A 72,089-nucleotide genomic window follows, 5' to 3' on the forward strand; every position below is an offset into this window, starting at 1 on the left:
TTGCCATTTTAGTTTTACTAGAAAGCTTCAACAATTGTGCTTCAAAAAAAGTCTTTACGCTGTTGTGTAAATTGCATGCCCTTAGTGCATTAGCATCCTCACTGTGGGGCTGAGAGCCTACACAGGGCACCTACAGTCAACAGTGTCTTCCCTTTCACTACCCTGATTAACTAAGTAATGTTCACTTCCCTGGAATCCCCTACGGAGTAGCAGCATTCCTACGTGCCTGGCCATAGCTCCAGTAATGACTGGATTCTGAGAGAGTTTGAAACCCCTCCTCAATACAGTTATTTCTGTTTTTCAACGCATATTCAAAGCAATACTTCAGCATTGTTATGTGATTTTTGACAGGGTTACAGTATATTCATCATGCTAAACTGAAATGTTTCTGGCAGATGTCTACTCTGCAACAATCAAACTGTGTGTACAGTAATATGTGACAACCACAGTACCGCTTTTAGTTGTAAAAATTACACACAGAATACTTTATTAATGCTAACTGGGAACACAAATATGCAGTATATTTTTTCATTATAATTTTTGTTGCAAAAAGTTGCTTCAGTATTATATATGGGATTAATTTTTAAAATTGAGTCTTGAGTCAAAAGTTCATATCAGTAAAAAGAAAATAAATATCGGCATATCCTAACTAAAAAAAAAAAAAAAAAAAAGTTTCTTTTTCAACCCTACAGAAGTTTTTTCTTAGTCACTATCAGGTTATATTCTCAGCTCTTTCTAGTTTGCTACATGAAAGCTACCCTGGAACGATGGATTTAGAAAGCAATTTGGTGGGGAAAAAAAAAAAAAGAATGATTAGAGGGGAATACCATAACTTTTCCAAAAGCAACTGTTACAAAATGGGAGACAAAGAACTAGGATTTATTTTGATAGCAATTTAAACTATTCACATTTGTGGAGATCATGTTTAAATCACACAAAACAATTCGTTCCACGAGTAGCAGAATTAAGGAAACCTTGTTCCTTTCCATTTGTATGATTTGAGTCTCTCAGCTTAATTCCATTACATTTAATACAATGTGAGATTCAGGAGTAGGTTTCTCTACAATTACACATTTTTAGTTAAGTCTCCCTTGTGCTGATTCTCTGACAGCTTATAAAAGCTGAGCAAATTCTGCAAGTTCCTCCTCAGTGGGGTAATAATAGGCCCACTCTCCATTATCTAGTTATCTTTATGTTTTTTTTTTTTTTTTAATTGCTCTCATTTTTCATTTGGTTTAAATTGGACCAACAGGCTTAAATGGTATTAGTGGGGAATAAGGAAATGGATGAACAAACATGCAAGCATATACATCACAGCAGAATATTAAGCCATTTTCACCCAGGAAATGAGGCTAAGAATAGGGAAAAAAATATTTTTTCTAATTGGAGAAATTCCATACGTCTCTAAACATAGTCTAACAAACTAATGATTTCTGTAGGGGTCAATATTCATTTTATTATTTGAGTAACTCAGGAATATCACAGAAGCAAAAAAAAAGCAGCACAAGAAAAACAAACAAACAAACAAATAAATAAGATACAGTTTGTGAGTTAAATTTCTCCTGGAGTAGGGGAATACAAAACTCCCGCTGAATCAATGCAACAGAGTATTGTATTAACCTCTAACTAAGGAGCAGGGAAGTGAAATGTGCAGTAAAGTCTCTACACACTCCTGACCTTTCCACCTGCTCTATAATTTTCTGCATTGCAACATGTGGAAGGATAATGTACAAAAAAAAGGCCAGTGCCCACTTCTTTTCACCAGCCCACAGGAATTAGACCTTCTAGTTCTGTATTTTTGCTCTTTTAACATTTCAGAGTAGATTTGTAATTGTTATGATGAGCCTACTGACAGCTCACAACATTCCAGTCCCAGTGGCCCTTTGTTTAATATACTGGACTGCATTTTGTCTTGTAAATTTTCAATAAGCTTCTATATCATAGATGAACATTCATGCTTTATTTCAGTGAGTGGACTATTTATCTTAACATTGCTGTTCATCTTCTTTTCACAGCCCATTTTATTAACTTTTTTATATTAAGTAAATTCACTTTTTATCTATGATGTTTGTTTTACAGGTAATTCATCTAATTTAAAGTATTTTCTTAGGGACTTCAATTTAGCTTTGCCCTTGAAATTAACATTTAATGTCTTACATTTTTTTTGCAATAGAAATTAATCTTTATTTGAATTATTAGTCCAGAACTATAACCTACATTCACCATATTTTAATGTTGGTATTGAAAACATCTGTGACTGCCACATTATCCTAGACAGTTAGGAGGGAGGACATACATCTTTCTGATGTGGAGGTCTCAAACTAGTGAAAAAAACACATTATCAATAGAGTAGACATGTATATCATATACTAGTACTTCTCACACCCTCACCAGTGAATGTGAGGAAGGAAAGGGAAAAAAAGAAAAAGAAGAAAAAAAAAAAAAAGGGGGAGGGGGGGCAACAACAACAACAAAACACAGAGGCATTGTGGAAACTGTTATGGGAAGACAGTCAAGGAGCAATCCAACTTTTAGATCTATTTTTAAATCCTTTTTTAAATCCATGCTTTATCTGATGAACGTATACTTGCAGAGCACGGGGCAGAAAACATCATGTCCTCAGTAGATTGTATCTCTGAACAGAGGTGTGATAAGTCATCCAGAATACTGTTACTTTTATTCATAGAATCAGAGAATTAGAGAATCATAGAACAGCTTGGCTTGGAGGGACCTTAAAGATCATCTAGTTCCACCTCCCCTGCCATGGGCAGAGACACCTCCCACTAGATCAGGTTGCCCAGGGCCTCATCCAGCCTGGTCCTGAACACCTCTGTGATGGGGCATCCACAGCTTCTCTGGGCAACCTGTTCCACTGCCTCACCACCCTCTGAGTGAAGAATTTCCTCCTTACCTCTAATCTGAATCTCCCCTCTTTTAGTTTAAAACCATTCCCCCGTGTCCTGTCATTGTCTACCCAATCAAAAAGTCGCTCTCCATCTTTCTTATAAGCCTTCTTTAAGTATTCAAAAGCTGCAATGAGGTCACCCCAGAGCCTTCTCTTCTTCAGACTGAACATCCCTTGCCTTCTTAGCCTTTATTCATCGGAGACGTGCTCCAGCCCTCTGATCAACTTCACAGACCTCCTCTTGACCCACTCTAACAGATCTACATCCTTCTTGTGCTGGGGGCTCCAGACCTGGATGCAATACTCTAAGTGGGGACTCAGAAAGGTAGAGTAGAGGGGGACGATCACCTCCCTTGGCCTGCTGGCCACTCCTCTGTTGATGCAGCCCAGGATGCAGTGTGTACTGCTGGCTCATGTCGAGCTTTTCGTCCACCAGAACTCTCAACTCCTTTTCAGCAGGGCTGCTCTCAATGAGTTCTACACCCACTCTGTGCTAATGTCTAGGATGGCCCTGGACCAGGTGCAGCACATTGCACTTTGACTTTTTGAACCTTATTAGGTTCACATGGGCCCACGTCTCAAACTTGTCCAGGTCCTGTTGGATGGCATCCCTTCCTTCTGCTGTATCAGCTGCACCACTCAGCTTGGTGTCATTTGCAGACTTGCTGAGGGTGCACTTAATTCCACTGTCCATGTAACTGAAACAGATTATTAAACAGTATTGGTCCCAAGACAAACCCTTGAAGGACACCACTCATCACCAGCCTCCACCTAGACATAGAGCCATTGATTACCATTCTCTGGGTGTGACCTTCAAGACAGTTCCTTATCCACTGAATGGTCCACCCATCAAGTCCATCTCTCTCCAATTTGGAGATCAGGATGTCATGTGGTACTGTGTCAAAGGCCTTACAGAATTCCAGGTAGATGACATCAGTTGGTTTTCCCTTGTCAACTGATGCAGTCATCACAGAAGGCCACCGGATTGTCAGGCATGCTTTGCCCTTGATGAAGCCACGCTGGCTGTCTCACCTCCTTGTCCTGCATGTGCCTTGACATCGCTTCCAGGAGGATCTGTTTCATGATCTTGCCAGGCACAGAGGTGAGGCTCACCAGTCTGTAGTTCCCCGGGTCCTCATTTCTACCCTTTTTAAAAATGGGAGCGATGTTTACTTTTTCCAGTCACCAAAGACTTCACCTGAAAGGCAGGACTTTTCAAATATGATGGAGAGAGGCTTGGCAACTCCATCAGCCAGTTCCCTCAGGACTCTGGGATGCATGTCATCAGGCCCCATAGACTTGTACCTGTTTGTTTTCATCAGGTGGTCTCAAACCTGCTCTTGCTTACAGTGACTTTGCTCCCCCAGCCCTCATCTACAGGCTCAGGGAAGTGAGAGCCACAGGAAACCTGACTGGCAGTGAAGACTGAGGCAAAGAAGTTGTTGAGTACCTCAGCCTTCTCCATGTCTGTCGTTACCAGTTCTCCCTTCTCATCCATCATAGGAGTTACGCTCTCCTTGGCCTCTTTTTTTCTGAGCAATGTACCTGTAGAATCCCTTCTTGTTATTTTTTGCATCCCTTCCCAAGCTCAATTCAATCTGTGCCTTCGCTTTTCTGATCCCATCCCATTATAGACCTAGAATATATAGACCTAGAATATGTCTATATTATGGCAATGTTAGCTTTACAGAAAAACATTGTCTTTTATTCTTTTAAATGTCTGAAGAAAGAAAGAAGTCTACCCATTCAGCTGATTAAAATAATCTATTAGTGCTGCTAGACAACAAATACATGAGGTATTACTGCATCACCTCATCACCTCCAATACGAAAGGAAATTAAATTTCATCCAATGCAACACTTATTGCTTATATATATATATTTACTCTATATATTTTATGTATATACATACATACATGTATGTAAGTATGCATACACACACACAGACTTTATAAGGTAAGCATACATTCCAGAAAAACATTCACTTGTGTACTAAGACTGTCAGGAGGTAGGTAATCAAATGCTGAGTTTAGTAGTTTGCTCTGCTCATTACTATCTTCACAGTTACATTTAGGTAAGAAATTGGACAAATTTTGTTTACCTTTGTATTTTAGTGTTTTTTGCATCTCTCTGACAGAATAAGAACAGCTTTAGAATACAGTAATCTTTGTCTGTGAAAATACCAGTACAGTGCGATAAGTCCCATCTTGGTCTCCTGTTTGATCAACTGACTAGATTAAGCTCTGCAGTTCTCTCTTTTTAAAGCAATTTTATGACTCTAAATCATCTCTGTGGCTCTATTTTGAACTATTTCTGTTTTTCAAAAGGCAAAAGCCAGGCAACAGTGTTCTGAAACCAGTTTCCTAAGCACACTCTCTTCCCGGCTCCCACACACTGCATCGCCCATTTAAAAATCTAAAGGTCACCATGAAAGGCCACAGCATTTCAACCAAAACCCATTGCTCAGTGCCTTCTTCATCATGATCCTCAGTATTTTTCAAAGTGCTTAAAAATAATCTTGTGAAGAATCTATGAAGAAAACTCTAAATATTTCTTTTCTCTTTCTTGGAAAAAAAAAAAAAAAATCTCAGAATAGGTCCCACCTACTAGATCCAGATTGCTTATAACAAGGTACACATTTAATCACTGTTCTGCCAGCTATTGATTCATCTATAAATTCTGCTAGAAATCTTTCCAGATCATTGATGAAAATGTTGAATAGTGCCAGGCACAGTGCCAATCTCTGCAGAATCTTTCTAAAATCACTGTTTTAACAATGATTTAATTTGACAACTACTTTTTGAGACCTATCAGTTACTCAGTTTCAGTCTATAGCATATGCATGTCTTACAGTATAATCTTGCAAATCAGGATGTCATATGAGTCATAAGTCAGATGTCATAAGAACTCAAGTATATTATAGTTATACAATTATTTTATCAGCCAAACTGTTAATCACATTAGTTAAAAACAATCAAGATGTATTTCCCATAAAACTACGCTGATATGAATTAGTATTTTTCCCATAATATATTTTTTTCATTATTTTGAGCTTTGCCATGGTCTTCCCAGAGAATTAAATGTGATTTCCCTAAATTCTCCTTATTACCATTTTTGACAATGAAGTGTGTTATAGTAACATCAACCTTTTGAAATATATATGTTAAAGTCCACTCTAAGCCAAGGTCTTACAAACATATTATGAGGCAACCACAATGTTGCAGGTAGGTTTAAGAAACAAAAATAACAATCTTCAGTAGCAGGGCCTTTTCACATCAGTTAATATGTATTAGCCATCAAAGAAGCAATGGGAATCAATAAAACTGGTCAGGAAGTTTTAGTGAAAACATGGAGGATGTTGGATTAGGAAAAAGACTGCTGAACAGAAATGTCAATACACTGAAAGCTGAGTTGGAGAAAAATGTAGAATTAACAAATGGGGTAAGCTTTAATGACATGGTCGATTCATTTTCTCTTTTGGTTTGTTAAGACAGCTCTCCAAGCCTCCACCCTAGAAATTTTTTAAAGGATTCTACAAATCCCATTAAAATTTTTCATGTGTTGCATGTAGAAGATCAGGTTGATTCTTTATACTGTATCCTTTAGAGAAGTTAAGATGCAAATGAAATACTGTCAACTCTCTTGCCACAAAAATGCATATGTTAGAAACGTGAATGTATTTATTACCTCAACACTGCAGGCAACAAGTATGTTTCTCATTTCCAGAGAAAGTCCCTGCACACATTGTTCCCTCAGTCTTGTGATACTTTGAAACACGAAGCATAACTCATATAGTAGATAATGCTTTAAATGAATGTTGTACTGAAATGTTGTACTGAAGACAAAAGGTTGAAGAAATTAGACTATTTCTTTGGACTAGGTAAGAGAAAATTAGGCAGGAGTACACAAACTATATGAAAGGTTAATATATGAAAGGTTATGACAAGAGAATGGTGATTGTTCTACACATCCACCGGGAATAGAACATGGATACATCAGTCTTGCAGAAATGAAAATAAGATTAAATGGGTTCTTCAGAAAAAAAGCTTTTTCTCTGAAGACTACTGTAGTGCTACTGCCAATTATTTCTACAGTGTCCAGAATTCTCTTTGGAGGTTTTCAAGATCATGTTTATAGACACTCTTTCAGCTTAGGCTGCTGAACTAGAAGTTTTCTAGAAGTTCTTCCCAGCCATATACTTCTGCATTTCCACAATATTTGTGTGAGCATTTTGGAATGAATGTTTTGTGGTATTAGCTTTCTTTATACAAATGATTCTGCAAAGTAATTTGCAGCAAAAGTTAGAAGTTAGTACTTCTCAGAAAGACAATATATTTTTGTTCTTTCCAAACAATGTGTGAGATACAAGTTCAGTATTATATAATGTTTCCATTAACATGTATGTACACTATAAAAAATATTACAGTTCTGGTTTCAGATGCTATAAAAATTAATATGAGCTTTAAAAGGCTGTGTAAAAATATCAATTTAACACCAAAAAAAATCATTTTCACCACAGGTCTTTGTAGCAATACTTGCATATGCAATACATAGAACAATTTAAAAATCATTTTGATGCATTATGAATCACCTGTAAAAAAAATAAATAAGTGAAGACATTCTCAATTTTGGTAAATATTTATAGAGCCAAACAATATGAAGTATATGTAACAATCAAATTTCTAGTGAAAATGTGTGCAAGTAGGTTTATTTTGAAAGGAAAATTCCTACTCCCAGTGTCATACCCAATTAAATTCTCCAGGTAATGACCCCATTTGCATAGAGAGCTGAACCCACAAGTGGGAATTTTAATGGGCACACCACCTGAGTACATTAATTGAGAGTGACACTACTTGAACTAGTTTTGTGCTTACCCCACTGAAAATTCTACTCATATTATTTTTAATGTCAAGCTACAAGTCAAATTTCAAGATGATGGATTTGTTCTTTTTTAAGCATTGAATTTGAATAAAAGAAAGCTTTAATTCTGTTATGAATTGCATAGCTTTAACTAATATGTAGTTCTGATTCTCAACATTGCTTCATTTTTTTCAGTGATTGGAATTTAATTTTATTCATTAATTTATGAATAAATAGATAACAAATATTGCCTTCAGCAGCTAAATTGCTTTTGGATTGCTGTTTAATATACTTTTACCAGATATGTGTTACTGTTAAGCTGGCATAACAGTTTACTAAAATGTAATTGTGTAAATATCTCTAATTATTCTTTCTGAAGAAACAAGACTGAATATAAAACTTCAGTCATGGCTACCTTAATTTTCTTAAACTTAACTCCATGAAATCTTGGTAGTTGCAAAGCAGATTACTGTTGCAGAGACAGCAGTTGACAACAGCAGTAGAATCCTTGCAAGATGTTGCCTTTTATGATTCACATACTACTCATAATGACCTTGAAGTTATTGTACATTCTAAACCATTGCTATTAGTCTACATTAAATATATAATCAAGATGTCTCCTCAACACAGAAGAAATAGACAAATGCAGTTACATTTCCTAGGGAGGAAAGCAAACCCATGTTGCTTAATACACTTCTTTATCCAAGCTTGTTCCTATTAGTCTTCAATAACTGAAAATATCACAGAGTATAAAAGCTGGCACTTGTATGACATTGTAAAATCGATTAATATTAAAATAATGTACTGGTCTTAATCCTATGAAGAGAACTATTTGAAGACTGCCAGTTTGCAGGATTCTGCAGAGTACATCTCAACTAAAAAACTTTCAGTTCTTTATTTCAATGAGCAAGACAGAATCACTGTATTTTGAAGTTCATATATTCAAATGTAAACTCTTGAGTTACAGTAACATATATATTCCAAAGTTCCAAACATACACTTTCACAAGTCTTTTTGATTAGGAGTTGCAATGACCAATGAACACAGAAAAGATGAAGTAACTTACAACATAATATACATCTTGGTATCTTCCCATAATAAAAGCGCTTTCTGTGCTCTCCCTTGAACAAATATTTAAAATAAATAAATAAATAAATAAATACACTGTGATCAAAATAATAATAATTAATAAAAAATTTAGTCACAGTGGAAAAAAATTACAATGTAACAGGCATACAAACTGGAGTACAATATATTCACAGTGTGGTCACTCTGCAACTTGGAGATGAGACAAATTGCAGAAGCCTACACCACTGATTGAAGAGGAATTGTATAGTGCTTGGGCACCAATTATATACCCTACTGAGATGATATAAAGAGCCTCAATTACAGTGGAGTATTTCGTCAGTTAAAATAGCATATGCATATCAGAATAAAAATTAGTAAGATAATACTAAAGGTATAAAAGGTTTTATACAATCTTTCATCTAACATCATATTTTTATGAGTACTGAATGGTAATGTACTAACAATTGCTATAATATACATATATAATATACATAAAGAAGGCAAACTGGATTGTATCTAGTGTTTTATTAAATTATTTTCAAGTGAGGAGAGCTGATATACTAAAACTTATATAGAGATTAATATCACCTAATCAAACTCAACATCTGCTGTTTTGCAGAATGGTAATTCAGAGAAATTCCTGTCTTTCTATCTGCAATAGAAATAGCCCATCATAACACAGGTTTGTAAAGGAGAGAAAGGCTATCCTTTTATGTCACTAGCACTGAATCACCAGTAAATAGCATAAGCATGTGCTTATGAGGAGGTTGAATTTTGTACAAGCGATCAACTCACATTCAATTATACTGAGTACAGCGAACAAGTACATCATGGAAGTGGGTGCAGGGTATTATTTTTATTGAACTTCTTTCAAGACCCTGATGCTACAATTGAGCCAAGGTCTCCCTACTCTCTTTGGAAGAGAAAAAAACTGGCAGAAGGATTACAAGATTAAAAAATAATAACGTAAGATTAATGCCTGTAGGATTCAAATCTTTTATTGTCACCAACAACCTTAAGTCTTCCAACATACGGTGTGCACAGCCACATAAGGAGGTAAAGATGGAGCTTGCTTTTAGAAAACCAGACTGTTGCAACAGATGCATTGAAATTATTCTCATTTTGATCAAATTTAATAATGACTAGAGTTCTACTTAATTAATACAATTGCACTCAGACATGAATTTGTCCCCTTAATGATGAACTTTCCATTGTTGGTCTACATGGTGGAGATTCATGTTAGCCCAGCTTCTGGCACCTGAAATGGCACAGATCAACCTGTAAGACAGCTCACCTACTCTGGCTCATGCTCTTTGTGCAAAGTACCCGAAGGTCAAAGCCTTCAGGAAGTGTTATAACAGAAAAATCACAAATAATACAAAAAATTACTATTCAGAACAGTAACAGGACAAAACTACGAGAAGATATACCAAAGTTTCAAAATAAAGATCTTTATTTCAAAATAGTGTTTGAGAATAGCACATCCAGTTAATAGAAAATACAAATAGCAAGTTACCATTTTTTCTCAAATGGGACAGTTTGCAGAGATATATACTGAAACACTGTACAAGTTCTCAAGAACTCTTATAAAATACAGTTAAGTTCTGATGTTTTATTTAAACTATATTTTCACATTTGTCTCCTTCTAATTATGATTGTTTTAATGACACAAGGTGCATATAAGATTGTCTACAGAGTGAAAATTACAAAACAGAATTTAATAGTATAAATATAAAAAGGAAGTCCTTAAACTACATACTAATATTCTCTGCTACAAAGATACATTTTACAAAAGTGCTAATATCTCTATGACAATAGTAGCAGATTACATTTAAATGTCAAACAAATCACGTTTTTTTTTTGAACTGTAATAATTTGATAGTTCCAATCACTGTGTTAATAAACACAGTATTTTCACTTTCTTGTATTTCACAATTGAAATGGGAAAATAAATATATCTCTGTGTGTGTGTGCACATGTGTAGGAGAGTGTACACATATGCATAGATGCATGAACAGAACTCTTGTATCTAGAATTTGTACTGGACAGTACAGTACTGGAAATATGTTCTTAATAGTAAATACATTCCTCAGATTTTCATAATTTCAAACAATCAAAACAATATCTGAGATCCTGTAAGTAGAAACAAGGGGCTGTGTAAATTGCATAATTCTTTTACACAGACGATACTCCCTGGATTAACATTTTCATTTCTTATACTATATCATCCTGTGGTAAAAGTAATTTTTACATCCATTATTCACTGAAAGCTTGAAATGCAAATGTGCAGTTTTCCAAACACAAAGTTGGAACTGCTCAGGCAGGGATGTCCTAACAGGACAGGAGACAGGAAGTCCTTTTCCCCACCCCCAGAAGCACAATCAGGCAGGAAACAGCCATAATTCACCTCTCTGTGGTGAGGACACAAGGAAGGACAGACAGCTAGTGGTGCTACCTGGCCCCAGAGAGCATGGCCCCACCACCGTGTCAACCATAGGCCTACAATGGGTGAAGCACTGTCTACACTTTTTCCAAGGTGCATCAAGTCCCAGTGCTCACTGTGATGCCCCCAATTTCCCCAGAGGCGTTATGCCTTACAAAGGCAAAATGCCTCCAGGCACTGCCACTCAACCAATGCACCTCTTCCCCCTTCCCAATGTGGTTCAGACTTTTAGGAGTCATAATTGAGCCCCATGGGCCTGATTCTGAGCTCAGGGGAATTTATCAATTTAGCTATATGATTGCTATTAGCCTGCCTATTACCATAATATCTTTGTGCTCTCTAACTGGAGCTACACCAATGGAAAATTCTGACATTAATGGAAATGTACTCAGTTTATGCAACACAGATCTGGCCCAATATATGGGGAAAACAAAACAAAACAAAACCACCACACATGATCACTTCTTGTAGGTAACTATCAAAAGCAGGTAAGACAACCTCTGAGTAAATCTGCATTGCATCAGAATATACCACAATATTGCAGATGTTAAGGCAAAAGGTAACACCTCCCAGCTCCCAAGTATAGTTGAGGATTTGGCTATTCTACCTTCAGTGATAACTTGCAGTAGTAGGCACTACTAGTCAGTGTTCACAGGGAGAAGCTTGGATTAATATAAGGCAATTTGTTGACTTAGCTTCACATTCCTGTGATGTTTAGTTTGTCACATTTGCATAAACTGAATTCACTCCAGTGGAAAGAGACATTTATGATCAATTCACTTAACAGAAATATGGTATTGGCTATTGATGACTCTTTAACAACGTATAAATTTACCAGATCCAACAATCTCCAAATAGGAAATCTGGAGTGTAGGTAGGAAAGTTTCAGTATGTGAGATCAAGATGTACAGGTGGTTTTGTGCAGAAAAGTTAATGAGCTACAGACATGGAGGGGAGAAACTAGCAAATGGGAAAGAAAATGGGTACCATTATTCCCTAAATCTGGGAATGTCGTAAACCTTTCTATGCGTTGGACTAAATTAATTTCACAATTGCAAAGACAAAGACAGATATTTCTCAGAAATCTTAATGGTATAATAGGGAAAAATTGCCAACCAAATCCTAACTGTGTACTTATCAAACATTTCAAATCATATTACTTTTATATGAAAAGGGTATACTTTAAAAAATATACCTTTTTTACATAGCTTTTTTAAAACTATCACTTAAACATATGCAAAAAGCAAATGTAATATTCTCATATATGATGACAGAATTCCTTGATTGAGTCAGTTTTAATTTGGTCTTTATATCCAGTTTAAATGGTGCAATCTTGTATGGATCATGCTCACACAATGAATAAATAAATATTAAATTACATGATACTAACTGTAAAAGTAGTAAAGTGTAAAGCCACAAAACCTGGCAGGGCCTCTAATGTACAGATTTAGATTCTTGAGTTAACTTTTGATATTTTCCCTTTAATAGCCAAATTTTGAAGATTTGTAATTTATTAGTCTATGGATATATTTTCATGTCTACACAGATTTCCAAAGTCTGTTTCTAAAAAGAAGCATTTCAAGTAATATTAGTAGTGAAGTAGAACAAAGTTCTCTATTCTGTCTTGATTGATAACAATGAAATCTTGGTACTCTAATTGATAGTAAAATTTACATTGACTCTAGATTGCCAATCTACATGTATATTAACATAATACGAGGAATCTCTCTCAAACAAATGAGATATTCGAAACAAAAGAAACGTTGTCAATGTGACCATGGTAGCAAAACCAACAGTAGATTACTGGTGTGAGAATTGAATTTAGTTTAAGGATTATAGAACAAGGTTAGTCTGAACCCAAGGAGACTGAAACAAAGACATTTTGTTTTTAAGAATTCCTTGTAAAGGAATGTTATGTATGTAGGCATTTGAGCATTTAAACATTAAAGTAGGTAAAGGCAACTACTTAAGGCTTTGCCCTGTAGTCTTTCTCCAACTAAAATCTGTCACTCAATTCAAATGGCAACTTTGCCCTCATATATCGCCTGCAGTATCAAGCCTATAATTCAGTTTCAGTAAAATCTTCCATTTGCAAAGCCAAAAGGAAGCTGGAATGTAGCTTGAGTTTCACATACAAAACTATACAACTTGTGTTAGATACAGATTTGAGGATTGCTTACAAAAAATATTTATATATAGGGAATGAACAGTGCAATACCAGTTGGGTTGTGTGAAATCTTACCTTGTCTTTCTTCAATGTATTTAAAGAAAGCTCTCCAGTTTTTAAGAGATTACAAAGGGATAAGTATTTCAGGATGGGAAGCAGATCCACAGCATTCCATGCAGATCTCCAAGCAATCTGAAGATTCACAACATGCGTCCATTATGCCACAGTCCATGTCACAAGGGCAGTTACAGTCATCTCCCATCTCGTCCCACAGCAACAGCGCAGGCCTCCGATGTGCAGATGCCACAGGATGCTGTCCCAAGAACATGTTACAGAGAGTGAGAACTTCACAGAACAAGCAAGCCAGATACAGTGAACACAGCATCTTCACATGTACCAGTTCAGTAGAATGTCACATATTAAAAAAAAAAAAAAAGAGGAAAAAAAGAAAAAAAAAAATAATGTCATTCTAAATGCAGATGCATCACAATGTCAGATAAGTTGTTGAAGACAGTGATTCACAGTAGACATAATCTAACACCATAAAGAACACTTTTCCTATCTTCAAGGTCACTTATGCAGCCTAACATCTCCAATTCAATTATCAGTTTGGTGTAAGTTTCGTTTCTCCAATTCATTTCATGAAAAATTCCAAGTACTAAATGTCCACTTAAATTCATTTCTCCAGTCATTTATTATGTAAAATATCCATATCTATGATCCCCAATTACTTTGTTTCAGGAGAGTTCACACCTATACATGAATGTCAATATGCATCTCTCTCAAGTACTATTAAATTACATAAGGTAACTGGAAAGGGTATCTCACTGTCCAAAAAAAAAAAAAAAAAGTACCAAAAGAATTAACTTCATGGAATTTATTCAACTATGGAATAACTTCAAACATTTGATACGTCCATGAGACATGACAGAAAAACACAAACACTGGAATTAAACACATGCCAATGAAATTGAAACTGAAGAGTGAGGGATTTGCTTTCACTGTCATATAATCACAACATGGTTTGGGCAGGAAGGGACCTTAAAGATCTCCCAGTTCCAGACCCCCCTGCCATGGGCAGGTGTCTCCCACACAGCTAATTACTCAAAGCTGCAACAGGCCTGGCCTTGAACATTTCCAGGGTGAGAATCCACAGCTCTCTGGGCACCTGTTCCAGTGCCCTCCCCACCCTCAGAGTAAAGAAATTCTTCCTTATATCTAATCTAAATCTTCCCTCTTTCCGTTTAAAACCATTACCCCTTGTCCTGACCTCTTTATGTACTGGAAAGCCACTATAATGTTTCCATTGAGCCTTCTCTCCTCCAGGCTGAACAACCCCAACTCTCTCAGCCTGTCTTTGTAGGAAAAGTGCTCAGCCCCTCTGATCATCTTGTCACCTCTCTGGACCCACTCTAACACGTCCATGCCCTTTGTGCTCAGGGCCCAGAGCTGAACGCAACAATTCAGGTGGGGTCTCAGAAAAGCAGGGTAGAGAAGGAGAACCATCTCTCTTAACTGGCTGCCATTCTTTTGATGCAGCCCAGCATACGACGGCTTTCTGGGCTGCAAGCACACATTGCTGGCTCGTATTGAGCTTTTCATCCATCAACACCTCTCAGATCCTTCTCCACAGGACTTCTGTCAATTCACTCATTGCTCAGCCTGTATTCGTGCTTGGGATTGCTCCAACCCAGGTGCAGGGTCTTGCGCTTGGCCTTGTTGAACTGCATGTAGTTCACACAGACCCACCTCTGGAGCCTGTCAAGGTCCCTCTGTGTGGCATCCCTGCCCTACAGCATGTCAACCACACCACACAGCTTGGTGTCATCTACAAACTCAGTGAGGGTGCACTCAATCCCATTGCCCGTGTCACTGACAAAGATGTTCAATACCTGTTCCGGTAAAGACCCCTGAGGGACACCACTCATCACTGGTCTCCACCCGGACATCAGACCATTGACCACAATGAGTGCAACCATCCAGACAATAGTAAGCATATAATATCTATGAAGTGTATTTAATTTGCAAGAGGCAGTGAACAGCCAGTCCAGAAAGAAAATGAAAACTTTAAAACTACACAAAAATATTCAGGTTGGAGAATATGTTCTTCATAAACAGCTTCATTTTTCTTCTTACAGCTTGTAAGCCTTTAACTCCTTTATCCACAGATATCTGAAGATTGGGAAGCTGTTCTGGGGAAAATATCCGGCATCAATCTTATCCTTTCTGTCCTACAGTCCATCACAGGTATCTGCTATGAGAGGCCATTAGCAAAGACAGGATATTAAACTACACAGACATTTGCTCTGACTGAGTACTGAATCTTCATAGATATCACAGGTTGGAGGCTGTTATTTTTGGGGAAAGCTTGCAATTATTTGCAATAGTCACTACAATTATCAAGACCTCTAAAACATATTTATATATCTAAAATGATGGAGCAACCCCAGCAACTACCTTGATTGATTCAAAAGCTTCTCTAACTTGCAGAAACTGACTGCGGGATAGCGTAGAGCTGACTTTACTCTAGCAAGCACAATACTCACAGCAATGCAGCTCACAGTTCAACACCATTTGCAAATTCTTTCCCAAGAATGAAAGTAACTACCTGAATCCTTTGTCCACACTACCACCACAATGTTGCAGATGGATTTTTTCCTAATTACTACATGAGTTAGATCCAAACTTATCTTGGGAATGCCTGTACTGCAATGTCGTCACGGTCACAATATACATCATGAGCATATATATCCAACAGAAAAAAAAAATTTGAAACGTCAAAAAAAGCAAGAAGAAAAATGCAGGTAAGATTGAGCTATTTCTAAAGACAGTTGTTGCCTGTACTAAAAAGGCTGCTTTTTCCAAGGAAATGCTGTCACTAAATAAATGACCTTCATAGAAAACACAGAAGACATGTGAAATAAAGCTGGGGAGTATCAGTTCACTGAAGAGGACCAAAGCCATACCAATAGCGATTAATTAGCTGGTTGTCATGGAGATGGTGTTAAATTTGTTCAGGTACAATCTCCTTTCAGATTTTCTTTTAATGCAAAGGAAAAAGATAAAGAAGCCGAGTTGTATCTAAGAAGCCTTCATATTTGAAGAACTGAGATTTTTAGTATTTTACATCTTTAAAATACAACTGCAAGAAGCGAGTACCATAACAAATTTTGTTCTACAAACATCTTTTAAACAAAACACCTTAATAAAACTTTATGAGCATCAGTATTGAAAATGAGATGCTCAAACAAATCTTGCGTGCTTCATACAGGGATATGCAAAATTGAAGGGTAAAAACTAAACATTTACATAAATTATAACATACATCTTTATTGATGGACAAGATACACAATTCATAAATTAAACCAAAAGGGACAGCACTTTTTGGACCCACAAAAAAAAAAAATCTTTTCCCTTTACACTCGATACTTAAAAGTAGAGGCCATATTGGTTTAAATGATAATATTTGCAAGGTAACAGCTACCAAATATGGCTCAAGATAACAGAAAGAAATAATAATTTTTTGCCTTTGCCTTTAGTGCTATGGCACAAACTCTGTGAGGGTCTTTCCACCTCTTCTTCACTGACTGAAACACTAAAAGAATTTTGTTGTTGTTGTTTATTTTAATTTCCTTGTGTATTCAACACTTGACAAAGCATGCTGTTACCTAGCTCTGCCTGACCAGCTGAATTCAGAATCATGACTCTAAACATCAGCAATACCTTTTTCCTGGATGAATTGCTGGAAAAATTACTTCCATGTATGACTCCTACTTCTTAACTTCTTATCTACCGATGCAATTATAAATACGAGGAAAAGATGCAGTCACGGTGGTTTTCGTAATAGCAGTGACATAAGACCTTAATGTCTCATAACATATCTCCAGGGTCCAAGGTTCAGGCTGGATGTTAGGAAAAGGTTCTTCACTGAGAAGGTGGTTGGGCACTGGCACAGGTTCCCCAGGGAGCAGTCTTGGCACTGAGCCTGCCAGAGCTCAAGAAGAATTTGGACAATGCTCTCAGACATAGGGTCTGATTTTTGAGTGGAGTTGGACTTGATGATCACTGTAGGTCCCTTCCAACTCAAGATATTCTATGCTTCTATGTTTATATCTATACTACACAAAACTTGCACATTCTTGACTAGTACCCATATTCATACCCCAATCTGCCAGTTTCAAATAAAAATTTATAGAGTTAAAAACACTTCCTTTGGTTGCTGTTGTAGGATACCATGGTCAGAGAAAGCCATCTATGAAGAAGATTTATAAAACTCCCAAAGAGAGAACCCCAGGTTTATCAGTACCATGTTGGAGACCACTAATTCGTAATTTACTGTTTGCACTCCCTGATAATTCTTCCTGGTTCCAATACCAACTAATTTAACATGTTAAGACTATACTTAATTTCCACTCTTTGAACTTACTACATCAAAATCCTAATAGTTTTTGCAGATGAGTGAATAGTGGAACAAATTATTCCAATTGGAATTAAACGTAATTTATATATTGGGAAAAAAATGTAAAAAGTAAATTTGATGATCTTAAGGCCTGATAATATGTTTTCCAGAAACTTTGAACATATTTTAGCCTGTTTGTTAAAGAAATGATACAGCAATATAAGTTGTGACACAACACCTATGTTACCTTAAAGAGAAGCTCGCTTAAAGTGATATAAATGATATTTTTATTTTATTTTATTTTTTAGGATAAAAGGTTTTTTTAATTTTTTTCCCATTAGAAATAGTCATGAAAATAAGAATTTGGGGTGCCCTTTTACTAAGGACCAAACTGCATCTTCCTTGCTGTTCATGATGCAGCACTGTTGATAAATAGTTAACTTCCAAGTTTCTTGGAATTTAACTTTTCACTTAAATACTTTCACAGAGAGAGAATAAATTAGTCTATTTCTCATTACATAAGACCACCATCAACGAAGACTTTCCTTCAGACTTCCAAACTACACCATGCCAGGCAAAACATTGTATCACATCTGTTGAGTAGGACTCAAGCTCCCAGAAACTATGCTGGACGACATAAGTTATGATAGGCTTGGTCTGTAGGCAGTGAGAATATATCTTATTAGACCAACCCACTGTTAGTGGAAAAAAAACAGATTCACTTTCAGAACACAAGCTCATCCACGATTATCCTTTCATTATTATCCTGGGATGAAAGTTTGACCTGAAGTTAAAAGGGTCATCATGAAGCGTTTTTAAATATCAGTGTAAGTAAAGCTGTTTAAAGCTGTTTCCTTAGACCTTTGGCACATCCCCAAAAGTCACAGATTTGCTAGGGAACTTCATGAAAACTCTTAAAACAATGCCAAGGCAAATAGAAGCTCAGCAAACTTGTCCAAGTTTTTGTTGCTTAGATCATACATGTAATTCCAGCTACCTTGCGCTGATGTAGCCAGAATGTATGTTACAAATAACACCTACTTTAACTGGGCTATAAACGTTATCTCAGACAATATCCAGACTAGCAGCTTAAATCTTAAAACTGTTTATCCACTGATACTCAAAGCCCAGGGAGCCCCACATTATGTCTTATCACAGTTATAATAGCTATGTTCAGTTAAGGAAAGAAATAATATTAACAATGAAACAACTTTAATTTTTGTCTATGTACATGTCCTCAAACATTTGCACATTTTTTATTTCTAAAACCTTTGCATACACACATTGTTCTGATATCTAATTTATTTTAAATACTGATACATATGTTTCTTTTATTTCAACTTCCCTTTTATCCCCTCCTTTTCATTTTTATGAAAAGGTGCAGCTTTGCTTAAGAAACAGATTTTAAGAGAACTATAATCTAAACTGTACAAGATCTGCAGAAGTTAAACTGAAAAAGAAAGTGTACAGAGAAACACGCAGGCAGGCTGATCTGTGCTGCTTTTGTAATGTTTGACACTAACCTCTCACAAACTGACCCAATAAGCTTTCATACCAAGCAGGCAGATCACATATGATAAAAGGTTTCCCTGTCTGTTATGGTAAATAAGCTCACTTACAGCATACTGACCTTGGTCAGCTTTTTACTAACTATATCCACCGAGTTCAGACAACTCAAAACAAATCTCAGGCACTCTGCTGTCTCACAGCAAGAATCAAAAAAGGGCAAACCTGCAATCAAAGTGCCGGTTGAGGTCCTCAGCGGTGTGTTCGTGCCGGGCCCCCGCAGCGCCCTGAACAGAAGCCCCAGCAGGCGCTGTAGGCTTCCTGCCACCAGCGCAGGCAGGGATAAGCCATGGCCAGGAATAATAGCCCTGGCCAGAGCAGCACAGCACTCAGCTACAAACAGGAGGTGAGCCATGGAGAAACCGCCCCAGCGCAGGTTTCTAAAAGGTGTGTGTTACCCAGAGGTGGGATGTCAGCTTAAAGAGCAGCTGCACACACGCTAACACAATGCCGTGCCCATAATATGTGGAGTTCCTGTGCAGCTTCTGCTACCCATCCTCTTTTAGAAAATTCACCATGTCCACTAAAATTCTGAAATAAAAAAGAAATCCAGACAGAACAAACTGACATGTCAGATGGAGTATAGCTATCCCTGGAAAACAGAGCTCCATTTATTTAGATGAGGGTCAATAAAGTTACAAATTATGACAGGTGATATTTCAACATTTTAAAATAGAAAACGATCATCTCTCTTGATCAAGAAAATTAAAATATTGCCTGAACAGGCAAAATGAACAGAACACTGCAAAATCAATAGAAACTTTCGTCAAAGTCTATACTCTAAACTCTTAATACAGATGTAACTTCAGAAGAAAAATGATCCAGGTTCAGTATGTTAAACATACAGAAATACTATGAAACATGCCAATTTACAATACCTAAGACTTCCTTCAAATCTGCAGCTTTCATTTCCATTGTTCATGAAGGCAAATACCGACACTAGTTAGATGCCAGCTGGACTGTGACCTTATAAAATGGATGCTGTGGAAAGATCTTCCTTCATTACAGGCCCTGTGTTCCACTCGTTCATTTAACACAATGTGTAAAACATCTGCCAAGATTTCTATGCAAGCAAAACTACAAACCTGCACACAAAGCACACTGCTTTTCAAAATATTTTCTTAAAAATTATAGTTTTGACCATATGATAATGTTAGTTGCCTTCTGACACAACCTTGTCTAACAAAAAACTGTTTAAAGTACTAAAGTACTTCTTGCTCGGACAGAACTCCAGTTTAAAGCAAGTTCCAAAAGATAACAATGGAAATTTTGGCAAGTAAAGAGATTTGCAGGATATTAATTAAGTAGCTATCTAAGGGCTGATAGGACCAATTCAGGAGTGTATATAGAAATAAATTAAAAAAAAAAAAAAAAGGAGGGAGAAAGCAGGAGAGAGAAAAAGAAAATGAGAAAGAAAAGGAGAGAAAGAAAGGATGAAAGAGAAGGAAAGAAAGTTTGAGAAAGAAAAAGAGAGTGGGAAAAGGAGGGAAAGAATGAGAGAAAGAGGAGAGAGAGGAGAAAGAAGAAAGAAAAAAGGGGAGAAGAGAGTGGAAGAAAGGGAAAGGAGAAGGGGAAGAAGAAAAAGGGAAAAAGCTCTTCCTGTGTTTATGCACATACACACACACATGCAACACATGCTGCAGGCTTTCTTTATCTACCTCTCTCCTGCATCTAGCCTTATTACACCCAATGACCTATTTTTGAAAAAAAAAAAATCCTTGGAAAGAAGATGCCTTGTCCTGTCTCTCTGGTTTAGGGAGCCTGGGAAGGAATGAAGTAAAGATCTGCCATACATAAAGGGGTCTGGCTCATGATCTGCTTACAGTAGTTTAATGAGCTACCCTGTCCAGATGAGCACAGTAGTTGCATGCTCTCAACCTTTCAAATACGTGAAGTGCCACCCTAAACTCAGATTATGACAGGTTGTCAGAATTTGGTTGCTACCCTAACAAACTTAATCTGTGAGGTCACAGCAACTTGACCACAAGTGAGAGCTCCGTTGAAAACCTGTATTCTCTCTCTCTCCACCATTTACTTCTTTTAAACAATTGTTTTTTTAAAAAAAGAAAAAGGAAAAAGAAAGAAAGAAGAAGAGAAAGAAAGAAAAGAAGAAAAAAAAAAAAAAAAGAGAGAAAAAAAGCAAAAAAAGAAGAAAGAAAGAAAAGAGGAAAGAAAGAAAGAAAGAAAGAAAGAAAGAAAGAGAAGAAAGAAGAAGAAAGAAAGAAGAAAGAGAAAGAAAGAAAGAGAGAAAGAAAGAAGAAGAGAGAGAAGAAAAGAGAGAGAGAGAGAAAGGAGAGAGAAAGAGAGAAAAGAGGAAAAAAAAAAAAATGTTTATCATCAAGCTTCATACATTTTTGGTAAAAAACTTGGCTTGTATTTTACAAAATAATTAGTGTTTATTTCATTTTGCCCCTCCTCTCCACCTATTCCATTAATTAAATCCCTCTTCCATCCTTCCCACTGCCCACTTTCTTTCCACTTTTCCTCCTCCAGCCCTGGGTACATCATTATTATTTGTGTCCACCATTCTGATACACTTGTATGTACTCAGTTACCTCTCTCTCTTCATTTCCTAACACCTAGATTACTGTTCAGCTGCCTCATTGCCGTCTCCTTTAGATTTCCTTCCCTCTTTAAGTTGCTTTGGACTGTTCCTGCTTTCTTCTCCCCTTGTCTGTAGTTAAACAAAAGCTTCCAAAAGTAGCAACTAAATTGTCTCATTTTTTTACTCATTTTCAATTTCTTTTCAGGTTTCCAAGGTTGCTCTGTGCTACATATCATAGGTGCAAAGTGACAATTCACTTTGACAGTGGCCTACAGATCACAGTTTTGCAAGAACTGTGACACTTCTGACATAAATCATTTTAAATATTATTAATATTATTGTGAATTAAAAAAATATATTTTTTTTCCACAACATGCAGTGAAACCTATCTAGTCCCTTGAAAAATACTTAGAACTGAAATAGTGTTTAAAAAACTGCCCTTTTAAAAGAGAAACTCCAACTCTTTCATAATTCCTTGTGCTTTTTATTTTGTTTGTTTTTTGTTTTTGTAGTGTAAGTCATGGAGCTGAGTAAGATTTCTTCAGGGATGATATGGATTAATAACAGATGCAGGGGAAGAGCAGAGTTAGTGAATGCACTTACACCCTCCTAAGCCTCACTGGACGTGAAGTGTTTCTAAACAGCATATCTTGGAATGCTGACTTGACTCCATAGTCTAGATCTTCATATAAAAATGCAGGTGGATGGAAGGGGAGGGGGAGGGGAGGGAAAATAATTTCAAATAACTTCCTATCTTTTCCCATCGTTCTGTGAATCTTTTCAATAGTTTCTAGAGAAATGTCATTAGATCAGAAGACAGAACTGCTCACAAAAATACCTCTGCCTGCAAAAGTGAAGATTCAGAATATGAAGAAGTTGTAGAACTTATATTCAAATTATTTTCTGTATACCGTCTCGAAAGAGTGTCTATGAAACCCTCAGTCACAGAACTTGACAGTGTGCTCTTCTGGTTTTACATAGTTAGACATATTCATCAAGTGAATGTATTATTGGTTTAAATGCAATTAAACTGCAATTTTAGAAGAAAAAGGAAGTGTTAACCATAAATAAGTATATAACGGCATGGACGGGGCAGACACTATCTCTTTAGAATGCTAGAATTTCTTTTTCAGAGTTTGAATATCTTTAATTCAGCAACCGCCACTTTGTATCAGCTATGTGAACAGATCTAGTTCTCTTGACTTCCAGTTTTTTGATATTGCATGACTGAACAATATATAAGAAAAATGCAAGGCTGGAGTATGAACTGTTTTTCACATAACAGGAAGAGATAAGGGGAATATAGCAAGTATGAAATCTCGATTTTGGAAAGAAATTTTAAAACTGAAAGCACAACTGAAAAATAACATTAGGTTCTTGAAAATCTATATGAAAATAAACCACAGCAAGGAAGACCAGCCCATGGCCCAGTACAAGTGAAGCTCTACTTGATATTATTACATAGATGCACACGGTAGGTTTTATTGAAGTAGTAGAAGCCAAAAGAAGTCAGTCCACTGAAACCAGTGGGTTTCACCCAAGCCACTACATACATACAGTCTTTCTGATCCCTTTTGCTTTCATCCAGGCTGAGAATCCTCCTCACTTCACTGAACAGTACAGTCTCCCCATTTTTCTGAGAATCTGTGTCTTTCTTACCCCCCAAGAATTTATTTTTTTAATTAAATGCACCTATGGATCTGACCTGCATTCTGAAAGAAAGCCTGCCTCAAACCAATAAAATTTATAGAGCTTCTGCACCCTTCCTGTAATGGGCAGGAGCAAAGCTCTCTGAGTATATTAGTGCTAATGGGAAGGCAATGGATTGAGTAGAGGCTCAGGAACTCTGGGACCATTAGAGTAATTGCGAGCAGTGAAAACACATACAGAGCTGAAAAAAATAAGGCAAAATTATTTACTTTTGTTTATTTAAGCTGTGCATTGGGAATATGAAGCTTTTTCATTAAATTATTTACAGCCTAAAAATAGCATAAGACACATTCATCATCAAAGCACATTTCCAGATTTTATTATTTAGTGTTCAGACCTCACAGCTAGTCAGAATATCTCCAGAACATTTTTAAAAACAAACTCTACCCTCATGGAACCTGCCATTGTTAAGTATTAACAATGTAGTATTTACTATGTATTTAAGCATACAATTAAGTACACAATTAAGTACTTAGTATGTTTTGAAACAGTGCTTCAACATTTTTCTGGTGTACCTGTGACAACGTTGACAGGAGTTTCTATCAGTTCAGAATACTAACTACAAAGAATTAAACATCACCAGACTATGCTGGCCAAATGTTTGAGAGCAAGAAATCTCCCATTGCTTCAATTTCCTTCAAATACTTAATATTTTCCTTTGGGGAAGTAACTTATGTTTTATCATAATGATTTCTATTTGCTTCTGGAGCATGAGTCACGCTCTTCAATTACTTTCAGTTGATTGTGTAATTATTAGTGAGAATGGGGTTTGGCTAGTCTTTATTCAGTTTGTTTTTTTAATAAAAAATTCTGCTTACCTTCAGGTGAAGTACCTGGCTTTTGAGAAAATGCAGAGCTTATTTTACTCTTCTTGCTGCCGTCACTGTTGACAGACAAGGTGGACTGAATTTTTCTGTGCATTTTTTCTGAAACAGGAGCTGAAAGTTTTCTGTTGTCTGCAGATGTGTGCTTGACCCCATTGTGAATTCCACTTCCATTACTCAGGCCCACATGGCCATTTTGTACTTTGCCACTTTCTTCCTCACCCCTTTCCAGTGCTGAAGTATTTGGCTGAGGCAAGCGTTGAGGTTGTGCTTAAAATGAAAGGGAAAGAAAGTGTTAATTAAAACTGTAAATTGATAACTGAACACTTCAGGCAAGACTGGGAAGGTAACATTCTTTGTTCTTACTTACTGATCAGAGAACAGACTGAAAAGTTAACATCCCCCATCAAAACAAGAAAGCAAAAAATACCTCTGGATTACAAATAATTACAATTAAATGTAACCGTTATTAAAGTACCGTTATGTAATATTTTTTTATTTTATTAAAAATATGCCTCATGTCTAGATGAGACCTAGAACCCCCATTCAGCACTGCACTGTTTCGTAGCTCTCTAAACTGGACAGAGAGAACAAGATAAGCAATGGGAAGAAGCCAGGAAGAATGGGAAGAAGTCAGGACTGGCAGAAAAAAAATATTAAAACTGAAATAAAGTTGGGTTAAAGAAAGCCAGATGAAGAATGGGAGAAAACACAAACAAAAAGGAGAAAATTGTGTGGAAAAGAAGATAGAGACTGCAGAAAGAGAAGTGAAACTGCCAGTCTTCAGAAAATAACCGGAGTGACAAGGTAGGACCACCCTGAAAGGCAGCCACCAGAGACCAGTATATTAGCAATGAATAAGAGTATTCAGGTAACTAACACCAGTTTGAGCTTAAACTCATGGATTGCTGGGAAGAACAAAAGCAGTCAAAATCTTCAAGAAGCTAAAAAAAAAAAAAAAAAAGCTAAGTTCTGAAACTAATTAAACTATAAAGATAGTAACACAACAAGATTTCATAATCATAAAGCATCAGACCAATCACATCTCCTAATCAAAATACTGTTATCTTGCTTAGACATAAAGAGGTTTTCAAGAAGGCCTATCTTTGACTATTTATAAATTTAATGTCAAGGAAAAAGCCCCCCTGCCCCTTCTTTAAGAGTTTCACTGAACTCTCAGAGAGATTAGACAGTACCAGTAGTAAAGGAAAACACTGTTCAGGACTGCAATTCATTCTATTTTTAAATGATTCACATACATTTTCTGATGATTTCACAGTACAGCTTTGTATGTATACTATATTAGGTATATGTAGTATATTATATGACATAGAATATATAAAAAAATATATGTGTAGATAATTATAGTTAGTTTCATTTAAAAGAGACAGCTACACTGTTCACTTCAGATACACATGATTAAACTTTTGGACAAATACTAAAATACTACCAATAGCCACAAAGATGATGAAGGGGCTGGAGCACCTCTCCTATGCCAGACTGAGGGCATTGGGGTTGTTCAGTCTAGAGAAGAGAAGGCTCTGGGGAGACTTTAGAGCAGCCTTCCAGTACCTAAAGGGGGCCTGCAGTAGAGCTGGGGAGGGAGTCAGGGTGTGCACTGATAGGGTAAGGGGTAATGGTTTTAAACTGAAAGAGGGTAGGTTTAGCTTAGATATAAGGAAGAAATTCTTTACTATGAGGGTAGAAAGGCACTGGAACAGGTTACGGATGCCCTGGAGGTGTTCAAGACCAGGTTAGATGAGGCCCTGAGCAACCTGGTCTAGTGGGAGGTGTCCTTGCCCGTGACAAGGGGGTTAGAACTGGGTGATCTTTAAGGTCCCTTCCAACCCGAACCATTCTGTGATTCTATCAGGACACACAGACCAGCATGGTCTCTAAAGGACTCTCAGTTCTGAATTTGCCTAATAAAGCCTCAACACTTCCCTTTTATCAAGGACACTGATACCATTCTCAGATTGGTTCCTCCAACTATCGTTTACTTGTCCAGATTAAACTTTAGATTAATCTTAAACTAAATCCAGGTTTAAATACTTAAAAAAAAAAAAAAAAAAGAAAAAAAAAGGTGTGTGTGTGTTTGTTTTTATTTTCCATTAGACATTTTTAGTCACAGCAACTAAGATTTCAAGAAGATACCCTACACTGCACAAATCAGTCTAGGCCAAAGTAACACCAACTGTAAACCTACTTTACAAAAGTGAAACATTTCTGTTGCAGGTAAGAAAGGAGGACTAGAGGAACATTTATGCTATTAGCCTCCCCAAAGATGCGGCAGTGACAAAATGATTCCCTTCCATTACCAACAGTAACTGCTCGTGAGCTTCCAGGCCAACAGAGTAGGAGTACAAAGGTATCCTGACACTCAAACTAACTTGCCTAAAAATGTTTTCAATGGCAATACCAAAGCTGCTGTTCCTTTCAGTTTTGCAATAGTGCTTGAAAAATGTATGAGCAGAAGCACAAGCAGGGTACTTTCTTGCCTCTGGAATTCAATTCCAGCCCTTATTTGCTGTTTACATTTCCAGACTACAATGGGAGCCCCAAAACAAGTTTTTTAGAGTTTCCTCTTGCCCAAAACAGGAGCAGACTCATTACCAGCATAAGTTTCTGAAGTTTCTAAACTGACAGTTATGACCTTTTTCAAGACAGATAAATTGGTGGTAGCATTTTGCAATTGTTTGTGTATTTCTGGTGCTTTTAATGGCATAAAACCATTACAGAGTGTCCAAAGGTGAGCTATAAAGATGATAAAGGGTTATGAGGGGAAGAAGTATGAGGAGCAGCTGGAATCACTTGTTTTATTCAGCCCAGAGCAGAGGAGAATGAGAGGAGGCCTCATGGCAGCCTGCAGCTCCCTCACGAGGGGAGCGGAGGGGCAGGCGCTGAGCTCTGCTCTCTGGGGGCAGCAACAGGACCCGAGGGAACAGCATGGAGCTGGGACAGGGGAGGGTCAGGCTGGGTGTTAGGGAAAGGTTCTGCACCCATAGGGTGGTCAGGCACTGGGACAGGCTCCCCAGGGCAGTGGTCATGGCACTCAGCCTGCTGGAGTTCAAGAAGCATTTGGACAATGCTCTCGGACATGTCATCACCCATTGATTTTTGGGTGGCCCTTTTGGGGATCAGCGAGTTGGACTCAGTGATCCTTCCAGATCCCTTCCAACTTAGGATATTCTATGATTCTATTCTGTGAGAGATTATCCAAAATTCAATCTACAAAATTACAAGCTTTTTGAGCTTTTCTGTCAAATTGTGGGTGAATGGTAAGTCATGGGGAATCTAAACATTTTTTTTTTGTTGTTTGTTGTTTGTTTTTTTTGCTTTTATTAGTATTTTTACTACTGTAGTGGTGTTGTGGGGTTTTTGTTTATTTCGGGGGATCTTTTTTTTTTTTTTTTTTTTTTTTTAAATAATCCTGTTTCCAAAGTACTCTTACTTCAATCTTTCAGCATTACCATACAACTTTTTAGCTGACTGGCTTTACAGTATTCACATGTGATACGCAGGTCAAATCAAAATGGAATAAAACCCCAAATGGATTAGTTATCTCAATTTAAATTTATTTTAACTTTATTGATAATTTTGCACTAGGGAGACTTGAATCTTATGGTTAAAACACACTTGAAACCAATTAGGAACCATATGACCGCATTCTAGCATAAAGAACAAAAGCAATTGACAGTTCCAAGATTAAGCTACAACCACTCAGTTTAAAACAGAAATATTTTTACCTTATTTTTTAAAGGTTGTGTATATCTTAAAAAAAAAAAAAAAAAAAAAAAAAAAAAAGAAGTGTAATATGGGGAACGACACAATGCTTCTTAAAACATAGTGATACCCAGGGACTCTCACTCTCTCTTTAATGATCCACTGCTCTCATTCAGCTGTCTTTCTTTTTTCAAATCTTTACATATGTGACAGCTCTCAAAAGTAGACCATAGACCATCTGGCATTTTCAGAGGTGTAACTTGTGCAAATTCAGCTCTACTGGGAACACAATGCTATCTTCTGCCTGCGTTATAAAAGATACAATAGAATGTAGAACTTATGAGTTGTTTTGAATTATTCATTTTTTGCCTGTATATTCAAGAAATTTTACAAACTCTGCATTTTGTACTACATAATCACATGCGTTAAAGGTACAAAGAAACTTTTTGACACCTCTTTTCTACAGAAAGATGGCATTTTGTTTGATATGTGAACATTCAGCGCCTGTTATATCATTCTAAACAGGCCGTGTGCTGCTACAAAAGATCCCATTTTGCACTCTATGTATGAGCAAAAATTTTATTCTTGATATTCAGTAACTAATGCAATACACATCAAAATTTCAAATATGAGTTGTATGAACATTCAGCATCTTCAAATCAGTATGGCATTGGTCACTTACTGTATGTCAAAGATTTTTAAAGAAATAAAAAATCATTCCTCACACAACACAGAAATATTGTCAGTTTAAACATCCAGAATGAATAGTTTCAAATGTCCTAAGAAATACTGTGCTTTTTAGGTTAATATGTTTTTAATCTTTAGCAAAACCAGTACATTTAAGTCAATATTTTATACAGTACTAACACTAGTGGATTTTCAATAAGAATGATAAATATTGGATTAATGATTCAATAGATTGAATCTTTTTTGATAGAAAACTAGCAGATAATGTAGCTAGTAATAACTATACATGAATCTGCTGCCTGTGGAAAAGCAATAAAAAGGCAATATATTGCTATAGCATATAATCTATTAGCGTGTTTCACTGCTTCCTTGTCATTGGTTTCCTTGCAAAGTGGGCCTTAATACAATAACTTCTGCTGTTATTTAACTGGCTTTACATAATAATTTAATTGTAATGTTACTATCTGGTGAATAAATATTAAAGTACTAAGCACTTGCTATGATTTTGATAGTTTTGGATGAAGTAACTATGCACATTCTCATTTGGACTGTAAAATCCAAAGCACATATATATACACACTGACAATACACGGTTTACACCTCTAGAAAATAACAGCTATTCTTATGAGAAAAGTCCTGATGTATGCATTTAACAGAAAAATGTATGTAAACACAGGGAAATACTCAACAAAAAGAGGACAGTTTAAGCTATCATTAGGGATCTAAAATACAACACAAAAACAAACAACACAGAATACAGGCTCCTCAGAGTCAAAGTGAATCAAAAGAAAACATCAGGAGGGAGAGAAAAATTGAGACAGCTAATTAGTACCCTAATCACATCAAAAGCAATTCCAAGGCACCTGATACAGATGCCTATGGAGTTTGATAGTCTGGCCAACATCACCGATGGCTGGGGGGGGCGAATAAATAAATAAATAAATAAAACCTTTCCACTTATAGCCTGGATCATCTGACTACATACCTGGAGAGGTAAGAGCACTGTTTTTCTTAGTTTATGACACATTAGTTCATGACATCAGATCAGGCCATAGAAACAATATTTTTGCAGGTGGACTAGGGTGGAATAAAAATGCAAAACTGGTGGGTGTAAAAAAATATAACCTTTGACATTTTCACATATTGAGAAAATACAGAATAGTATTTCAGTTCAGAATATGCTTGACAATTCTCTGCCTCCCAAAAAAGTTGCAAAAACAATAAGTGGATGAACTTTTTTTTTTAGGAAATATAGAGGTCCTGCTTTGGTCCATTAATGTTGAAAGCCAAGATCTACATGCTAATTTGAGCTTGGGAAATTGTTTGATCTCAGCGGTAGCTGCTTCTACTCGCTCTGCATGGATCACGCTGAAGAGACCACATACAAGGAAGGTAAGAATCAGGCCTCTGTTTCTTATCAGTACTTCTTCATAACACAAACCCAGGCTTGAGGGGGAAAATAAAGCAAATGACAGATAGTCATGGATTTTATAGTAAAACTAGGAGCTACTTGTATTCTAGAGTAAAATTAAGGTGATTCCACATTGCTTCTGGAAAAGACATAAATTCCTAAGATATAAAAGGCAACAGTTCAAACTGACTAGCAAAAAATCTTACCTTTTCAAAAATATTACAAATTGTATGCATTTATATGCTCAATAAGCATAAAATTTCAGTGAAGCTGGAAGAACTCAAATATCTCAATCTCTCTTCCTCATCACATTTTAACTAAAATCCTGACTAGTCTCTATGCAGACCTTCAAACTACATCAATAGTTTCCTCTGCCTAGCTATCCAGAATATTAACAATCAGATTACAAGATGTACTTCTGAGTCAACCTGTGAAGTGGCTTTTGTCAGCAATTATTTTTGAATATTTTCTAGGACATAAATAGCATATACTGCAGCTTCCATATCATAGAAAGCATACATTAACTAAATAACAAGGTACCATCAAGGTACAATCTACCTTTTAAAATCAATTTTTTACACTGAATTTTTTATACCATGCTGACTTTACAAGGAAAACAAAGTTCCAACTAACAGCATCAACTACCTTTTAAGAATTGCTTCTTGTAAGACATGGGGACATCTTCAAATGAATACAATAAATTATTATGAAACAGGATGTTCTTTGTAAAGAAAATACTGTAGTAAAATTGCTGAGTTTTACAAGACCCACACTGAGAACACTTTGTTAAAATATGTCTGAGAACACATCCAGAGAGCACCAGGTATAACAGCAACAGGGCTGTAGGGGGACAAAGGGAAAAGACATTTTAGCTTGTCAGCTCTCAGTCCATGAAGGGCTGACAAGAATGGCAAATACGTGTGCATGTGTGTTTATGGGTTGAGAAGGCGACACAAGTGCACAAGAAGGTGCCAAGTGTACTCTTAAATCTGTGCAAAGACACCTGCAGTGCTTTCCTCTGGAAGCTCTGCGGGACCTTACACATTGTTTGAAGGGTTGCAGAAATTGTTTAAAGATGTCTTTGACATACCCCAAAAGCAGCATTTAACACAGGGAAGCATGAAAAAGGCTGGTAGCCAGAGGTTTACAAAGTTGATAGGCATTCCCACTGAACATGTGGAGTGAATTTCTGTATTTACAAATCCTCTTCCCTGAAGTGTTTTTGGTTTTTCTTTTTTCTTTTCTTTTTTTTAAATAACAGCAACAGCAAATTTTTTATCATTGCTGGATTGAGTGAGGCCTTAACTCTTTTCAGTTACCTGTCTTTTAACAGTTATCTCAAAATACAAATATCTTTTTGTCTTCTAATTACCATTAGAAAATTCTCCTTCTTTATCATACACAAATCTTGCCATCATTAGCAGTAGTTTTGTGAGACTGAAAATATTGGCATCTATGATAAACTTTGCAAATGATATGTAAATTCTTTCTAGAACACAACATAGTTAGAAATAAAAATGATTCACATAACGTGGTGGTTGATAATCTACATCTACATAAAGTGGAATACAGTTCTTAACACAGAATACAGTTTTTCACTTCTTGAGAACAAACAACTGTAGAAATACTTACAGTAGCAACTGTCATTGCACAGACGTGTAATGCCAGATTAATTTATGATCAACATTCCAGAATTCCACGTGCATATTGTTGGTCATTTACACATTAATCAATGACTTCTGAAGGTGATTTTTTTTGTATTTAAGGTGAAATGCTTAGTTATTTCTTCGTATGTTTTCCACATAGCATACTTATTAAGAGAAATTGTGATCTTTTTTTTTTTGTAGTTCTCGTTGTTAAATTTTGCTTTTTAATGCACAGTGATTTGTAGATATTGGATATGAAAACAAAATAATGCACAAATTAAGAATCAGAGAATTAGGCTTGTTAATTTCTGAAGTGGTGAAAGTGATCTATTCCTAGACCATTAATAATCGGTCATTTAATAGATGTGGAAATAGTCCCCAGAACTGTAAAAGATACAAAGGGGTACAAAAACAACACAATCCCATCTCACTGAGGAACAGCATGGCTTGCTTCTGAAGCTCTAATTTTAAAAGGAAGGGTAATTAACCAGTACATGCAAAAAAGTAATCCAAGCTGTTGGCATGACAATTACAGCACTTATGCAATCAGTACATATTACAACATATGGTTATACCACTGCATAAAGACACACTGGAGTCCCATGAAACTAATACATTAAATCAATCATTTGGAAGATTTTCGATGCCTCTCACCATTGTGTTACTTGTTCCCAAATCAAATAAACTTCAAAGAGAAGCTACAAATAACAGGATATCTCTTGCTGGGTATTGCCTCATAAGCGACACAACAGGATATACCGGCTAGGAGAGATAACCTCAGTGTCATTAACAACCACAACCTGTGCAAGTGCACAAACAGGTCCTCTTGGCTCCACCATCTTCTGCTCCCTTCCTCAAAAGCCCAACAACCATGGGCTAGTCACTGTTGCACTGTAGCAGAAACCATGAAATGGTGAGGCAAATAGCAGTCCTGGCTTCTCAGCCTAGCCCATTCAGCACTCACCTTTGAGTGAGAAAACAGCCAAAGGTCAGATTTATTCACTACTGATCCTATATACAGGGTTATAGGATGATGAGATTTCAGTATTCTTTAAAACTCAAACAAATACATACAGAAACTGGCTGTACTTTTTTTGTTTGTTTTGTTTGTTTTTAAAAAGGGCATAAAGGCAAATGCTTGAAATTTATTCCCTTAACATTCACTGTTCCCTTGATTTCAAGTCCTCCACATTTCTGAATTTCTGCAGACAGAATTTCTGAAGATTCCAAAGTGCTCCAACTCAGATATCAGTCTGCCCCCCTGCTCTTATCGCTTTGTCTTTCATCATCCCTATAATTCTAAGCATTGCACAATGCTGCTATTAACAAAACCAACAACATGCAGAAAGAAAGAAATAGGAGTAAAAACAGCAGGACAGCAACAAAGAATGGAGCGTGTAAAAAGGCAGTGGGGAGAAAAAAGAAAAAGAAAATTGGTACAAAAATAGAAATACATAAATTGATACCTGAGTTTCTGAACCTTTGCTGCATTCATTTTCTCTCTGCTATTCTTTCTAGCAATCCAGAGTTGATGCTAGGTTTGGCATCAGCTATCAAGTACCAGAAAACCAAAGGAAGAAAAGGGTAAAGCACAGCTGCAAGGAAAATGGAATAGGAGAAGCAAATGGGTACTAACCACAAGGAACAGGCTAAGACTTGGGTTTTTACATTATTAAAACAATAGTAGGGCAAAAACATCAAAAGAAAAAAGAGTAGATAGCAACCACCCACAAGACGACAGCACTGGAGGGGAAGGAGATAGAGAAGGGAAAAATATACAGTGAGCTGAGACACTTCAGTTTGCGAGCGCAGAAAAGCAATAGGGAAGGAAAAAAAATCATAAGTAAAATCTACTACAGCTGAAGCATTTGCTACAAATTTTACAAGTAAGGAAATAATTAAATGATAATCCACTCATTGTTAAGCAATTAAATTAAATGAAGATAAACATGTTGTATTTGCACAGTAATCTAGAGTTGAAGCAACAGCTTCCCTTCTGCTCAAGGTCAGAAAGGCTTGAGGAGCCCGGGCCAAAAGTCAGCCACATTCAGCAACAGTGGAATGATGGAAAATGGAAATTCTGTGTCAGAAAGCAGGGATTAGACATCAGGTCCACAACAATGCCTAGGTTGTCATTACTGCAGATTCCTACAGAGTGGGTGATTAATACAATGACTGTCAGTGGGACAAAAAAGGAGAAACACAGCAGAGTGCAGCAGGTATCCACCTACCAAAATAAGTAAATAAATAAATAAATAAGAGAGTAGATAGAGAAGCAATAGGTATCTACACAGACATTAAAGACACTGAGAGGGGTCTCTTCTGCTACTGACTCCGGCTATGGGCATTCCCTCTCAGTGAGCAGGGCCTAGGAGATGGGCACAGGACCCCTTCACCCATCCCACCTGGCTGCTGTGCCCGTGGGTGGGATTGGCAGGGCCATGGAGTAGAGGCAGCCCTCCATCTCTGCAGCCCTCCTGTGCCCCACAGACAACCTGACTTTATTTTACACCGACACAGCTAAAACAGCAGTTTCATATGCTGACAGGAAAGGCAATGTAAAAATTTATAATCTGAGAGATTTGTGTGATCAGTTCAAAGCTGAATGTGCTTAACATGTAATCATTGCCACCAATACTTAGCACAAAGGAAAATGTGGTTTTTATTATTATTATTTACTCCGTATTAATTATATTCTACCAAAACATTCTAGGAAGTTCTCTTTCTGACTCAGCTGGACAATACTCACTCATCCTGGCCAAGCTTTTATATATGATATCTATTATATGAATTCAAGAAGAAAAAGAGAGAAAAAAAAAAAGCTACATGCATTTTTGCCTTCTGCTCATGCTCACATCCCTTACTGAAGTGCAAGAGTCAGACTGCTGACTGTCTGGTGAAGACTGAACTTCCTGTAAAAATGGTGTGCTTAGTTTCCTGAAAGGAAGCAAAGCATAAGCTGCTCAAACAATGCACAAGAAAATTCTGATATCTGAGCCACACAGTTACAAATCTGTGCTGCTAGAAAAATACAGTGTCATATCAGTGACCAGCAGAAACAAGCACAAAAAATATAAGAAACAATCGCATTAGGGCAAAGGAGAAAGTAACAGATCATTTGAAGGAATAGGTAAATTGTCTTAATGGGATGAAATTACCCATACAACTTTTTTCTTGCACATTCTAAAATTCTGATTCTCCTCTCCTTTCAGGAAAACAGATATAAATCTTCATGAAATTATTATGCTCAAACCATTTCAATATAGTAGAGGCCAGTAGCAGTTGCAAGTCCTTCTACTGCAAAATTGATTGGATAGCAGTAGAATATTGCTTTTTATCTCTAACATACAGAAAGGGAGTTTTCTTATTTCAACGTGTTCAAAACCATTCAGCATATATGTGGAATAATTTTCATTCTCTTTTAAAAACATTAATAATACTTCTTCTTTCAACTTATAAAACTACATAATTTGACCCACTGAAGTTTATTTAGTTTACGTACTGTTTACCTACTCCTATAGCATTTAAATTTGAACGTTTCTTGCAACAAGGATCTTTTTCAAAAAAAAAAAAATTGTTTTGTCTCTTATTTAGAAGACATATTTTCCTATATTTTTTGGGGAAAAAAATCTTCAGTATACTAATCACAATTATTATTTTTTAAACGGAGTACAGATACAGCAGTGAAAGCTGTGCTATGTCAATGTTACTCACTATACTGAAAAATAATTGCTTTTACATTTAAAAAACTCTTGGTTATAAGGTTTTGCAAATAAACTGAAGGGTTTCATAGGAAAGAAACAGCATGTTAAGTAAAAGCACAACAATTTACATCTGTGTTCATATTTTTTGTCCTTTCACAATTCAAGAGCTTTAGTAAGTCACAGCTAAAGCAGGAACCCTCTCTTGTCCCCAAAGATCACAAGTACAGAGGCAACCCTCATCTCGTAGCAAAGACAGCAACTACATCACATGCAAACAACCTTCCTTTGCTGCTTATAAAAGCCTTCAGCCCCACAAAAGCATTCATGTCATCATCAGCAACAGCAGCTCAAGCAGGCTAGCGATCAGCAAACCAAACTGCAGCCTCTGTTCCTTTGTGCCGTGCAGCTGTTTCGTACTGAGGAAACATCTCAGCCTCCCTTCTTGCATTTCTTGGCCCCTAGCAGGAAAGCTCTTAGGAAACCATTCAAGTAACTGCCAAAAGGACACAACTGCAGAGTTTTTGACACATCCTTACCCACTCTACTTAAGTTCGGTGCCATCTGCCATTTTATTTGCACTGTTGCCACAGCTCTGCCACTTGGAATTAATTCCAGCACCCTTTTCTTTATTGTGCCTTCAGCATAACTAGTTACATTTTATTGTGCCTATTCTTAGGTTGAGGAAATTAACAACGCACGATAGGAACATCTCCCTACCACCTTACACTTAATTAGTGTCCTGTTATTTAGACAGAATTCTTGGTTTTATTTTCAGTGCAGTACTACTAACCTAAATTACACAAAAACTAGTAATCATTTCATTTTAAATATGTCCTTGCTATTGGCATTCTTAACTTTGAGTCTTTAACTTTCAGCTTTTGTCAGAAACTGCAAAGACTATGGCTCGGTTTATTTGTTTATTTCATGAAAATTTAAATCTCATGTAATAACATGACTCCAGAAGCTGAGATTTTCATAGCCTGTTGTTATATTTAACAACTGGTCTTTTTCCTGAATGCACCATACCTTTTCATAAATTTTAATCTACTGTTCACTCTTCAACAGTCAAAACACTGATTCTAATAAGAAGGTTCATTGCTACTTATGAAATAGGTTAAATGTTGATGTTAACACCCTAAAGTTGAAGTGAACAGGCCTTTATACCGAAGCACTTCAAAAAAAATTCCAGCCACCCTCTAACCACAACCCTCCTGACATTGCTTACCATCATGTTATTGTAATAGAGAAAGAACTAGGGAAACATGGAAAAGGATTGTTAAAAAAATAAAAATAAAATGCGTGGAGGGCTAGAGAAAGCGATGCAAACATAAAAGAGAAAAATGCCCTAGAGACAATAACTACAGTAGGAATGGGTCAGTCTTTTTGTTATCTTTTTAATTTATAAAATTAATATGGAAAAGAGGGCACTGAGCACAGTTTATTCAGAATGCAAACAAGCCTTCAATGCTCCTCCAACTTTGTCTCCACCATGATAGCCTCCACATCTCTTTCTACTATATCAAGAATCCATATCCTTTACTTTCTTCCAAAAATACCATAATTTCTAAAGAAAGGGTTTTTATGACCAAAACCTTGAATTCTCATTCCTTTATAGTCACTGAGAAGTAGATTTTTAATTCTGCATTTAAGTTTTGAGAGCAATATAGATCCTTGCCTGTACAAGGGCTAAAGAAACAAGCCATCTTTCCTTTCCATGAGGACTTGTTCCACTAGTATCTGACAAAATACCGATAATGCGGGCTAAAGTTCTTGCCCTATTCCAGCTATCTCAGCAGAATCCCTGGTGTGGATGCAGCCATGTTAACAATAGAAAGTTTTTGCCAGGTTTTTTGCTGTTGTTCAAGAAGTGAGCATAACACAGCAAATGAGGTTTCTCCATTACACTGTTTTTCTCAAAAAGGTGTAGGTGCAGATGCCTTGTAACACGCAAATGGTCCAAAACAAACTGTGTTTTATTTAAAATTGATATTGAATTTATCAATTAAATTATTGGGAAAAGATTCCTCAGGCAGAATACTACCCTACAGATGGGAATCAGAAAATCATGTGGATGCAAAAGTAGCTGAAATAACAGTCAAAAGAAAGGAACAGGAGAAGAGAGAAAAAAATAGGTAACTGCTAATAAGATTTCTCCTTTAAGTCTGTGTTGTGTGTTGCTTTTTTCCCTTCCATATCTTTTAAAAGTTAAACAGTGTCTTGTTTGTTGTAAATATTAAGCTCACACTGGATTCAAGTTTCCAAGTCTTAATTCAGCACAAAACAGTTTACAAAACAGCTATGATGAAAACTCTTACGAAACATGGGGAAGATTTTTGACTACTTCAGATGCACAAAGGTACACTGAGAGACACTTTCTAGAGTGATTAGTACATAGTCCCATTGAAAGGTCTATTAACATATAAAAATATTTCTCTATACTTGATTTAACGATATAAATACAGTAGTGACTATTATCATTAAAAAGTCAGCATATACTAAAAATAATATATATTTAGGTAGGAAAATATATATATTTATAAGGTCAAAGTTACAAAGCAAATAGCTAGGAAATACTAAATTGTTAAATGAGCTGGTATAATTCAATAAAATTGCATATATAAAAACTACATGTGCATTACACAAACTTAGCTCTGTATCCTGTCTTACCACCCAAAAACTTTTTTATATCACCCTTATGAAAAACTCAATTTGATCACTCAGACAAACATTCCCAGCCAGGCTGATCCCAAATCTTCTCACCAAAACTTAACATTTTCCTTTACTTTGTAATTCACACAAAATAAGTATTATTCACTAATCTATAGAGACCTAAAAGGCATTCCTTGATCTCCGGATCTCCATGGTCAATTCTGGTCAATATAAAATGCCTTCATTGCTTTTCTGTTAAAATGTGCATTTTATTTTAACTTTCATCTTACAGAATAGCAGTTAAAATAAACATCTCTCCTAATAAAGAGGGGAGATGGGAAAAGGTACATGCCATCTAACTGGCTTAGAGATTTCACTCTTGAAGATGTATTTTGTAGCTACCCAGACTTGAAGACAGACTTACTCCTGCTCCGCTAAGGAATGAGTAAACAGCATGTACTGTCTCCCTGGGGCAAAAACTTGCCCTGAAGGTCAAAACTGACTCACAGGACACATATTTTACAGGTTTGCCTAACAGTTTGCTGTACTTGACTTGTCTCAAAAGCAAACTTCATAACATTTTATGCAAACATTATACAACCATAAGTCTGAAACATAAATCAATAATATTCACTTAAACTTGAGGAACCTCTGCACCAGGAAATAGTTTCTTATTTGAAATTCTGCTCTAATTAATATTAGCATTGTTAAATCTTACAATTATCTCTAAACAAGTGTCATAATATTTATAGCTTTAGATTAAAGCAAAAATGTGATAACCAAAATTCTGCACAGAATTTGAGGGAGGCAGGTTTTAAAGTAAAATTTGTGTCTCATTTTCATGGGCCCAGACGAATAGCTTCACATTTGAAAACTCTTATGTTAGAATGCTGTTGTTTGGTATTCGATGATCACAAATTTCAAGAGCTGTCTCCATACAAAACCATATTTCCTACTGTACATCTCATTTAAGAATTGTTAAGGTTCAGGTGGCAAATATTTCATCATTCTCTTAAATCAAGCCTCAATATTTCTGGAAGTCTACCTCACCAGTATAATGAGTTAACAAAACCGATATTAGAAAAAGACTGAGTGACCACAGCTGTTTGACATTTGAATGTTTTTCAAAGAGATCCTTTGGGTCTGGGTTATGATTTCTTTTTTGTTAAAAAATAAAAGGGCAGGGGAAACAGAAAACCACCACCACCACAACAGCACACAAATAGGCCATAAGCCCTTGTTTTTCCTTATCCTTTAGAAAAATACCTTCAGGGAAAGGGTACTTGTGGGTACTTTTGCACTGCAGATATTACCAGAATGCAGAATAAGTAATATTCAGACCTTTCTTTCCTCTGGATAGATATAAAGAAGAAAAATATTTAATCATAATTACTTATGGCCTTCTGATGTGGCCATAAGCCCCTCCTCATCTTTCCCTTTTATATCAGTAAATGCAGAATTCAAAAGATTAAAAATTAGTTTGGAGCTCTAAATTTTGAAGAATTAATTTCAGAATTTTGATGTACACACAATATGCACTACTACTTTTAAGCTATATAAAATCAAGTGTTCCACAAATGATAGCAAAAATGGAAGAAAACATTAAAAAGACAAAAACTAACAGAATTTTTGCCATGGTTTACATACAAGATATTATTTTTTGCCAGCAAACAGGTTCCTAAAAGTACAACTTGTATGACGATACTTTCATGTACTTTGTAATTTGGTGTTTTCTTTGCTAAAACTGGTTAGCTGAACACTGTTATTACTGAAAATAACAGACTGAAACCACACTGACTCATTCTTTTTGTAGTATAATATTTCATGCAGAACCCACTCAGAGTTTTATTACTCTTCCTCTTTAAGGAACCACTACAAATATATTGTACTTCTTCCCTATATGAGGAACTAATCAGGAAAAGAATATGTATTCTTTCCCATCTGGCATAACAGCACATTAATTCTGAGACAGTACCAATATAACAAAGCAAAATATTCTGAAATTAAGATACAATTTACTGCAGGCTCAAACACAGCAAGCACAGTAATCTTTACATTACTTGAAGAATTTCACCTTTGTCTGGTACTGATGATTACTGCCATCCAAGCCTTCCCAGCCTCAGACCATATATTCAGATGATGTTTTGAGAGTCAGAAGTAAGGTAAAACAGAAAATGAAAAGCTCCAGGTAATTCTGGCTACTAGTGATATGCAGAATAAATGCATCTATCTCACGGTCATCTGGCACAGTTTAAAGTGCTCACTGAAGTTTAACTACTGTTCTGCAAATGGATCAACAAAAGCAAGTTTATTTCTCCACATGGAGTCACCACAGAGTATACAAATTCCTTACTTATCACAGTTCATCTCTAACTGCCTTGTTTCAAAACATTCAACCTAGAGTTGCTGGGCAGAAGCTACACAGAAAACATTTGCATCCCACAGCACCTTTTTCATTTATAAGTAAGGGACTACTAAAGCTGCATCAGCAACACTCAGGTCATTCCGTAGATGACTTCAGAAAACATTGAAGGCCCAGTCTTAAATTCTGAAGACTGTAATTGTGAAGATACAGCTATCTGTGAAAACGACTCTCTGACCAGGACAGAATTAAATGAAAATTAAACAAAAATGCTATGGTTGTGCAACAATGAGGTCTGAAATTTCCTGGAAGCAAAATTTTCTCAGCTGAGACATCATCCCAGAAATTCTTACTGGAAATCAAAACAGCAAGAAAATGGATAAACCTTCAGCAAGAAACGTCCAGGTAGAGACAGGGAAGAGGATGTCATCGTTATCCATTAAAAAAGTCTCAGGAAAATCTAAAGAACACCAGCTGAATCATCAAGTCTCAAGTGAACAGTACTGATCATAAGATCCAGCTGCATGTGTGTGCACCATCTGCAAACCCTGATTTATTTGGAATGCTGAAAATTGTTGGTCTCTTGGTATTCTAACACTAGTTGCTTACAATTTCTTATTTGTATTTCTCAGCCTATTGCAAGAACAGTAATACTTACTCTCCTACTCAGCCACAACAGCTACATCTTTAAAGTAAAGCAAATCTAAGTGTCCTGCACAGGCCCTCTTACTTCTGCTGCACGACAAAATGGCCTGCCCCTAAGTGAACTAAATTCCAAAGGTTTGTTAAAGAGTGTAATTTTCACTAGCACCTTCATAAGATGCTTTATCTTGACTGGCATGAGTACCCCACATATGCTGTACAACTTAGTAGGTAGCTTTCTTCCAGTTTATATCATCAAAGTTGTATTTCACTATTTTGTGGCTGAAAACTATTATAAGAAATCACATTGTACCTTCTGTGTGTACTAAAGGTAACAGTTGATGCAAAGCATTTTACTTACTTATTTTTAAAGTTTTTTTGTTGTTGTTTTGTTTTGGTTTTGTTTTTTTCTAAAATGCATGTTTTGTTTGCCATCTTACAACAGGTTGGGAAGAAGTTAAAAAACACATCAGGATAATCCATATGTGTGAGCGGAATTTTCTGAGGAATTTTGGAACAGAAATAGTAAGAGATCTGCCAGGCCAGGGGGGAGAAAGAAAAGTGACACAGGATAGTTGTCTGCTGGAGAAAGGATTAGAGCATCACTCTGGGAAAGGAGCTTGTAGGGAGGTGCTTCACACCGCCATTCCTTCTATGGGCCAGATTTCTCAAAGACTTGTCTTTTTTAAAGAAGAATCTAAATATCAAATACTTCATTCCTGTATTTCAGTGTTTAAGTACTGAACTGATTAAAGTTTGGTTCATCCATAGGCCCCCATGTTTTTCACAACCAGATGGAATGAATACCTGGATATACTGGGAACATTATGCAAACCCTTCAGACTCAGCAAGATATTCTGAATAATTTCCATTAATCTATTCTACAAAATTTCTATATTCACACACTCAGTTACACTGGAAGATGACTGTACGTGTCATGCTTTCTAACTTTTAAAAGAACCATTTAAGTTATCTCAAAAACTGGCACTATTTTCTAGACAGAATGAACACAGTCGTCTGAAATCACAGTAACTGTAACATGACTATGCACTGTAAATTATCCAAGAAAAGGTACTTTGGAACATTATCATATAGAAAGAACAGCTCTAATGACAAAAAACAAAAAGCATGAGAATATGCAAAATTGTTTAATCCCCGCAGAGCTGAACGAAGAATCTCTTTCTCTGAAGACCCACTTTTATTGGGAGGCTGTTTCATGGAGGAGAAAGAGGCAATTGAAGCTACGAAATGATGGATAGCAATGACCTTTCTATCTGTAAAACATGGGCATATTTTAGGTATTTAATCTTGAGAATTGGATTATTATTAATCAATTATTCATGACAATTTGAATCTATGGTAGATGTTTTTTGTTTTCTTAAATATCACATAGCTAAGGTCCATCTTGAGAACCAGGAAGGAAATTAAATCCTCACAAGCAAATAGCGTTGGCACTGGCATTTTCTTCCCTCCTAAACATTCCTTCCCCCACATAACAGGGCATATTGACAATTACCTAGTACTCTCTGTAGAACTTTTGCCTAAATATTCTGAAATCCAACTTTAGAGTTGGGAGGGAGAGGCGGGGGGAGTTGCTTGTTTGACTTTCTAATAAAGGAAAAGATAAGCTTTCCCAAAGAACAAAGCAGGGCATTGTGGTAATGCAGAGCAGCAAAAACTATGATGGCTGCATTCCTATGGCCACAGATTATTCTGCTGTATGGTTTAACATTCACTTTTTCTCATTTGCCAACAGTAAGTGATACCAGAAGCAGAATGTCTCCATTAAAGGCCACCAGATCATACAATGAAAATAAGCAGAAGGTGTTTGCAGATATTTAAAATGCATTGCTGAAGAAGAAGGAAAAGCAGATGGAGCTATTAATGCTAAACTCTTTTTAAAAGCAGAACCTCTATATCCTTAAATAAAATGCAAGCTACGTGTGCTTCTCTGAAGGGTAAGGAATAGATCTTAGTACTGCCTTTAAGAATACCTCAGATTAAAAATCAAAATTTTTCCAGTTTGGGGAACTGCAATGGAAAGGAGACTCTCCCTTACTGCAACTGTAAAATTGAAGGATCTGGATAGCAATGGTCACCTTCTCAAGAGTAAAATCAAATTAATGCACCTAAAAATAATTTAGCAGCTCTACCTGTTCACAAATACTCTTATTAAATATATATATATATATACACACACACACACCTTATTTCCAGTTTAATTGAACTTCCAGACATTAGATCTATTTCTTCCTCTGTGTGCTACTCAGATTTCTCTTCTTTGTGGCATCATGCTTCTTAGGGACTAAGCAAACCATTCCTTACACTCCTTGCTAACACTGAACAGATTGAACTCCAGGAGTTTTTCCACAATAAGGCATGTTTTCAACTACTCTAATCATTCCTGAGATATTTGTGGTTCTCCACTGACCCTTCTCCAACAGAACACAGTATTCCAGTAACAGTTATGAAAAGCATTAACAATCAATACAGAAACTCAACATAAACATTTCATTCTTATTTAGCTCTCCCTTGTTTACATGTCAGTATACAGTAGCCTTTTGAAGCCCAGGGTTGCACTGGAAGTTAATATTCATCTATCACAATTCACAAGCTCTTTTCAAAACTGACTAATTCCTTGGTTAATTAAATTCTTAACTCTTTCCCAAGATTAGCCATTTACCCAGGATATTATGAAAGTTTTCATTCTAGGGAGAGGGGTGCTCCAAAGGAGGTTGGGGAATAGGTAACTTGGGGGAAATCTCATAATCTAGAAAGCGTTTTAAAAGTGGCTTGAGAAAGGGACTGCAAGATAAAGGTGAAATGGAAGTGTCTTAGTGTGGAAAATGGGTGCAGCATTTTAGTTTATTGATGTTGCCTGGTAAAATGAGTTTATAAGTGCAAATAAGAAATCATACATAGTGAAGTCATTACAGAGTCTCTAACACTGGACTTCGTTGTTGGTGTGCCAGTAAAACTGACTGATTAATCTACTTCCATATAACAGCAGGGTAAAACAGCTGCAAAAAAGAAAAACCTTGGAAATTAAATGCTGGAAACATTTATACAGTGAAAACTAACTAACACAAATGGATTATGTATCAGCTGTGGGGCTGGAAAACAATCTGTATGGGAAAAAAAGAAACTGGATCACTAGGATAGTGGTGAATAGTTGTTAATACTTAGAAAACTAAAGTGTGTCCTGTCTAAAACAATTTAAAGAAACGGTTTTAAAATAGTTCTGAATAGTCAAAACATTATTTATTTCCAACCTCAAGCTTCTTTCAATATGCAATATTCCACAAAATTTAATCTAGCAGGGTAATAGATTTGGTTGAATCACAGTCATTCTGATCTACAATACCAGTTATTTAAAATGAACTGCCTAAAAAATATTTGTGATAAACTTCTTTGTTCCACTTCTTCTATTATTCAAATTTTAGTAACTATGTAGATCAATTTGTAGAACTTACGAATACTACAAGAGGTACTTGTCAGTGAGCCAAACACTCTTCTTTAATTTTGACTATTTTGACTTCTCTACTCATAGCTATACCAAAAAAATAATAATAAAAAAAAAAAGGGCAAGCAAAAAGGTTTTGTTCGGCCATTTTGTTTGGTGGTTAAACAAAAAATCATGAATTTGAAACAGAGAAAGAAATGCATAATAACAGCTACTCAGTTGTATCATAATAAAGCCACTAGCGTACAAAATTCAATTATCAAAATTATCAACGCTAGGAGTTTTAGACACTTCCAGCTTTTAGCTAAGCTTGCTTTCAACAAAGGTAAACTACTACTGACTCCAGGAAGAGCACATTTATGCACAGGAGGGCCTAACATTCAACCTCTGAATTTTACCGTATCTCTACCCTTTTTCCTGTTACTTTTTCTTTTCTTAATTTATAGACAGAGAACCTTCCTGTCACAGAGACATAATAACTGCACATAACTGCCAAGTCACTTTACACTTCCTTCACTATCGGGATCTTGCAAAATCTGCTGCAATTCCTGCCATATATTGAAAAATTTACTTTTTCCTCTCCTACTTCCCCAGCCCAAGGGCTACAGTATGTTCTTGCAGTAAAGAGCTTAGAGGAACCACAACACCAATCATCCTTGGCCCTTTCTTCCATAGTTAAGACATGCTACTACGTTGCTACCAAATAAATCTGGTTTCCCACAGGTTTGGGAATAATGAAACCTCTAGGAGGGGGGAATTAGAACAAGACGACTCCAAAAGCAGCTGACTCCATACCCACGTCCTCAACAGAAGTACAAACCAATTGCTTGTCCACTAGGTCTAAAGTAATAATCTTTGGGGGTAAAGAAGACTCTCAAATCATGGAAGGCAATTCTTCTCCTTTATAGCCCATGAAGAATTATTTTTAAATTTTCAGATAAATATCTGACATGCTAAATTCAAGTTTTCCTATTAAGGATCTTGAAAACTATTCACTACATTAAGGATGCAAGTATTTACCAGGATTCATTATTTATATTCATTATTTAGGGGAAAAAAAAAAAAAGAAAAAAAAAGGATTAACTAACATTTGAGTTTCTTTGCAAATCTTTACAGAAAGTTCAGGAGAACCTGATCAAGAATATCCAGCCTAACAGCTGGAGTACAACTCAGCATTGAATCTATTCGCTTTTTGAATGCATCCTATGATTAGGGAAGAGTTTCTTCTGCTGCCCCTCCCTTGAACATCTACTGTTTAAGTATTCACAGAATTTTAAATTAGCATTAGCTCTGGCAGTTAACAGAAATATTTTTGCCTCGGGAGAGTTCAATTGTGGATGATATTTTGGATGATCTTTTGGACAGCATGTGATCCTCAAGTGAGAAAATTGGGAATAATCCTACACACCTTTTTAAGTTTTAAAGCATCTAAGACATAACACTAGGAATATGGGTTTGTAAAAGTCAACTTAAAAAAAAAAAAGTCCGTAGCACCATAGCACTTTAGGTCTAAAACCTTGTCTTACAGCATTCTTCTACTTTTGAGAGGACTAACTACTTTCAGATTCAAAGCTCTGTATAAAATTAAATCTGAACTGTCCTTAGCATATCTGGTAGAAACTTTCCACAGCATAGTTTACCACTGAAACGTATAACCTGAGAAATGTAAGGTGATGACATTGTGCACAGTTGCACAATGCAGCTCATGTGCCTACTAAATGCACAGATATGAATGCATTATGAATAATAATAAATAACATTAAGGGTTAAAATGTAGATACCATAGAGGTCTACAATATACCACACTGCTCAAATCACACCTTTATTTCAAATTGTTATTTATAGATGCTGACAGAAGTCATTCCGGGAAATAAATTCCAAGACACGCATTATAGTTGCAACACAATTGCATTTGACACACATTTAAGGGAGTCAACAGGCAGTATCCCCTTACACTACTAAAGCAAGCCTAAATGGCAGCAATTTGTTCTGGAAATACTTACTTCTGATGAGGTCACCATCAGTGCGATTTCCCCAGACAGACTGCTCTTGTATCTCTGGCTGTATACTTTGGTTACTGGAAGGCTGTTTTATGTCTTTATCTCCTGCCGCAGGATTTTGTTGGTCAGTTTTTTCTAAGTCAAAAGAAATTTGAGGGTATTAGTTTCTTTGGTATTTTTACTCTACGTGAGCAAATCTCATATTTGAAAGTTAAAAACTAGAGAACATAAAATATAACTTTTATTAGCATCTCATATATTGTCCCTAGAAATAATTCCTAATAAAGTCAATTTTCAGTTTGTTTTCCTTTGTAGATGAAATTGTTCTCTCTTTAAAAAAGTCTTTTAGTTATTGTTCTTTTAGTCATACAAAGTAATACTCAGCACCTTTTGTAAGAACAACTTACAATTGAATTTGTTTGTTTAGTTATTTTCCATGACATTTTCAGATAAAAATTTGAGTTTGTCACACATAAAACATATTTTGTCCGTAAGCATGTGCCTCTGGCATATAAAAGCCACAGAAATTCCACAGAAGTCTGTTTTCCATTATTTACAATTCAACATATGATTAAAGACAAATATTGTTCTAACGTCAACACTGATTAGTACAAAGATTTTAGTATAGCACAATTTTCTTGTCTTCATTAAACAACTACACTTTTAAAAACTATTCATGGAGTCAACTTTTAGCCTATGATGAAAGGAAAAATGATTTTCCCTCTCCAAGTGTATACAAGTTGCAGGGAAGTTTCCATGGTAAGGTTTTTTGAGGGATTCTTAACCTTATTTTACAAGATAGCAGATCTTGTTTTGATGAATTCTCCAGTAAACACATGCAGACCTGTATTTTCTCAAACCAAAGTAGGTGACAGCCTTCATTTTCGCTGTTGTTAATGTTCTGTTTATTTATTTATTTATTTTTACTGGCATTCAAGGAAACACTTCCAAATTACTTTGTTCATTATTCATAGTCATTTACTTGAGGGATGTGTAGAACACTAAATGTTTTCAGTTTGGAGTACTTTTTCAGAGTATTTATAATATGTAATATTTACAGTAAAACTAAAGTAAATGAACAACTGCTGAAAAGTCTGTTAGCTCTCTCTTTTTTTTTTTTCAACCTATAACATGTTTATAAACTACTTATCACAATGTAGTGATTTCATATCCTCTAGTAAAGCATCGGTTCCAGTCCTGAGACACAGAAAAATTGCTTACTGCTACAGCGACATTTTAAAGGTTAGTTTCTTTATGTAACCAACAGCAGTTTGAATTTAAATCCTAACTTTCTGCCTTTGTTATCCACCCTATTAAACTGAGCCATTGAACATCACTCAAAATAATATATGCCATATTGTATGTATAGTAGCATGTGCCTTCAAGCACTGCTGCTCCCCTTCTATTAATTTCCACCTCTGAAACATCTGACCCAGCTACCTATATGGTACTTATCTCTCTGCACTCCCTCACATCAGTATTTCCTCAACAACTTGTCAATATTTCTTCAGGCTCATCCTGAGATGAACAGTTTCACTGGGATTGATGTAGAGTTACTTAAGTGATCGGAAAGATAGCCATCGACTTCAATGAATTTTGCATCTTTTCCTGTATGACTTAATCTCACCTAGATTCTCATCCTGTCCAAAACCAAAAAACAGCAAACAAAATACAGGTGGATTTTTTGTTTTTCCAAGCCCTCGGACAGACTTTAGTCACAAGTTATTTATCCCAAATATCCATCAGACACAAATACGACTGTATTGAAATATGATGATTTTGTCTGTGCAGTTAGGCATTAGGTTCAAATGTGTCTCAAAAGTCTTTGAAAAGTGCCCTGAAATAGGCTGAATGAAAATAAGTAGTATCCTGGAGAGAGCTAGTGTAAAAGAACTGCAAGCACTGTACAATCCGCTTTTCATACAGACTAAGCTCAAATGAGCTATTTTAAGAGATTTTGCTCTTAAACTACTTTACTGCAGTAACAACACTAAGATTACAATAATATCTACCCTGCAGTGTAGTACAAAACTGGAGAGTTGTTGTATACAATTTTCTTGTATATGATACAACTTTGCAGAGCACTACTATTTGATGTTGTAAACAACAAATAAACTGTAAGGAAAGATTAGTATTAATATTAAAGGGCCCTTGGCACTCTAAGTTACATTTTTATCTAATAAATTTGAAGAAGTGCTGAATGCAGTGAAATCATCATTATCCATAGGAATTCAGTTTTCATCCCTCTGCTTGTTTTCTGTTCGGTGTATATATATATATATGTATATATTCTTTACAGCTTGCATGTGCATTTTTTATGTTTACTTTTATTGTTCTAGCTGGATATAATAAACATCCAGTCAAAACCATATAAACGATATTAACAGTTAACAAGAAAGAAGTAAGACGTGCTATTAAGAAGCAACAACAGTGTTGCAATTGAATACCAATTTTGATATGAAATTTGCAGGAATTTACATGAATTGAGTAGCTGTTCTTTGATTTATTGCATTCATATAAAGTCTTCCCCAAGAATGTTCATAACAGAAACTTGCAGCAGTGACATTAAGCATGTATTTGATATCTTGCTTTGCACTTCTTAATCACCCACCAGAGAAATTTTTCTCCCAGCAGATGCTACTATAGCTGTGTGGTGGGTTGATCCTGACCAGAGGCAAGCACCTTCTCTCCCCAGCCACTCCTTCTCTCCCCAGTGGGGTAGAGAGAATTGAAAAAACAAAAGCGAGGAACCTCATGGGTCAAAACATACTTAATATGTGAAGAACAGAAGAAGAAAAAAAAATCAGAAATAAATAAGTGATGCAAAGGCAATCATCGCTTACCACCTCCCACAAGTAGAATGATGGCCAGCCAGTCCCCAAGTAATGGATACCTCCCCAAAAACACCCTCCCCTCAGTTTCTGTTGCTAAGCATGAGGCCACATGGAATGGAGTACCCTTTGGTCAGTTCAGTTCAGGTGTCCTATCTGTGTCCTCCCAGCCTCTTGCCTACCCCCAACCTTCTCCCTGCGCGGACTGTGACGTGCTGTGTAAGCATTGTTCAGCAATAGCTGAACTGGTTTGTCATCAGTGTTGTTTTAGTGATAAATCCAAAAAACAGCACCACAGAGGCTTCTATGAAGAAATCTAACTCCATCCCAGCCAGACTTAGCATAATGGGCCTTTAGAAAAAGTGTTCAGTTATGTACATTTAAGATTTTATTTTTTTTATAGCCACACTACTAAAAAAAAATGATACAGCAGAGCACTGAAAATAAACAAACACTGGAGTCCTGATTAATTACTTGTTATTTCTCTTGACTGTGTATAAGCTCAAAGTTTTAGTACAAAGAAATTTCTTAATCATTCCCCTACAAAAAAAAAAAAAAAGCTTATGATGGGATCATAGGATCTCTTTTGTTATTATTATTATTATTATAGAAGTGTGGTGACAACATACCAAGAACTGATCACACATGAAAACAGCCTCAAGGACACTCGAGTCTGTATTTTGTTGATGCCATTATTTTTAGTGCATAAAAATAGTTATGAATTTACTTTACGAAAGGTAATACATTCATGAAACCAATAAAAATCCACACAAAGACCTTAACCTTCTCTGAAGTGCCATGCTTGTGGCAAATAGGGTTAATAAAACCTACAGCAACTACAAATACTGACGGCTGGATCTGGCCATAACCAGGCATGTCATTTTTCCACTGTGTTTTCAAATAAATTAGTAACAATTCTCTGCTTTAATTAAGCTTAGCCTTAGGAAATTTTTGTGATATTTCTTTGGTATGTTAGCTGCTGCTTCCTCTAGTACACTCTTCCACTCTCAAATGACTAACCTCCAAAACTGAAAGCCAAGAAGAAAACCAGATGCTCTGCCTAGCAGATCAAATAATGGAAGGAAAAGAATCATTATGTTCTGAGTCTGGCTGTATTGAGGCAGAAACCCAATCTCTCTTCAAAACCATTGCAAGTTACTCCAGGTCAGGTCACAAAAGCAACGTAGCCTTCTTACTTGTGTACTTGGTACTATTCATGTGTTCAAGGCCCAGATCAGCAACCCGAATGGTTATGTGCTCTTCTAAAGGAATGGTAGTCCCTATGCTGATAAGCTTCTAGCCAAAAGCCCTGTGGCAGTGATACTCACACAGATCACACTGTGATTTATCCTGAAGGTAAGCACAGGCACAAATTCTGCTTGCGTAGAGAATAATACAAATTTAAGGTTTAAATAAGGAAGAGATAAAACATGCAGGCAAAGTATAGAATTGAGATGGTTAACAACCTAGATCATATCTATATTACAGACAACTGTAAAGTTAAAAACTTTATTCACATCTCAAAATGACCATTTTGTGAAATAAGTGAACAAAGTGAACTCCTACTTTTTTGTTATTTGGAATTATTAAAGGATATATACATCAGTTTTATAGTAAATTATTATACCACAATATTTTTATATTTATTTTTGGAATTAAACTGTAGTACATATATTTCATAGAATAAATCCTTGTTTTCACAGTTGAAAACTACTGCAATATTGTTAACTCCTGTTTTGGTTTAATTAATATGCAAAACTGAGAGAAGAGATAAAAAGGACAGGTAAAGGATGTGCATTTGGAGGACACATCTCAGAGAATTCAAGTCCTTGACAAACAACCGTCTTCACTTCTTCAAGTGCTTGTCCATTTGTACATTCACACTCTAGCTGTCCCCACACACCCCATTATGTCTCTTGAGTTTACTAAGAAACGGGTCTCAATGGCTGCTGCAAGACCAAGATAGCAAACATGGAATCATACGTTACTACATCAAGAACTATGTAATATCCAACCCGTCAGCATGCAAAAAAATGAGAACAAGTACCTATATATTAAGTGGGTTGGGCATCCTCATATTGTCAAGGACAGCTGATTTCTATTCATTAGATGACACACAACACCATATACTTACTCAGCCATCTCTTCCAAAAATTTGAACAATGAAAGTGCTAGACCAGCAACATGACAAACTGGACTTGAGAAACAGATTCAGAGTTTGCATATTGGCACTGTGGATGTAACAAGAGTTAAAAATCCTATGACTGTAACAGTAAAAGGCTTTGTTGCTATGACATTCATTTTCTGTTCACCAATAATGTGGTGTGTAGCACCAAGTAGTAAGTAAAGCAAAAGCAGCTGCTGGGAAAGCCTTCCGGAAACCTGAGCGCATCATTCTCATCAAGGAGACAGAAACCAGCAAAATGGACTGGCACAGCTGACCACCACAAAAAATGTAGAGACAGGAACAGTTCAACTCTTTCGCTGTTTAAGGACAGAGGAATGATGGAAGCATGTGGCAAAGCTTACTTGGGCACCTAAATTTGACACAGTTGCTGGGATGTAAACATTAATCCTCCAAAGGCCTTAGTTATCTCTGAACAAGCAGATGTAGATTTAAAGACACATTGTGCAAAGATCATAAGCCACCCCAAATGGAATTTTGTCTTTCAAAGCAAAGAGAGATTTATTTATTTATTTATTTTGAGAAACAGAGAGAGAGAGAGGAAAGGTAGGTCTATGAGGAAAAAAAAAGGTTTCAGAATGTTTCCAGAAGGAACATTAACAAAAGATTTCTTTGTCTCAAGCCTACAGCAGTTGAAAGAGATTGAAGAGCATACAGCAAACACTGTATTTTAACACTTCTCTGTTCATTAATATCCTAGCTGGCAAGAAACCACTGAGGATACTATTCCCTGCCTTTCACAACAGTAATACAATGGAACAGTGATAATACCAGGTTGCATAATGCAACTATTAGCAATAACCCCCACTAGTTACTTCATGAGCTGCCTAAGACTTTTATGCATTTCTCATAACAGGTTCAACTGTGCTATTCGTGGAACAGAAAGCCTATTCCAGTTCATGATTTGCCTGAAATCATCTCATTTCATTAATGACTGGTTCTACAATCTAAGTGCAACATTAATATTGATAATCCACAAATTATCAAGTTCAAAGTCCTCCAATGGAGTTGGATGCCTCCGTTTAGATGTTTGATTTTTTTTTTTAAACTAAAGTAACTAATTTGCTTTTATTTCATTTCAGTGACTTTCACTTAAATGTCTCATTGCAACTTCCATTGGCCCCAAAAATACTATTGAAGAATCAATCTCTTAAAATTAAAGCAATTCAACTGAACTTGGAAAGCTCTTCCACAGAATTTTCCAGGTACAAACTATGGAACAATTATGGATATACTGCAAGTTTGACAGCCTTTGCCAATTTTCTGTCATGATAAATTAAAAATAAATATGAACATGCAAATAGATACCCTGCATACCCTGCACTATTAAAAATACAAAGTTCAAAATCCATAAGTGAAAACGTATTTTCATAAATAATCATACTACTTGTCATGTGGTCGGTTACAAATTTATGTAACTCATCCGATGATGTTTCACATGTACAAAACTTAAGTTTCAGGTAAATGCTGAGTGATCCTGAGTGCAGTGGCTGTCTTTATTACCAAGTAGCACAAGACAGTAAAGGTGGACCTGTACAGTGAAAGAGTTGATTTTAAGGACACTTATTTGATATTATCCATGTTCCAGGGACTTGCTACTTTGGACTAACTCTCCAGTCTCAAAGACTGAGGGCTCTTTTCTGGCTGGAGCGCATCCAGCACATTCCTGCAGTGCATCTTCCAGATTATTTTGTTCAAAATGAATCCAGTCCAGGTCACTCCCCAGAAACACTCCAGAAAGTAAAATAAAGCAGGGGTGAACAGGAGGTTCATTTCAAAACTTCATTGCTGATCCAAATGAAAATACTACCATAGACATACTCAATTGCTGGAATTGCTTATTAGGAAAAATACAATAAAATAAACAAGTGTTTAAAGCAAAGAGAAATCTAACTTCTGAAGGTCTGGAATGAAGTTTGAGAAGAATGATTATGATATAAAACTAGCCTATGAGATGGAACGAAAATATTTCAAATTTGATGCGAGACCTTTACAGTCACCTCTGTGAAATACAAGTCTATCACACCCATGTGGACATGAATCACTTTACTGGAACTGCATGCACATGAAACTGAAAGCAGAAGTCTATTATTATGACTAGCTAGAGTTAGAGACTTGTAAAAGTTTCAGGCATTTTAGTCAGTAACGTTCAATTTAGTGCTGACAGAAAACTATAAAGCAAATTAACACTAAACTCTCGTCAGATTGAAAGCGGAAGCATAAATAGATCAAGTATTTGGTATGTTCGAACAATTTGAGTGTATTGGTTAACCGTTAAAATAAAAATCCATTACTCATAACACTGAGGCACTGCTAGCAAAGTGCAACAATTATGGTGATAGTAATAGCTGTTGCATCAAGAATTTCCAGACATTCCCACTGTGAGTCTTCTGTCATCCCTGTCTCATCTAGTGCTGTAGCACTCCTGGTCATGAAAACAGTAAAGCACACAAAATATTAAGGGGTTTGAAACATGCTGTTGAAGAGGAGCACATGTGTTGAGTGCTTTTATGAATGGAAGTTCTGAATGAACTAATGTGTATAGTTTCTTCAGACACCACACTAGAATTGTATCTCCATCCAGCAACAGTGACATGATTTGCACGGGAAAGAATGGTCACTTACAGAATTTGACCCCTAATATTCCTACTAGACTTCACTATCCACTCCACCAAAAGATATATTTATAGATGGCAGTCTTACATTTTCTAAAACGTTGTCTGATTCTCTAAATATAGTTCCATGTTTGTTGAACTTCTCTCTTGCATTCTTTGGTTTACTCAAATGCAGAGGATTTCATGGAAAAAGTCTACCCATATTGCTTGGGATTATTGCCTAAGCAAAAATCCTGACATGACCTCTAACTTGCAAAATATTTTCCTTAAAGCAGAGAGGCCAATGGTCACAAATTGTCACATTCCTTGTTTAGGGACACTGAATTATTTTGGTACCTGCCACTGCAGAAAATACTTGACCACAGCCAAATTGCAGTGGTATAGACATGACACTATTCACTCTGATTATATTGCACAGCACACAGGTAGAAGTAGTCATAATTTGATTCCAAGGGCTATGGAGCTCAGGAGAACAGAGACAATACGATCAGGATCTTGAACAACAGTGCACAACTAGACTTATGCTTTTGGAAGGATGCGGCAAAAAATGAACTAGATGTTTGCAGAAATTAGGTTAAATCTTTCTTCTTCTCTCAGCAGCAGGCTCTGCACAGATAATAGTTTAAAGGCTGAAATGAGTTGCTACAAAAGAAGACACTGATTAAATCAACTCTCTCTCAGCACGCTAATTGTGGAGGGGCAAAGTCCAATAATCTGACAAATAGTTATGCATTAATTCAAAAATGAACGAGCAGAGAAGCACAGTGAGAGCAGGGATGTTGAGAGAATATTGGTTAAAGCAATGTAAGAAAATTCTTCTGAGTTGCAAAAGCCAGAGCATGACACATCTTTAGGTCAAAGTACTTCTCAACCCAGTTTCACCATCTCCACAACTTATGTAAATCCCTCCAATCTGCCTAAAGTTTTATTTCTTCTGTTTTGTTTTTGTTTGTTTGTTTTCCTTAGATTGTAGGATAGCTATTAGTTGAATATTCACAATACAATTGAATTTACTTTTCTTTTTATGAAAGAGAAACAATTAGGCTTCATCATCTGAATGTTTATGATGGCAAGCAAAAGGAGCACTTTGAAGATGATACCTCAAAGAACTACAGGAGAGAACAAAAGATTGTTCTCATAATGTAAGGTATCTGTATCAGTTATAAAATATGGAAAGCATATTAAAGTATGTCATTAACAATCAAAAATTATTTCTCACCAGAATGTATTTAATACTTTGCTATACATACAACATAAGCCTTTTTTTTTTTTTTCTTACTGAGGGATCTTTATTCCTAGGTGGACACAGGTTTAAAGTATCTATTGTAAAGACAAAGTCATCAATTATATATATTAAAGGATGAGTCTAAGTAAATTAGTAGTTATTTCAACTTACTACAGATTTTTCCAAATACTTCTAACCTACTTTCAGAGATAATGTGAATTTCAATCACAGCTGTTACAATTATCTCCAAATTCTACAGAAATTGGTGTGCTTTTGGATGTCCTGTGGGATGGTATAGAGAGGGTTGGAGGGTTTTGAAAGTCCCAGATATATTATCTTAGATCTTTCGCCCTGGAATATCTGGACTACCTTACCCTGTAACCACACACTGCAAAGCTGACAACAGAAATGCTGGAATATAGACTGGAAATGTTATGAACTCACCTCTTCCTCTTTCCACCCCCATCTCCCCAACAGACTTATGCTAGAAAAAAGCATCAAATATCCACAGTTATCCTTAAATCTAAGTTCACTACAATTAAAAAAGGCATTGTCTTTCTGCGAACTATACATATGCTTTAAAATGGATCACGTGCCTTGAAAGGTGTGGCAAGTGAGCAACCTTGAATCAACATATTATACTTGCTTGTACCTTAATGATCACTGAAAAAGTAACTCTATAGTCCTTCACCTTGACAGCTGTGAGCTGTAATTGTGTCATTCAGACTTTCTGCACAGAGCTTTTCTGTGAGCAGACCAGTGTTCCCTTCCTTACTTTTCATAAAAAAGAAAGGCGGGTATTGAAAAATCTTACATATGACTTTATTTCATAGTAAAAACATAATTCAAAGTGGGACTGTAAGAACAAGACTGCTTTCCAGGCTAGTTAGCTCACTGGCTTACAACTTCAATAACTTTGATGTATGGCCTACGCATAAAGTTTAACCAGTGTGGCCCCTTGATCACATGACAGACGAAAGCAACAGATTGAAAATAAACATGTATCACAGATACATTTTGATTTTTCTGGCAAAAACATGATTTTAACAGCTCAGTTCTGCATGCTTGATCTTCTGTATCTAATCTTTTTTATTATTTTGTTTTACTGTTTAGAAGTTCTGAGTCATTCTTAGAACTTCTAAAAAAAAAAAAAAACAATAAGACAAGTATAAGCCAATTTAATGTGTCTCCTTGCCAATTTTTTTTTTTTTTTTTAAACTTTGCTACTGATACTTTCTGGTTTCTCAAACAAGTCTTCAACTTTGATTTTACAGAGTTATTGATTTTCCAAGTTACAAAAGCAGAGACTGCATGTTTAATCCACAGTTGCACAACTATGTGCTCAGTATCTGCTAACAGTTAACCACATAGATTACAGTTACAGTCTTTGAACAATCTTATTTGTCTGTTCTTCAGGGACTTTTAAAACTGCTGTCAGAATTGTGAAAAACAAAGCTATAGCTCTAAATGCAAAAAAAAAAAAAAAATAACAATGAAAAAAGTCTCATCTTCACAGACCAGAACTCAGTAGGCAAACATACTACCCTTTTTGGGGGTAGCCTACAATATACCTTGTCAAACTTCTCTCCACGAAGGTGATCAGAATAGAAAGATATTTTATGTAATTGCAAATTGCACATAATTGCACATCATTTAAAGAATTTTTTGCTATGATGAATGAATGTACTTTTAAAAAACATTAGAACGGCAAATATAAAACAAGTTAATACTCTCAGAAACAGGTTTTAGGTGCAACATCAATGAGTGGCCTAAAACAAACAGGGAAGTGACCTCCAACCTGAACAACACTCCTGCTCCAGGATCTACCTTTCTCACTTTACTGCAAGACATGGAAAGAAAGAAGCTTTGCAGAGAAGAGCTCCTAAACACAAACACCAAGGCTGAGGAACGAGAAGGCAGTTTTTAAGGAGCAGCATCTGCCTCTCTGTATGACTGCAGTTTTCAAGTAGTGAAACACGGTGCTGACATCAGTGCATCTTTTTTTTCTTCTTCTTCTTCCTTTATACATTTTCTACATAGGAACTTCTGGTTAAAACAATAAAGGCGTGGAAGCGAAAGTATTATAGAGTTATACCAACGAGGGGAGGCCGGGGAGGAGGGAAAGGAAGAGAGGGGTTAAAACCCACAAAACAAATCAGCAAATGTAGCATTCAAATAAAAAGGCGCAACAATTACAGAGAAACTTTAAAGCAACTTACCTAGAGGGAGAGAGATCAAAGCGCTGCTTTCAGTCGGAGCTTGCTCTGGCCCTTCAGGCCCTGGAGGAAGAGGTTCTCCCACTTGGGACATCTGCCAGCTCTCTCACCGAGTCACGCAGAGCCTGCGCCCCCCTCCAACAAAACTAACACACGACCCTGAAGGAACAAGCGAATGAAAGCACTCGTTAATCTATTTCACGCGAAAAAAGAAAAAAAAAAAAAAAAAGAAAAAAAAAAACCCTCGCGGCTCGGGGGCGAGGGACGGCAAATCCGAGCGGCGGCGACTCGGCGAGCACCGGGGGGCCGGGTGCGGCCCGGGGGGGGTCCCGGGGCGGCGGCTGCGCAGCCCCCCGGCAGTTCTGCGCTCCCTCCCTCCGCCTCTCCTCCCGCTCCTCCGCGGTGTCCGGCCCTCTCCTCAGCGCCCCGGCCGCCCGCAGCCTCCTCGACTCCCCTCTCCCGGCCCGCAGCCGGGGAGCCGCCTTCCCCCCAACACGTCCCCCCGACCCCCCACAGCCCCCGGGGCGGAGGCGTGCTCGCACACACCCGCACTCGCCCCCTCTGTCCCCCCGCGGCCGCAGTCAGTCCTTTTCCATCATTTCCGGACGATGAAACATCCCGCTGCGGCTGGCGGCGGTGGTGCAGGTCCTGCCGCCCGCCAGCGCCGGGCCCGCGTGCTGGGCTGGGCTGGGCTGGGGCTGCGGGAGAGCACTGCTGCCCCCCGCCCCCAGCCGGGCCTCCGGCCACGGAAAGTCCCCGAGGAGGCCGAAACCCGTCAGGCAGAACGAGGGAAAAAAATAAATAAAAATAAAAACACACCGCCCTTGAAAGGGAGGCTTTCATGTCTGGACAGGGTTTGCAGCTGTAGCGTTTGGCAGAGGCACTGCTCGTGGGGCAACAGCTGGCGCAGAATTAATTGGGCCGCTGTGGTGGTTGTTTGCCTTCAACCAGTTGCGCCTCGGAAGCCGGGTAGCCAGGCACGTGAAATGCTGCAGGCCTCCCGCTTGCGCTTTCCACCCCTCTCAGAGACCAGTCCCAGCCCAACCCAACACCTTGGTGTACCTCCCCTGGCAACATATGGATGTGTACATTAAAAGGACTCTAAAGCATGTGTACAAACTTATTCAAACGAAAGTGAAGGATAGAAGAAGTGTTTTTCAAAAGTAATACCCTAGAGAGCAAACCACTTCCTCCACCGGCACCTGCCAAGCGGCCTGACCTACCTGTGCTTTCTCTAGATAAGAAATACATTTCTTCCTCATTACAGGAATTCATTTGATTGTCAGCCTCGTGCTCTGTTCTTGCACGCACCATGCAGCATTGCCATTATTTCTCATGTGCATGCTAGTGTCCATACGCTAAGTGCTTGACCTTGCTCATGCTACCACAACTTTGCACACCTCTCTAATAAAGTGTGTTCATGTTTAATCTGTAATTTTCTTAAAACTTAGAAACCAAATTTTTATTATGGTTGAGTAAATATGCTCTACTGGTATGTCCCATCATGGTGTGCAAACAGTTATCTTTTGGGAAGCTGAAACGAGGAGTTAGAAACAGCCAAGTTATAAACTACCTACATTCTAACATAAGAGAAAAGAACTAATGGATATTTATTTTGATATCATAAGTGCTAAGCATTGTGCTCAGGTATTAAAAGTAAAACTTAATTTCTTAAAGTTTAACGTTTCCCTGCACTGCTTGCAAAACAACCGGTATAGAGTGTAAATACCTGAGTAGGAGCCAATTCATATACAACACCACACACTTTGGGGCATCCCCTAATTTCAAAAGCCATCACTGTACAGCTTTATTACTGGTTACCGCTGGTGCAAAAGATAAGTGTGATACAACTAATAAGACATGTTATGTATTTTCCTCTGAGAAATACAATCATTTTTAAGCATTTCAGTAGCCTGAGACGTTCTTTGGTACAACATAATATTTCTTTAAACCTTTTAATGATAAAATGGAAAAAATATATGCTATGTCTGGAAGAAGCCAAGTAAAAATTCCATTTGGGGTACACAAACTTGTTATTGTATTGCATAATAATAATATGGATATCAATACCTACGCTTCTCATCTAAAAAAACATTGCATAACTTTCCATAGCTCCAGTATACAACAGCTCCTTCTCTCCTCGCTGCCCAGGGGGCAGAGCAATTGAGACATAAGGTAGAAGGACTTACCTCAAACTCCCAAGTGAGTCAGTAGCAGAAGAGAGGTTATGACTCATACCCAACGGACAAGCTTGTGTTTTTCCCTCTGAAACTGGAAGCACAGCACAGAAGAGTGGGAGGAGCAATAAGTTAGCCAACCACACCCTGCCTTCAAAACCTTTCATTGGATAATACATATCGAACAGATACCATCCTTTTTTTTCCTTTTTTTTTTTTTTTTTTTAGGGGTGGTGTTTTTTGAACCTTATCTGTGAAACACACATGGTAACCTTCATGGTGTTTAGTTTATCTTCTTCAAAAAGATGATGGGATGAGTTCAGCCTGCCAAGGTTCAATGATGTAGATGCCTATGTACAGTTTAAAGCAACTAAATCAATGGAAGAGAAACTTCAGCTGATGTTGCCATATTGCAATTGATGATAGTGTGAGATAACCCCAAGCAACAAGATCAGATAAAACAAGATAAGGGAATCTAGTATGAAAAAAAAAAGAAAAAAGTGTGATTCATTGAAATAATATATTAAAATATCGTGCGACACACTGTACATTAAAAACCAGAAACTGTGATTATTGTAAAAAGATAAATCCAGATGTGGTCACTGTTAATGAGATACCACAGATAGGCAAAGTTCATTGGCATAATACAGCATATTACTGACATCCCAGCACAGCTAATCTAAAATAATTGTTTTATTCTTTTCCTTTAAAATATTTATCATTCTAAAATGTTACCGAATTTTTTCAGGAAGTGGGCAGTAAAGACTTTAACATCATCTGTTCTTCAAGTAGGTTATAAATATGAGGTATGTTGTATCTTACTACAGCAACCAAGTTATAGGCTTTGCACACACGTATTGCAATATACTCTTCCATTGCTAGATCATAGCATTCACACATTCAGGTGTGCTCTTCTAGACCATAAGGGCAGATCTGGGGATGAATGTGAAGGGGATCTCAAAACATTTGTAAAAAAAATGCCTTAGACACAAGCTGGTCATAGCAGGGCAACCAATCCCTTCCGCTCAAAGGAAATCCAGCTCCAAAGAGCACAGAGAGACAAACAGTAGGATACCGAAATGAAATCAGAGGCATGCAGATGCAGACTCCAGAAATAGAGTTCAGAAATGCAGAGAAGCAATTTTTTCCAGTAATCCTGCACATTGCCCTTTAGAGAAAGAAGTCTATATACTGTAAATGATTCTTGTCCAAATCTGGTGTTTTTCTGCCATGGGATGGACTCTGCAGTGGAGAGGGAATATGAGGCTTAATGGCTGCTTTGCACTAACTCAAATTGGCATTTGAGTATTAAACCTAATGTAAATCTGAATTTAAAATATGAAACATTATTTTTTCTGTTTTAGTTTTCTGTTTATAGTGAACTATTTTCTGTGAAATATTTTAAGACAGTGAAGATTTCATTAAAACTGATAAATTATAAAGTGAAACAATGTAAAATATTCTAAGAAGAATTATTTCTGATGTAACTCCAATGAAGCCAAAGGAGTCACATGAAAGATGAGTTCAGCTCAACAAGCTTTATCCTACTTAGGGCGAAACACATCACATGGCATAGTTTATGGCAGTTTCAGCTATTGCTTAGCAAGCTCAAGCAAGTAGCTCACTCAGGCAGGTAATAGATCTCACCTGAAAAAGTAACAGATCATATATTGAGGCATGCAAAATGACGTTTCATCACAACAAAATGTCAACTAGTAATTCATTACATTCCTACAAATAACTCAGGAAGAAATATTCAATATACAACTAAGTGTGCTGGATTGTTATTATTAAGTCAATTTATTTGCATATATTTTTTTCAGTTACTCAGCTTTTCACTCTGCATTTAATCTTACACCTTAATAAAAAACTTATTTAAGTCTTCAGAATAAACTTGAAATTCAGCAGAAGTGAGTGTTTTAAACACTTCAAAGGTTATTCAGACATTTTAGTGCATTCAAGGTTATTTGGAATTTCTTTTGACATTAAAGATCATCTCAGCAAAGAGAAGAAATGGACAACAGCATCTCTTGTGTTAATGGTACAGGAAGTTTAAGTGAATATTGATTAACAATTATGGCTAGCTGAATATAAAATATTGCAACATGAAATATATACTTAGTAAATTTATTTTAAATTTAGAATAAAGTTCATTATCTTGCCTGAACCACAGTCATAATAATACCAGAGGCTGTATTTAAAAGAAAACCAAGGCAAATATTTCTGTTGCTTTTGGTTATTGGAGTTAGCAAGGCTCCTTTTGCTTCTGCAACCAAAGCAGTATCTGGATCTGACATTCTACATTAGTATTTTATGCACATTCTTAACAATTGTGGGTATTTGTGACATTGCCTTTTCTCAGCAGTATCAAACTAATTGCCAGTATCAAATGAAGTTTGCAAAAATACTATGTCTAGAATTCCACAAAAATAAAAATGTTTCTATATAAAATGAATAGCTACTCAATCATTCCCAAATAAAATAAAATTAAAAACATTAAACCAAGCATACTTTACACATATAATAAATAATGCAGTGGAACAGAATACTGTATGATATTTTTCTATGTGATATCATGGAATCACATCCAGATTTCTATAGATATTTTGTTAAATTTGTACATCTTCAATATGAGTTCATAATGCACAGTACAGATGCTGCTTTCGAGCTGTCTTTACACTATGAATGGGCATTAAGAATACTGTGCATTTTGTGTTATAGTTTCTTAATATAGAACGCTCTTAGTTACATATTGCATATTATTCCTAATACATGTTCAGAGCATATCTTATAACAGCTCCTTTGGAACCTCTAGCATGTATGCTGTGAATGTGTATTAACAGCAGAATTCATTTGTATATTATGAGTCCATAATACTGAAAGCACAATCAAATCTTTGATAAAAGTAGTTGCTCTACTTGCAAGAAGTTACTCTTCTCACTCACAGCTGTGCCACCTTGCAGTTATTTCTCACCCAGGTCTTTACAACTTGAAAAGAAAAAAAAAAAATAATCCAGTACTACCACAATTCTATGAGTTATGTCTTTCTTAAAGGAAGATATTTCACAGGGCCTTTCTTTTCTACTCCTTGTTGTATCTGCTAATTATAATGAAGATTTATTTTTTATTATTATTATTTTTTTTTAATTGCATGAATATATGCTCCTGATTTTTCTTTTTGGCATCCATATAAATTACCGGACTAAGGTCCATTTGATGCTTATCTAAATAAGTCAAATAAGCAAATAAGATGCTTATCCAAATAAGTCAAATGCTAATTTGGATAGTAAGTGTAAAACACTGTTCACAGGAAAAAACAAGTATATAATAATGAACCTCAGTCTGTTCCAGTGGTGTTTTTAACTATCCTGATTTGTGTGTGTGTGTGTGTTTGCATATTTTGCCTAAAAAAACTTTTACTTTTTTTTCCCTACATTGATAGATGAACATCCCGACAACCCATGTAAGTAAAGATGGAAAAAGGCACTCTTAATTGCCTAAAACAGGGAAGTAAAGTAAAAGCCTTCTGCCTCAGTTTCTTGCTCTCTTCCTTATCTAAATGAAAGTACTGCAAACCTTGGGTCCAGGTCTGATATAATTCTGTTCCTGTGCTCATGGGGTGGGGGGTGGAGGTGCCCAGGAAGCAAAAGAAAAGCTAGGGAAGACTAGGCTTTTGCCTAATTCCTTTCATCTTCCTATACACTAGCTGGAATAACCAGAAAGACTCAAGATGAAACTATCTACATCATTTCAAGGACTTCACTGTGACCATACTAACAAATAATAGTTTTTAAATACAGTTATATTACTTCAATAAGTAGTACTGAGAGGTATTTTATAGGTTTGATATTACTGCAGAGACATTAGCTCCAGAAAGTGTTCAGATAAGCATTTTGGCAATTAATGGCAAGTATAAACTGCCAACCATACAAGAACAAGATATTTATGCACCTGCAGATGAATATAATAACACCTCAGCTAAAATATTAATAAAATCAGAAAACACAAATTAGATTCAAAGAGTCCCCCGTATAGCTGGTACTTTTGGATCACATTTATGGGGATGCGGTCCTGCCCAGTGAATGATGGGCATGATTACATTTCCCATTATAATCTGTAATATCTATCACATATCAGAGAGTGTGTAAGGGTGTGTGTACATAAAATCAGTGGAATTTTAGTGTTTTTCTTTAAAAGAAATGGTTACATTTTAGTTTAGCGAGGGAGGCTATTACGGTGTACAAATTCCTTCATTTCTCTTTTCCTTTTCCTGTGTTTTATTTCAACTGTTTTAAAGTATTAATGAAAATGCTATAAAAGTCGTAATGTTAAAGTATAATTTTATTTAACATTGTTTTACATGTAAGAGCTATAAACAGGCTGTAGTAAACTTATACAAGCAGTTATCTTGAGGTCTAAGCTGTTTTTTTTTCTTTTATGACTGTAAATAAAAGTAAGATGTACTCAGTTATTTTATAATTCTAACATGCTAGCTGCTCTGTCTCAGAGAATGTTTCAAGATATAAATGCCAGCAGTTTGCAAATTACCATGATCATCAACAAGCAACAAAAAATATGTTAATAAAAGTAAAGTTCTGATAACTGTGCTCTACAGCCAAGTAAAATTCAAGCAATGACAACATGGCATCATTCACTGAAGGATCACTGGTTTCCAGTCCTGGAACTCAGATTAGTACCCTAATTTTTGCCCAGTTTTGTTATTTTAGTAAAATAAGAAAAAGAAAACAATTAAAAAACAGATTTCAAAATTCAATATTACTAGGCCTATACTGAGCTTGATCCAATCATTTTCACAGACTATTTAAACTTTCAAGCACACATTTATTGTGAGCTTGAAGAATATTTGACACCTATTTTGCAGGCTAAAAAATATACTTTAAAATATATACTTAATATAATTTTAATTAATTTACATTGTAAATATAATTAAGGAGTAATTCAAGGGATATGTTTTTTTCACAAATGCTACTGCCATTTTTTTCTCAGCTATTCTCTCTGTCACTTGAGGAGGGAATATAAATCTTTGCAGCCCACTCCATTTTCCCCCTACATCAGCACCAGTCTGCTCTGGGGCTGTGAATGGGAGCACTCATCCTATGGTCACCCTGCACATGCACTCCAAAACAATAACTGCTGCTGAGCAGAATTGTGTCTTGCCTCCTCATATTACCATTTTTAGATAATTTTGAAAAAGAGCCATACAAAATTTAGAAAGAGGGTTTTGAAGTGCTCTCTCAAAACACCTAGGTGTCATTTTCTTAAGGGAAAAATACAATTTACATCTGGAAATTTCTGTAATGGAATACTCAAACCAATAGGAACTCTCTCCTAGTTGTCAGCAGCTTGGAGTTCCAAAACATATTCCTAGGTTAGAAATGAATGCCTGATGCTTTCCTTCCCAAAGCCCTTGTTTAGTCATTGACTAAAATGAGAGTAAAACTAGGTAGCAAAGAAAGTTACTTCAACCCAGAAATGTGTCAAGTCCTATGTTCAATAAGTACCTCCTTCTGCCAGCCATTATAATAGAATCAAATATACTGAGAATTATATATATATGTAATAATAAAATACCCTCCACATTTTAAATAATTTGTGAGAACATACACAAATTATTGCAAGTCATTACTGTAGTACTTAAATCTACTTATATGAGGAATTAGTACAGAAGAACTAAATCTTCAGAAGTATCTTAGTTATCAGCCATCAATTTTCCTTTTATAAAACTGAAGCTGGAAAGAGTAAGGAGAAACACAAATATAGGTATTTTTTCCCTTTATAATATCAAAAAAGCCCTTCTTGGATGATAACCACAGCTTCTAATATCTGGTCACACTTTAAATTATTCTATTATATGAGATTAGCTATGGAATGAGAAGTGGTGAATAATACTGACCAGCTCCTGTGACAAAAGAGACTTTTAAAAATAAAGCAGAAGACATTTTGTCTTGTCTACTCGACATAAATGAGAGAACTTATGAACAGTGCAGTGACTCTGGCCTCACTCTGATGCAAAAGAAATCATAATCTTGGCCCATGGTTACAGCAATCTGCAAAATAGTGTATTAACGTGCTTTGCCAAGAAATATACTGTTCAGCAATTTGGTAAAAGAAGGTGAAGGTTTTAGAAATACACAACAGAATTCTGTACATATACATTAATGTTTGTCTAAGTATCTGTCTAGACGCCCGTAGTTAACTACACTCATACTGTGCATGTGTAAAGGATATGCTACAGTAGACCATGAGATTATACATTTATCCTCATTTGTGAAGGTGGATGCCTAGAACACATGAATAGAAAAAGATATATTATAAAGTATTTAATCCTAATCAATATTTATTAAAGAAGACAAAGTAACTGTAAGGCAAACCTACAGTACTTAAGAAAAAAAAAGCAGAAAGCTGGATTTCTTATCTTGCAATAGATAATGAAGTTCTATGATTTATTTTAACCCTGAAGTGGGTTTCAAAAAACCCTAATTATATTAATGTACTAAAAGAAATACAATTGTCACTTAGTTTCATTAAGCATGACAGGTGACAGTTCCAAAGATAAATGCTGAAACTTGTGAAAATTGCAAGTTCAGGTTGAAGTGACAATAATATGATAGCAATGGGATGGAATTGGGCTGCTCACTGCATTAATCAATACTACAATTTATTTTTTAATGTATGAAGAATATTTAGTCTCATTAATTTATGACTAGGTTCTTTCTACTTAACTCTTCCTTTCAGTCTTCAGACTTTGCCTTCATCTTAAAACACTCTGGCTGTTTATAAATCCACAGCCAATCTCATAAAATAACACTGTTGGGAGAGAATCAGCTTTCTTCATGCCATGTGCAATTTGGCAGATTGGGAATATAACTCAATCAATTAAAGGGGATATAGCTCTATTAAGATTGGAAAAGTTGTACTATTGTCACCTGTGCTCTACTCTCTGCAAAATCAGGAAAGATTTGAACTCGTTCAGTTTGTGATATCTCACTTATTTTCACAAAGCACAGGCTACACCTGCAATCATCTAGCAAACTCCAGATTTTTATTTCCAATTGCTAACGAAGTCAGTATTATATTCAGATTATCACAGACAGTATTTGGGACTTGAACTGGGACTGAGAGGATCCTACCATAAAGTAATTTCTTTACAACTTTATGACTCAAAACACAAAAACACATGCACTCTGTGCTGCCTCACACAGACGTGGTTTGCTTATATTGTACTTTGTGATAGACCACATAGTTGAATTTTAGTACTTTGGGATAGGTGAGCAGTTAAAAACTTTAATTTCTAATACAGGTTGTGAGCAGTGGTAAGGTGTGTACAGTAGACTTTTATGGATAGCTATCAACAAGAATGCTTACAGCACCTAGTGTTTGGGTTATTTTCTTTAAATATGGTTAAATTACACACATATGGTAATTGATACATAAATTTAAACTTCAAAAAAGTCAACAAAGCATCCATTTAAACAATCTCCTTCACAGTACTATAGAATGAATACATGAAGAGTTTCAAGAGCAAACATTCAGTTCAGATTTAGAATACAAAATCCCTTCCAAGTAAAAATCTTGGTACTACTGAATATCAGACAGTATTGAAAAATAGCCCTGTCAACAGGTCTAAACTTGTTCTTGACACCGTTAGGGACAAGAAATAATGTAAACACTTTAATGCAGAATGTAAACAAATATATCATCATGTCTAATGTAAATGAGCATGAACCTATTGGTAGCCTTTTCTGCTAATATCATATATTTCTGCTCTGTGCATGTTATATAAGATCTAAGTTATGGGCTTGCAACTTATATTGCTCTTTACATCTCCTGTACATCTGGTTCATTATTCTCATGACCCGTCAAAATTCACCTATAAATGGGTAATATTTCTTAAACTTATTAATCCAGTTTGATTAAGAGACAATGTTCATAGTGGAGGAGTATATGAGGCAATTTATGGCTTTTGAGGATGATTAAATGCTCAAATGGAGCCAAGGCATCTGATAACCACAGAAGCTATTTATTGCTAGAATATTCCAGCCACTTTTCCCATCAGCCAGTAAGAGAAGGACATTCAACAAACAACATTAAAAAGACAGATTTTGCTGGGCAAATGAAACTTTGAAATGCTGTGATGCAACTGCAGTTGAAAGTCCCCACTTGTGTCCCATGAAGGACACAGTATAGGTAAAGTATGTATAGGATTCAGAAGGAATATGATTATCTCCCTAAGAGCAGGGCTAAAGGCAAATAATTGTATGAGGGAGTTACCTGTGTAGAAATTGAGGGCTGAGATTGAAGTGAGAATATATGTGATTTGAGTCAGGATTTATGATTCATTTTCAAATTGCTACTGTAAATGAGTAACAATTATCATCTGCCAAAACGGCCTGTTAGCACATGTTGGAAGCAAGTCCAAAGAGGCTGCAATTCTCCGGTCTCCCAGGAATGAGCCTGTTTCAGTTATACGTCCAAAAATACGAATGAAGTAAGGAATGACGCCATAGGAAGAGGCCACCGTGGAATTAGGAGAAGGGAGGTTCTGCTGGAAAACCTTCATAAGAGCTTGGAGAGGAAGTTGGAGTTGAGGGCTTAGGGGATTTTTTTATTTTTTTATTTTTTTAATTTTGTTCGTTAATGCTGTGAGTCACGAGTAAAAGGCCAATGCAGGGATACCAATCCATATTTATTTAGACAGTGAATACCAAGAGACTAAAATCATTCACAGAGCCTATACAGTAGTCTGCTATCCACAAAACAGCCATGTTTGGTTATTTCATGGTTGTTGTTGTTTTTTGTTTGTTTGTTTTGTTTTGTTTTTTAGAAAAAGAAGGCTTCACTTGTACTCTTGCAAAAAACAAGCAACGTCTTCTGCAGCTGAACTACTAAAACTGTAATATGATGGCTTCCAGAACTGTGGTACCAATCTGTATGCTCATGGTGACACTTCTGCTCAAGATTTTCCTTTTCCTGTTCTTCTGACCTTATACACCTCTGTTTAAAGCAGCAAAAAATTCAACCCCCTTTGAAATGAATAAAAAGGTGGAAATTCATTTACCCCCAGTGGAAATGAATAAAAAAGTGGAAGGAAGATGCTGGAGAGTCAGGCAGGCAGGTTTGGAGGGTCTGTCCAAGTAGACTACACAGAAAGCAGGTGACATTTCTTCCAGGGATAAAATGGCATTTCCTTAACTGCTAGTCAGAAAAGAAATATAAAATATTGGTACTTCTCACTGACCATTAGGCAGAAAAAGAAAAGAAGACCTCATTTGCCTATTTTTTTTGCCTTCAGTTTTCTGCCTTTCTCATCTTATATCAACTAGCAATGATCTGCATGGATAAAAGGGAGGAAATCTGAGCCACTGAACATACCTAACAGGCACTTTTTTAACAGCATCCTGGGAAAAACTGGAGGAGGACTACAACTGCAAAGTAAAATACATGAGTTCTTTTATTTATAGCTGGTAGGTGCTTAATTTTTTTCTCCCTAGGCAATTTCAGGAAGGAGAGGAAATAGGCAGAGAAGCAGAGGAACACAAATTTACTTTTCATTTACCTTTGCTTACAGATGTTCTGTAACTTCCCATGCAGTGAGAGGGCAGAAGCAATGAATTGCCATGTTGAGTCACTCCAGAGACTCTTCTAGAGCAGTCTGCTCTCTTAGAGAGTAGTCAACACCAGGTATTTCAGTCAAAAGTAGAAGTCAGTAATAAAAGTGTGGAATAATTCCTTCACAGCTACATGCAATGAGTTCTTACACTAATTTGCAATGAGCTGCTTTTCCTTTACCCCAGACATCAGACTTTATCTATTCAAGAGATCGTCCCAATGCATAAGTAGTTTATACAGTTCAAGCATTACATTCTGATCTTCACAAGAAAATGTATAAAACCTCACTCTAATGTGATGAGGAATTTAATTTATTTCTATAGAAATTGCTCAAGCCTCAGAATGAATATGGTCTCAGTGCACCTAAATTCTGAGTCCCAGCTGTGTTTCTTTAAACACAATTTATCCTGAATCTACCATTGCTTTTTTTTTTTTTTTTTTTTTTTTTTTTTTTTTAGTGCAGGAAACCTCAAAAAAAACTTGTAAAATCTACCACAAACTTTCACTGTCTTGGCAAGCAAAATAATATTTGCATGCCTTCTTTTTGTTGTCTATGAAGTAAGGATGGCAGGATTTACTTCCCATGAAGGCTGTATTTATGCTTTTCACCTCAGATCTTTGGTTGGAAGGTACCAATTAATTCCAAACAGTACTTATTTGTTAAAAATCTTAAGACGAGAATCTAGGAAATTAGCAAATATACCTGGCAGCCATCTTCCACAGGATGATTTGCCTAGAGAAACTGTGGATGCCCCATCCCTGGAAGTGTTTAAAGCTTTGAGGATGGGGCTTTGAGCAACCTGGTCTGGTGGAAGGTGTCCCGGCCCATGGCAGGGGGTTCAAACTGGGTGGTCTTTAAGGTCCCTTCCAACCCAAACCATTCTATGATTCATGATTCTATGATGTCAGAAGGCTCCATTAGGAGGCACCATCGTTGGATTTTCATTTTTTTCTGACTTTTGGTGTTCAGTTTTGGTCTGTCTCACCTGCAGCATTATTGACAGAGATCACTTTACCCCCTTTCACTTTTCTCAAAGAGTTAGAAAAGATGTGATGACAAAATAAAAGCTGCCACTGCAACAGCAGAATAGTTATCTGTGAAAGCATTCTGGGCTACAGTTTCAGAACAATCTGACAACAGTATTTAGAAGTTGACTGGCTTCTTGTTAAGGACATAACAAATCAGTTTGTTCATTCTTGGGATGATAATGCCGTTTCACTGAAGTACAACTGAGTGCCTTTTACATTTTCTGTGCACAGCAAAAAACCCCATAACAATACTGTTGAGCCTTCTGAAATGAATACCTCTTGAAGCAATAAATCTGTTAAAGGAAAAATGGTTTCTGGGCACCAAGGCTATGTGTTTAAGGATTTGAACTTTCTTAATGCCTAAAACCTGGAAAAAAGTCCAGAAAGGATACCCAATTAGAAGGATATTGACTCATCCTGACAAAGGGGAGGGGGAGGGAGGAAGGGAGGAAGGAGGGAAGAGATCAAGGCTCCCAACAAAAGACCTATTCATTTATAACAGCTTGGCTGTGGAACCATTCCAGCATGCTTAAAAATACTTTATCCATTAGTTGGGAACTATTTTCTAAACGCCAGCTTGCTGCCCGCGTCTGACCACAACCAGGTCCCTTTTCACACTGAAGACAGCAAGGTTCACATTGTCAAAAGCAGCCTGCTGCCTCTTCTGGACCTTGTACAGGAGAGATGCGATGTAAAGCAGAGGTGCCTTGTGTGAAACAAAAATGCCTGACCTCCAGCATGTATAGAGGGGAAGTACAATGCTGCTCAGTTCCTCCCAGGCTATTTTAAGAAAAGAGGACAAATGAATACAACATTTAACTAGAGTTCGTCTTACACTGGAAAAAAAAAAAAAAAAAAAAAGGAAGACTATGTTAGGTTAATTAAGTTATTAAAAATATGGTCATTTAATCCCTCCGTATACAATCTCAACAATAATCCTTTGCAATTTTATATGAGGCTACTTTATATTAAGCTCCAATCATACACCTGAAGAAAATCATCAAACATATTGCACAAATATTCTTATGTAGCAGCTGACAGATAAACATTTTTAATTACAAATAGTATATATTTGTTGAACAGCAGGATTTTTTTAATCAAATGATTCTCTTCTAACACTTCCTTCCAATTTATAAAGTGATATAGCTGGAACTATTAATATTTTACGCTAGGTACTGTGGATACAACTTCATATAAAAGGTTTTCTTTATCTGAAATGTGACTGTTGCTATAAAGTTGGCATTTCTACATTTTCCTAGTATTTTATTGCATATGGTTTCAGAGCTTAGTTTCAGGAAAATGAACGTCTGGTTTAATGTGTGTTTATTTATCTTGACACATACGTTGCATCCTTATGTTAGTTTGCACTAAGACTCTAGAGAAGATGCTGGGAAAATATTGTGCTGTT

General features: G+C 36.5%; 1 protein-coding gene across 1 annotated transcript; it reads right to left on the bottom strand.

The window, feature by feature from the left end:
• Positions 1-10,267: 10,267 nt before the first annotated feature.
• On the bottom strand, positions 10,268-58,457 carry MDFIC (MyoD family inhibitor domain containing). The gene is made up of 5 exons (XM_040550405.1): positions 58,392-58,457; positions 57,849-58,004; positions 46,777-46,908; positions 24,481-24,756; positions 10,268-13,827 (listed from the first exon to the last, which is right to left on the bottom strand). Exons 2-5 carry the CDS (start codon positions 57,937-57,939, stop codon positions 13,790-13,792), a joined length of 537 nt encoding a protein of 178 aa, XP_040406339.1. The 5' UTR covers positions 57,940-58,004; positions 58,392-58,457; the 3' UTR covers positions 10,268-13,789.
• Positions 58,458-72,089: the final 13,632 nt, after the last annotated feature.

This window comes from Cygnus olor, chromosome 1, assembly GCF_009769625.2.
Source record: "Cygnus olor isolate bCygOlo1 chromosome 1, bCygOlo1.pri.v2, whole genome shotgun sequence".
Taxonomy (NCBI): Eukaryota; Metazoa; Chordata; class Aves; order Anseriformes; family Anatidae; genus Cygnus; species Cygnus olor.

Excerpts from the sequence above, each read along its gene's own strand:
- MDFIC (XM_040550405.1), bottom strand. The coding sequence starts at position 57,939 with ATGTCCCAAGTGGGAGAACCTCTTCCTCCAGGGCCTGAAGGGCCAGAG. Across the intron at positions 46,909-57,848 it reads TTTGATCTCTCTCCCTCTAG|AAAAAACTGACCAACAAAAT; the intron begins GTAAGTTGCTTT and ends CTTTTGACTTAG. Across the intron at positions 24,757-46,776 it reads TGATGGTGACCTCATCAGAA|CACAACCTCAACGCTTGCCT; the intron begins GTAAGTATTTCC and ends TTTCATTTTAAG.